The 72,089-nt window shown below is 34.1% G+C and overlaps 1 protein-coding gene and 2 pseudogenes across 1 annotated transcript; all 3 read right to left on the bottom strand.

The window, feature by feature from the left end:
- Positions 1-41,483: 41,483 nt before the first annotated feature.
- Positions 41,484-44,806, bottom strand: LOC120143920 (annotated as a pseudogene).
- Positions 44,807-46,831: 2,025 nt separating this feature from the next.
- On the bottom strand, positions 46,832-52,341 carry LOC120144013 (annotated as a pseudogene).
- Positions 52,342-55,247: 2,906 nt separating this feature from the next.
- Positions 55,248-59,191, bottom strand: LOC120143991 (polyadenylate-binding protein-interacting protein 9-like). The gene is made up of 9 exons (XM_039158172.1): positions 58,519-59,191; positions 57,882-57,992; positions 57,741-57,785; positions 57,355-57,427; positions 57,152-57,264; positions 56,931-56,990; positions 56,737-56,784; positions 56,556-56,624; positions 55,248-55,614 (listed from the first exon to the last, which is right to left on the bottom strand). Exons 1-9 carry the CDS (start codon positions 58,774-58,776, stop codon positions 55,501-55,503), a joined length of 891 nt encoding a protein of 296 aa, XP_039014103.1. The 5' UTR covers positions 58,777-59,191; the 3' UTR covers positions 55,248-55,500.
- Positions 59,192-72,089: the final 12,898 nt, after the last annotated feature.

Raw genomic sequence — 72,089 nt, 5'->3', positions numbered from 1 at the left:
GCATTTTTTTATATCAATCGTTTAAGTTTTAAGTAAGAAACCGTTTATATTATGCAAAAGTAAGACAAAACATGTTGCTCATGATAACGTACTAAGTAGCATTTTTTTAATGTCAACAGTTTAAATTAAAAGTATGAAATCATTTATATTATGCAAAAGTAAGACAAAACATGATGCTCATGATAATGTAATAGGTAGCGTCTTTTTTAATGTTAACCGTGTATGTTATAAATATGAAATTATTTATATTATGTAAAAGTAAGACAAAACAAGTTTTTTATGACAAGATAATAGGTAGCACATTTTTATGCAAAAGAATCGATCAACATAGAGTACGTATCGATATTTTATATTCCAAACTACTTTCCTAAATAATTTGTCTCGCGATTCAATCATAATAAATATCGATACTTCTCCATAAAAATCAATACTTTCGAATTAAAAAAATGAAAAATGAGAAGGCTGTAAAGTATCGAACTTTTTCATAAATACAAGAGAAAAAGTGTCAATATAAATAAAAAGTATCGAACATCATAACATATATATCGATATTTTAACTATCAATCATATTCATCAACTTGTTTAATTTCTAAAAGTATCGATCATCATTGCATAAGTATCGATATTTTAAATTTTGATCTTTTTATCAACTTTTTTAATTTTTAAAAGTATTTGTCATTATCTCATAAGTATTAATATTTAAATTTTTATTTTTTATATTTTTTTGGTGAACCATGACACTCTTGAGTGCAACCTATTTTAATAAATAAATATTAACATTATATTATAGGTCGCAACCTACTTTCTTAGTGAACCATAACGTTCTTGGAAGAAACCTATTTTATTAATAAAAATATTAACATTATAGATCAGAACTTATTTCTTAGTGAACCATGACATTATTGGATGCAAATGTATTTCTTATATATATTCATAACATTTTAAGCTTTTAACTTATTTTTATCGTGGGAAAATCCAAAGCTCTATTAGCTTAAACTTTTATAACATTTTAGACGCAACCCATTTTATTATTAAAAATATGAAGATTCTAGATTGCAACATGCTTTCTTGGTCAACCATGACATTCTTGTGCGCATCTCAGTTTATTAATAAAAATATTAATATTACAGATTGCAACAAATTTCTTAGTAAGCCATGACATTATTGGGCGTAACCGTATTTCTTATATATATTTATAATATTTTTCAACTTTTAACATATTTTTTATCGTGTGAAAATTCAATGCTCTACCAGCTTAAACTCTGATAGCATTTTAGGCGTAACATAAAATATTAATAGTATTCATAACATTTATCATTTATAACTAATTTTTTTTATCATGTATAACATTTTAGTACACCATGTTATGTTACATTGAGTGATAGCTTTTTCAATTGCAATTTATAACACTATAGATAGCGCTTTTAACCTATATCTTTTTTTATCAATCACATCGTTTATGAGTATTATTTTGGGTGCCTCTCCCCTAACTGAGGCTTAATTATTAAACACGGGATAATCATGGCAAAAGTGCCCATATAAGGCATGTGGGAATGTTTATTTCCCAAACTAATGCAGTCAGTGATTAATTCCCCAAATGGGGTGATTCTACAAGATTACATGCAGTGTTTGGGATCTTACGACGTTTTCAGGGTTGGATCAGATTTCTCAACGTCTTTAGGGTGAATTACATTGTTGAAATTCGGGCATCTTTAGCAAAAAAAAGAAGTTGGTATTTTTACACAAATATCACTTTAATAGAAATTAATTACTTGTTAGGCACTATTTAAGAATATTTTACAGATCTAGCACATTTTTAAATATTTTCTATAAAATTATTTCTGCATTAAATTACACAATACAATTATGTCTACCAATTACCACTTGACACTTTCTGATGCGTTTTTGACCCTTTCAAAATCCTATGCAATGCATGTGCTGCGCATTTCTGCAAAATTATTTTTCAAAATGATGACGATGATGATGATCCGTAATATTTTATAAAATTATTTATATTTTAATTTACTTACCCTCAAAGTTTTCTAGAATATACTATACATATAGCATTTTGAAAGGGTCAAAAACGCATCATAAAGTGTCAAGTGATAATTGATAGACATAATTGTATTGTGTAATTTAATGCATGAATAATTTTATAGAAAATATTTAAAAAGTTGCTAGATCCGTAAAATATTCTTAAACAATACCTAAAAAGTAATTAATTTCGGTTAAGGTGATATTTGTGTAAAAATGCCAACTTTTTTTCCTCCTAAAGACACCCGGATGAATTTACCCTAAAGATGTCGAGAAATCTGATCCAACCCTGAAAACATCGAAAGATCCCACACACTACATGTAATCCTGTAACAATCACCCCATTTGAAGAATTAATCGTCTGACTGCATTAGTTTGGGAAATAAACATTCTCACATGTCTTATATGGGCACTTTTGCCGGATAATGGATAATCATAGTAACACAAATGCTTCTTGAATTTTAGTAAATATTCTAATATGAAGTTTGAACTTTAAATAAATTAATTTTTTTATCATATTTATTTTTTAGCATGAATTATTTTTTAAAATGTAATTATATTTTATTACTATACTTTAAATACATCAATTTCGATACCTAAAATTTCATTTTGTTTAGTAATTTATATATATCGTTTTTATGTTTCCGTCGTCGTTTTATTGAGTTTATTATTTATTCTTGAACATGGTCATTTTATTTTAACTTAATATAAAAACAAGTGCTCGAATTATATTTAAAATTAAATTTTAATGCCTAAAGATTTTTTTTGTTAAAAACAAGTTGTCTAATATTTTTCTGTTACATTTTTATGTGTCAATCGTTTAAAAATTGTTAAGAAACACGTCTCACGTTTAAATTTTTTAAATATTTTTTAGAAAAATAAATAAATATGACACATGTCACTTAACGATTTTCGTTAGCAATTCGTGAAGAATTTTGCACTTTTGATCTTGGTCTGAGGTCCATGAGGATTACTTCATTTATGATGTAGTCACCATATTTTTACCCGATCTATTATTATTATTATTATTATTATTTTAAATAAATTGTTATTGTTATTAAACGGATTTATTTGTAGGTACAAAATCAAGCCCAAGTACAAAAATTAAAAAAACCAACACTCAAATCCCACAAGAGGAGGGCCACTTGGATTAGGGTTTTGTATTGTTCTCCTCAGCCGACAAAGATCACAGTCGTTAGATCCAAGTTCATCAAATGGTCTAGATCAGGGTTCATTAGGGTTCCTAATGTATTATTTCATTGGATCAGTAGTAGCTGCCACCAAGCTCGATTCCAGTCACCGTCGACCGAGTCTGTTACACATCTAGCTGCGCTGATCTTCGAAGCCACCATCAAGCCAAAACTACCAAAATGGATTTCATCAAATCCAAGGCATTTAATGCCTCGCTTACCAAGCAAGGGAGCCATGCTCTCCCTTTTTCGTTCGTACGAGCTTATCTACCATTATGCACATAGAAAAAAAAATTAGGCATTGTTTTCATGCTTTTGTAAGAAATCGAAAAATAGTTCTATAAAACCCTAAACCAGTTGGTCTAATGGGATGAGGCACTAGGTCCCTTAAGCAAGGCCAGGGGTTCGAATCCTGGCGTTTGAGAATGGAGCAAACTGGGTTGGAAGGGTCGCCCTCGCCTCTGCAGTACCCGATCTAGATTAGTCGGTCAATAGATCGGATACCAATGATTAATTCAATAAAGGAAAAAAAGAAAAATGGTTCTATAAAACCAAAAAGAATACATTTGTAAAGGAACACTTGACCCTTATTTTCGAGAAGAGTAGCAAAATCATTTTGAAGGTTTCTTTCTTTTCATTTTTTTATCCTTTTTCAATATATTTTTTTGTTATTTACTCTCAAAAAGAATAATAATGGAATGTGTGTGGTTTGCTTTACCGGCGATCTTCTTCATGCTTAGAGAGAGGCTCCACCGTCTAGAGTTGTAGCATCATTGGAGTGATAAGGCCGAAAGGTCCGAAAACTTTTGGGATCTTACATGCAGGTTTAATGGGCTCTATTAGGTTTCGGTTTGTGTCTAGGTGAGTAGATCGGAGCGTTTAGGATTAGTCGGGGTAATATTAGGAACTCTGGCCACTGTGAGTGGTGGTCGGAGTGGCGACCATCGTGGTGGTCTTGGGTTTGGATGAGGTTGCCGGCGAGAGGTAAGAAAGGAGTTGAGAGAAAAAGAAAAGATTTGTTTTGTATTTAGGTTGAAATATGAGTTTAAAAAAAGATAAGTAATATAGCATATTCTTTTGGGATAATCACCCATAAGTCACCATAGGCTTACCGCGTTTTTATAAAATGGTCACTAATCTCCGTGCTTTTCTTTCTTTTCTTTAAACTTTGAAGTATTAATCTTGCTATTTACCATTTTGTGCTTATTAGTTGGTTGTGTTTTATTTTATGGATTATCTATGTTCATGCCATCCATAGTTAGCCGTGTCTTTGTATTTAGTCATTGGTCTTCTCTAATTTCATGAATTGCTTTGAATGTGTGAGCACCATTTGTGTGATTTTCCTATTTTGTATTACCTTTTATAAAAAATAAATACTACCATTAGATCCTTCGAATTTAAGCATATTTTGTATTTAAGTCACCATTGCTTTTTTATCATTTCGAATTCCTACACTTATGTTTATTTTTATTTTATATTGGTCCGCCTATTGATTTACTTTAATTTAATTTTTATGCTTCCTTTTTATCTTATTCAATGTTAGCCGTTTATTACTCTAGTTTGTTTAAGTTTTGTTTTATTGAGTTTTAATTTTTCTTTTACTACCATTCTTAATTCCCGTAATTGGAATTTTTATTTCCCTGGACTTCATTTCTTTTTCCTTCTTAGTTTAGTTTACTTGTAGAATATGGTTAGTGTATGCTTTTGTCTTTACCTTATTTTGTCTTACCATACTTTTAGATTATAACTTTAATTTAGATTGATTTCACTTCCTTTCCATTATTAACTAACACACTAATTTTACTTCCTTACGTTCATATTAATTTGTTGGCCTTTTTTTTGTTATATTATTTATTTTGAGTTTTTGTTTCACACTATTTTTAAAGTTTGATACTTTTATTTATCTAGTTCTTTAAATCTTAATACCTAATTTCATAGGTTTCTTGGTTTCAGATTAGACCAATAGATTTATTTTCATGCATTTTTTTAAGTATTCTCATTAATTAGCTTTATTAGGTAACTATTTACTTTTAAATATAATCATATATGATATACGTCGTAACGGTTTTCTTTCAAAATGAAAATGATTTTTATTTTTAAAATGGGTAAAAATTCATATATTTTGAAAGTAGAATAAATTTTAAATCGGAGTCGTCATCGACCTTTGAGTAAGGTAGGTCGAGTACTTAAAACGTTTTAAAAAATAATTTAAATAAATATAAAATCATTTTTTAAAACAAACTGATCTACATTTATCATAAATTTATTTTTAGGGTTGAAAGTCGGTTACGCGTTGGGAAAGGTAAGTACCCCCAAAACACCTAAAATTAGTACCTAATCGCTTATATATCATCGTGATAACGTAATTAAAGAATGATAGAAATCAAGAGTCATCTAACATTTATTTTATTGCTCATTAATTAATTCATTTCGAACTATAAGAAATTTTCTCTATTTTGAGAAGAAATCACGAGATTTGCAAATCCTCCAACGGGAAGACTACTCCATCTATCTCTTCCTTATACAAGAATATACCTTCATTATTTATTTAGGATCTCACAATAACCATGGATAAAATAAAGCAACACATAAAAAATAAATAAATGCATGGTTATCATAAAATAAGATAATTATCATTTCACCAATATTTTATTTTATTTAAGGCATTCGGTTATTCCCAAGTTTGTTTTCATTCGAATGTCATCTTGGATTGTACTATCTTGCTATGTTGCACTTTCCACGCACACTCTACGAAATTTGTTCTTGAAAATAGGCATGAGTGCATGAAGTAATTAGTGACCATTTTTATTATTCTAAGAATATTTTACCATTTATGAAATATTTATAGCATATGGATCAACGTTAAGCTATAAAATTAAAACAAGTATAAATGTTAATGAAATGAAATTTATAGACTAGGTTAGAACTAAATTAGAACTATATGGACCTATCAACGAATAATTCAATTTTAATTTCATGTAACAATTAGGCTTGAACAATGACCAAAATGAACTTACAATAAACTATGGGGGTCTAAAGTGTAAGTATTACAATTTTTAATGCATAACCAGTTGAGGACTAAAATATAATGAATATAAAAGTTGAAGGATCACATCAAACATTCAACAAAGAACAAATTAAAGCATGGTTAGTGACTAAATTGTAAAGTAACAAAAATTAGCAGCTTAAATTCGAAATAAACCCAACTTCAATCAATGATTAAAATGTAACAATTACAAAGAATGAAGGGTTTCGAAAAATGATTAGCCCACTAGCCCAAAATATACGCATACCCTTTCCTAAACGACATCGTTTTGGGCACGTATATAAGCCCTAAAAATGGCCAAAAAAATTCATTTGTTTCATTTTTCAATTTTTGCCAAAGAGAGAAATAAAATTTTTCTCTAAATTTTCACCTCCTCGCGCCATCTCTTGACCGTGGAGATGTCATTGGTCACCACAGTCGGTCACCGTCGACGATGGCCGGAAAGACCTTTAACCTCCCAAAATACTCCTCTTTCTAGAAACCAAGAAAAAATCGACAATTCTTAACCCCAAACGAAACATAACCCTTCATAATCCCTTCAAGATCTCTCATTATTTCTAGATCTACCACATGCATGACATTACCTTTAACAAGGCATTGTCCCTGCTCCGACGAGGGTGGTCGAAAGCTTAGAATGGTGAGGATCTCTCATTTTCCTTCTTTTTATTTTCCTTCATTTTATTTTCCTTCATTTTATTTTCATTCATTCATTTCTCCTTTTTCTTTTGTGTGTTTGGTTTGCTCTTTATATCGACTGTTTTCCTTATTCTTTTTCGTATTTTAGGGTTGCATGTCATAGTGTTTTAAAAATTTAAGATAAATGAAAAATTATTATTTGTTTTCTCTTATTCATAAAGTTGTTGCAATACATTTCTTTTATAACACTCAAGTGCTGAATCTGTTGTTGAAACTGTTAGACCTAACAGCATAACTGCTGAGCTAACAACCTAACAACCCTAGGCTTAGCTCACCTACAACATAACAGACACTAGAGAACGTGAGCCTTAGCATACGCCATTCACGCCATGCACTTTATCTTCCAACATTCTCCTTGCTTCTTCTTCTTCTTCTCATTTCTTCAGCAAGAATACATTCACTCTCTCACGAAATGTTGTAAAAGCTTTTTTGGACAATGGTTTTGTTAGCCCATCTGCAAGTTGATGAGCAGAAGAGACATAGCTAACACATAACTGATTTCTAACAATTTTCTCCCTCATAAAATGAACATCTAATTCACATTCTTGGATTGAGCATGATAAACAGGAATTGCACTCAATGCAATTGAATTGGTATTGTCACACCAGATGACGGGCTTCTCATGTCAAATCACTCCAAGATTGGTCAGCACTATATCAACCTAAACAACTTCTGCAGCAGCATCAACTAAGCTACGAAATTCTGCTTTCATGGTGGACCTCGAAACAACCTTCTACTTCTTTGCATTCCACGACACCATATTATCACCAACTAGCACACAATAGACTGACATCAACCTTCGGTCATAAACACAGCCACCCCCACCACACGTAGTGTCGCCTTAGATGGTGAAAAAACAAATCAATACTCCACTGTTCCAGCTAGGTATCACAAGATACGTTTGGCAGCCAATAAGTGACACTCACGTGGCTCATGCATAAATTGAGCTACCTTGCTCACATTGTAGAAAATATCTGGTCTTGTGTGACAGACATACAACAACGCTCCAACCATGCTTCGAAAGTCACGAGCATTTTCTTGCAGTTTTCTGGCATCTCGACGGAGCTTGTTATTGAGAATCATAGGAGTGATAGTCGATGTAGCGTTTGATATGTCGATCTTCTCTAATAGCTCTATAATAAATTTCTTATGTGATAAGACCAAAGAATCATCACAATATTGAACCTCAATTCTTAAAAAATAGTGCAGATTATCGAGATCCTTCAATGAAAAATTATTACGAAGCAAACAAACCACTTGATCAATTTCAACAATCGACTGTCCTATAACAACAATGCCATCAATATAAATAAGAACATATGTACACTCCCCGTGAGCATGAGAAATAAAGAGTGATGCATCAGCATTTGATGCACGAAACTCCATTTGTATGAGGCTGTCATTCAGCTTGGTATGCCAATTCCTAGGCGTTTGATGAAGCTCATAAAGAGCTTTGTGAAGCTTATAGACGAGCTTAGTGCCATCCGTATCAAATTGTTCGAACCCAGGTGGTTGCTGCATGAAAACTTCCTCATTCAAATCACCATGTAGGAAGGTGTTGTTAACATCCACATGTCGCATAGACCATTTGTTTGTTACAGTAAGGGATAAAATAACATTCACGGTCGGAAACTTGACCACCGGGCTAAAAGTTTCTTTGAAATCTTGACCATGCACTTGCAAAAAACCCTTGGCAATAAGACATACTTTGTAACAATGAACCGTGCTATCGGGATTTTGTTTCATCTTGAATAGCCATTTACAACCAACTGCTGTTCGCCCAACTGGCAACTGTACCAATGACCATGTACCATTTCGTTCTAGAGTAGGTAATTCATCCTGAACAGAAGTTGCCCAATTACTAGACTACATAGCCTGATGAACATCAATAGGTATATTAGAGTATAACTCAGCAAGAAATATTCTGAGCTTGAAGATGCCATACTTACTTCTAGTAATCATGGGATGAGTACTAACAACATGTAAATTATTATTATCTCTAAATTCTTCAACAAGAGGTTGATCTACTTCATGACCATTAGTATCACTAGTGATTGGAGCAACACTTAAAGAGAGAACATAAGCTGACAGAGCAGGAAGACCAACTTCATTACTCAAACTAGAACCATGATCAACTTCACCCATGATAACAACTGCTTGTGATGGTTCACTAATAGAAGCCTACAACGGTACCACCACTTGAGGACACACCATGTGACTCTCAGCAATAACTTCAAGTTCTGCTGGCCGTGGAGAGAGCGAAGCCCGACGATCTACAACGTGTTTTTTCTCTGTAAAAGGAAATACAAGCTCATTAAAATTTGACATGCATGCTAATAAAGACACGACCATTTGAGTCAAGGCGCTGAAACCCTCGATAGTAAGAGTTATATCCCAAAAACGTGCAAACTTGAGACTGTGGCATCAACTTGTGAGGTTGAAAAGCTCTAAGGTGCGAGAAACACCTACAACCAAACAGCCGCTTAGCTTTGCAGTCTTGCTTCTTTAAAAACAATTTCTCAAAGGGAGAAATATTTCCTAACAGTTTGGTTGGCAGTCTATTCATGAGATGAGCAGTTATAGGGACTACATATGACCAAAACCTAATTGGGAGAGATGCATGTGCCAACAACACCAGTGCCAACTCAATCAAATGGAAATGCTTATGCTCAACAACTCTATTCTTCTCAAAAGTTTAAGGACAAGTATTCCTATGAAAAACACATGCATGAGCTAATTCATTCGACTAGTTTTTGTACTCCCCAACCCCAATCACTTTACACTACTTTAACTGTTAAGGAAAACTGAGTCTGAACTATACTTTGAAATAAAAAAAAAACTACAACTGCTTGTGACTTGTACTTCAACAAATATACCTATGTATGCCTCGTGCAAGCATCCACAAAGGAAATATAATATTGAAAACCAGCTGAAGGCTTAGGTGAAGGCCCCTAAAGATCAGTAGAAACAAGCTGGAAAGGTAAATCATAGACTGTAGTAGATTCAACAAAAGGTAACTTGTGACTTTTACCCAAACAACAAGCAACACATGTTTGATTCGCGTTATTTGGAATGGTAACATCAATAGACTTACAAACCAATTTCAAAGTAGAAAAAGTTGGGTGCCCTAATCTTCTATGCCGAAGTTCAAACGAATTACAAGAAACATCAACTGAAAAAACTTTTGCCTTATTACAAGTAGTCAATTTACTATCCAATGTAAATGTATAAAGACCCCATTGATGTTTCCCTCGAAGAAGAACTTTGCCCGTCACCTCATCACAATGCAACAACTATCAGCATAAAACTCGAAAAAGATGTGATTATCCCTAGTAAGCTTTGACATCGAGAGAAGATGTTTAGTGATTTAGACACATGTAACAAATTAGTAAGTAACAAAGCTTGCGATGATGAGCATAAGACAGATCGATCAACCATATTCACATTAAGTGAAACTCAATTCCCAACCAAGAGATTACCTGGACCATCAAGATCAGTCGAGTGAGCAATATTGGAAGCATCAGGAGTCACATGATGCGTAGCACCCGAGTCAACAACCCACTAAGCACGAGAGAATGAGACCATGGTAGCTTGAGGCCCACCACCAACTTGTGTCGACACAAAAACAAGACCATGCTTACTGGCACAACATGCACAACCAAGATTGTTAAGGCTAACATAGTTAGCACTACTTGACTCATCCTTGTATTGTGATCGAGTATTATTTGCAAGAACCCTTGAAAAATCATGATAAAATCAATACCATCATCTATCAATCAAGTTACCGATTTTCCACACAGCTGACATTGTAGTCGCGCTCAACCTCTGCCACCAGATCATCCACCACGCATTGAGGTTTGATGCTACTGTTTATGATCACGACTATTACCAGTCTGCATTTGTCCCTGAACAACATTTGTAACATCCTCAACACCGGGTTAGTGACTAAATTATAAAACTTCAGAATTTAGTGACTAAAGTAGATAAATTGAATATTTCAGGGACTTATATAGAAAATTTTATATAGGACTAAATAGCAAAGAAAGATGAATGGAATGTAAAGATGGTCATTTGATCAATAAATGAATTAAAAATATGAGATGGTAAGGATATATACACGTGGAGATATGTAAAAGGGAAAAAGGAAAGATTTTCCAAAATTATCTTCACTCTTCTTCCTCTTCATCCGTGAGCTACCATAAACAAATGTGAGTTTTATTGTTAGCTGATTTTGAATTAAATTTAAGTTTGGTTTATGTTCCTTAGATGATACTTAAGCTTAAGGAAAACTTAAGTTATCTTAAAAATTAAAAGATGAAAGAGTTAAGAAGGATTAAAGATTAGGGGTTTATAAGTGAAATCTTGGAAAGGAGTTGATAAGTAGAATTTGAAACTAAATTTGACTGGTCATCAGTTAAATTAAGAAGTATGAAGTGTTACAATTGAAATTAGAACATGTTGGAAAATTTGTAGGATTCTTGATTTTAAGACATATGATGAGATTTTGAAGATAATGATGATTTATATGGATATAAGTTGATTTGAGTAAGGGTAGTTGAGTCTAATGGCATGATAGGAGCTTAAAATGGAAGGTTTAGATTGGTAATGGTGAATTTTGGGTTTTAAAAGTGAATTATGGGCTATGAGTATCGGTACTGCTTCATCCAGTACCGATACTTCAAGGGTAAATGAATAAAATTTATAGTAGGGGTATCGATACTGGTTGAACAATATCGATACCATAAGCCCGAATTCAACAAGTTATTCATGAGGTATGGATACCTGAAGGGCAGTATCGATACCATAAGGTCAGTATCGATACCATTTTTGAAATAAGGATTATAGAATCGAAAATCGATATTGATACCTAGGCTTGGTATCGATACTACAGCTAGGGAAGTATCGGTACCATACCTTGGGTACCGATATTACTCCAAGTGGAAAATGGAATTAAGCATTTCTTTTAGCTTAAGATTATTAAGGATCGAATCATGATATGTAGAATACTGATATGTATATAAAATGTATGATTGTGTAGATATCGAGCATAAGCAAGTTCGGGAATGACTGTAGAATTAGGATCGATCCAGAGAGATAAAATTATAGAAGTGAATTTGGAATTAAATGAGGCTAAGGTGAGTGCATACTATAATATAGATGTAGTTTTATGGAAATAAGACTTGTGATAAGTCTATTTCCTATGTTTAACTTTTATGGTCTAATAGTTATGAACATGCATACGTATTATGATCATTATAAACACATACATAAATGTTATATGTTATATGTTATATGTTTTGATACATGCTATATGATCTATGTGAACATTATTAAATAACATATGCTATATGATATGAGATTGATGATTATATATACATGTGATATGTGGTATGAGATAAGACATATGTGATCATAAGAGAAATGATATGAGTACATGAATATATGATGAATTAGTGATCATATGGAATATATATAATTCTTCAAGCCCATGTTATGTGAAATGAGAGCTATATGTATAGTTGGCATGCAAAGAGTAGAGGGTTACATAGGTCATTCGAGACTTATACATAGGTCTTTCAGAACATACATGAGGTCCTTCAGGACAAATTTCACATGCCACTCAGTGGACCCTTATACGAGTTGTGGCGACAGCATATGTGCACAACCTCAAAGTACTCACATACCTTCAGTTCTCTATAATATAAATGGGCACATAAAATATATAAAAGAGTTTATTTTTTATAAGATATTATGTTATGATTTATTAAGGATAAATCATATGTGATACGATTAAATAGGGAATTGAGAATTGTGATGATACATGAAATGATTGAATTGCATGTTCATACATTAGGAAATGCATTATTGTATTTATGCCTTACTAAGTCTATAACTTAGCGTGTAAGTGTTTTACACGTAGGTACTGAGAAGCAAGAGGATCAGACTTAGGACCTGCAGAACATCATACCTCCACCGGAGATCAGATCAGAAGTAAATTACACAGTATGTATTTTGTTGTATCAAATGTGTTGGCATGTAGACAAATTGTGGTTTACATATGCTCTGATTGGTTTTTTTGTGATGTGTTGAATATACTTATGTAAATTATTAACTTTATTTTAATGAGAGTTTGAATTTTCATGATTTTTATAAGTTTTAAAAGTTTTAAACAGTCAATATGACACCTCGAATTCATATTCAGGTTGGGTATGAGTTGGGGGTGTTACAATATTAGCAATCATAGGAAAATTCTCAGCCTAAGAATTAAAACCGACCAACTGTGTCTCTGCATCAATTAACATGGAGTAAATCCGATCAAGAGGAAGTGTATCTAGATTAGAAGATATCATAACCATAAACGATTGATACTCTCTTGGAAAACCCTTCCAAATGCTAATAACGTGCTCCAACTGTGACACCAGGCTGCCACATGATGCAAGAGCATCGCAAAAATCTTTAATACGAGTGAGATACACACGTATCGAATCATCACCTTTCCTCAATGATAAGCTTGTAGTGCAGATTCATCACCATTGTCATGGATTTATTGGTAAAAAATTGAATAACGGTACTCCAAACAGCCGCAACAGACTCAACACCAACAAACTGAGGCAAAAGAGGAGCAGTAATTGTAGACAGAAGCCACAAGGCAAGAGAACTATCTTGTGCCGTGAAATCTTCAAACGCCTCATTAACAATGGACATAATATTGACATCAACAACTAATTTAGGTGGAACCGACATTGTGCCATTGAGAAACCGCTCTAGACTATGACTACGAACCGTGAGAAGGATCTGCTATTTCCAGAGAAGGAAGTTCATCTCTTCCAAGACAACGTTTAACTTTTTATTTGTAAACATGACGATTGGCGATGAGGAACTTCCAGCAATTGAAATAGCTACGAACCACTCAGGGAAAACGCAACAACGATGAAGAAAGAAACCCCAGGACCCTTAGTGAAAGATACAATATTAATAATTTAAGAAAAATGAAAAAATATTATTTGTTTTCTCTCATTCATAAAGATGTTGCAATACATATCTTTTATAGCACTCAAGTGTTGAATCTGTTGCTGAAACTATTAGATCTAACAACCTAATCGCTGAGCTAACAACCTAATAACCTAGGCTTAGCTCACTTACAACACAACGCACACCGGAGAACGTGAGCCTTAACACACACCATGCACGCCATGCACTTTATCTTCCAACATAGGGGAAATTATTTATAATTTTCTTTACTTTTTAACTTTTTCGACTCTATGGTTTATTCGAGGATGGGATAATATCGGGGTCAAAGAGACGATGACGTTATCGCAACGACGACTGTTCTCGGGAGTAGGGTAATCACGGGCGAGTATGGGAGATTGACGGTGCTTCTCAAGCGTAGGGGCCATGGGCGCGTGGGTGCGGCTATTGGAACAAAGGGTTAGGTCGAAACCCTAGTTTCCAACAAATATGTTGTAACACCCCAAACATCGGGTCAGTGACCAAAGTGTAAGGATTTAAAAGTTATCAGTAATTTTTTGAAAAACTGAAAAGTTCAAGTTTTAATTTTGGGAATTTTTGTTTAGGACTTATTATCAAAGATTGAAGGATTGAAGGGTAAAATGGTCTTTTAAAAATAAATGAATTAAAAATTCATTTTAAGGGTTATTTAACACGTGATCAAGGGAAAAAGAAAAAAAGGAAAACTCTGGAAGTTTGCTCATCTCTTCTCCTCTTCCCCGTGAACCTCCATGCTAAAGTAAGAGATTTCAAAGTTGATTATTTCTTTTATTTCTGATTTGGTTTTGGTTCTTTGGGTGATGTTGAAGCTTAATAAAGATTAAGGATGAATTGAAACTAAGAGATTAATGATTTAATAGTGAGTTAATAAAATGGGTTTTAAGAGAATTGATTTAAATTGATTGTTTTTGGATATTTAAAGATATATTTGACATGTCAAGGATTTAATTAAGGGGTTAGAAGTGTCGGAAAAGATTAAGAACAAGTTAGAAGAATTGATATGATTTTTAGTTTTAAGAGTTTTATGGAGAAATTGAGGTGTTAGAGGGGTTTTAATGGATATAAGTTAGTGATAATAAGTGTAAATAAGTTTAAAGGCATGAATGAAGTCTAAGTAGGAGATTTTAGTGAAGTTGGGTAAATATTCGAAGTGAAATAGATTAATTCTGGGTAAAGGTATCGATACTGGAAGAATAGTACCGATACTATAAGGTTAAATTGAAGGAAATAGTATGAACTGGATGAATAGTATCGATACGGGTTTAAGAAGTATCGATACTGATGTGAAGGTATCGATACCAAGGATAAGGTATCGATACTGTAAGTAAAGAAGAAATTCCAGAATGTCGAAATGATATCGATATTGAAGTAGGTATTGGTACCATATAAGAGAAGTATCGATACTACAGGAAGAGTACCGATACTATTTAGGCTGAAATGTTAAATTTGGTGTTTCATTTTGTTTAGGTAAAAGTTAATTGGTTCAAAGTAATTGAGTTTTGATATTCATGGGTCATATTAAATGTGTAGATTTGATTGAAAGCAAGTGATGAACGAAAGGATATGTAAAGTTAGTAAGCTACAGTGAAAGGATGTCTGCTTAGAACTTATGTGAGGCAAAGGTGAGTGCATTTTACTATTCTTTTAAATATAATAAGAGGAAGACTCGCGATGAGTCACCTCAAATGTTTTGAAAATAAATGTTTTAAATTTTACCACGAAACACTTTTATCATATTTTGATAAATAAATTATGAATAATTTGGTTTTTGAAGAGTCAAATCTTGAAAATTTGTTAATGTAAATGATTTGAAGTATGACATAATATTTTCTGGTATTTGATATATTTTGTTTATGAAATTTGACATGAAATGATATATGGATTTAAATATAATACTATGTGATATACTATGAAAGGTTTCTACGTGAAGATGATATGTGAAAATGTTTTATATGAAAATAATTTATGTGCTCAGTAAAGGTGATATACGTGAAAGTGAATCAATCATATGTGAATGTACTTTATGAGAATAAGATACACTTTAAATAATGAAATGAAAAATAATGGTAAAGCTAAATCCCAAGGTATATGTATGAGAATTAGATGTATAGTTGGCATGCCAAGAGTCGAAGGTTCTATGTGGTCCTTCGGGATAAAACTATATGGTCCTTCGGGATAAACCTATGTGGTCCTTCGGGACAAATATGTGGCACTTCAGTGCAAATTATGTGAGTTGTGGTGACAACATTAGTGCACAATCTCAATGTACTCAAATGCCTAGCATTCTCAGTAGTATGCGTTGGGCTATTAAAAATAAAGGGATATTAATTGAACAATTAATTAAAGTATACATTTTTGTTATGAAAAGTAACTTGAATTCTTTGAGAAATGTTTTATATGAAATGTGTAAATAAATGTTTTATGATTTTGTTATACTCATTATGCCTCACTAAGTCATAGACTTAGCGTGTGATTATTTTCACACGTAGGATCTGCGAGCTTCGAGGAGTAAGTTGAATAAGCAAGGGCAGGACAACATACTGGTGAGAATTATTAGATCAGAGAGAAATTTGAATTGTATAAGTTTTGATTTGAAAGGTTATTGGCATGTACTAATTATGATTTAAATTGTAGACGATCTGATATGTTTTGTAAACGTGTTTTCATTTTTCCAATAAAAGTAAAATTTTAGTCAAATTTTCAAAGAGTCAAAGAGTTAAAAAGTTAATGTGACACCTCATATTCGTATTCAGGTCAGGTACGGGTCGGGTGTGTTACATCTGTACCGTTGGATCAAATCTGATCTAACAGTGGGGATGAAGCGACGACATGTTTGCTGATAGTAACTAGGGTTTGTTGCCTAGTCAGGATTAATCTGGACTGTTATATCACTTTCTGATCTGATGGATGATAATGAGGCGGCGCTGGACCAAAGGGTGAAAACCCTAGTTCATCTCCATTTCAGTGTCGGCCCTATTGGGCTTTTGTTTGGGCTTGGGTAGTGTATTGGATTAAGGGATGTAAATGTTTTTATGGAATGTAATATTTGTTTAATAATAATAATAATTTTGGATAAATTACGATATAAAGAGTTTTTTTTATATGTATATAAAATTATTTACATATATATTTACTTCTTTTAATTGTAAATTCTCTTTATTATATATCCACATATTATTACTAGCTGCTTGTTATCGTATATTTATTTTAAATTCGTGTAAATTGCTTAAAATTATCTTTCCTTTTTTTATTGAATGTGACGGTTTCTCCAATTTGATTTTATTATATTAATTTAGTATTTTTTTCATTCTTTATGTGTGTGACTCATGCATTGATTTCTTCCCTCTTTTATTTCCTATATTTTCTAATAGTATTCTTTTTATTAATTAGTTTGTTATTATATCTTTACATTTATTGCCAATCTGTCCATTTTTTAGTTTTGTATGCTACCCTAAAAATTGCAATTGCTTATTTTATTATCATTTTACTATTCACTTATTTACTCGTCTATTTTATATTGGTGTTCAATTTCAAGAACGAATTTTATCGAATGGGTGTGGAAAGTGTGACCTATCAAGGTAGTAAGATTTAATACGATGTTCAAACGAGAATGAACTTGAAAATAATCGAGTACGTTTTAATAAAAATAAATGAATGACTATTTTAAATAATTATGGTCGTATGCATGTCTTTATCGTATGGTTGAATTTAATCTTTTATTCGTGCTTGATATGTGGCCCCAAATAATTAATAAAATGAATATTCTTGTATAGGGAAGAGATAGATGGGATAGACTTCCCATTAGAGGACGTGCAAATCTCGTGTTCTCTTCTCAAAATAGGAAATATTCTTTAAAGTTCGAAATAATTTAATTGATAGGTGATAAAATAAGTTATGAGATAATTTTCGATTTTAGCATTTTTATTTCCACTACAAAGATGAAGTATGAGAGATTAGGTACCTATTGAGTTAATCGATCGATGGAATTGGCCAAGAGGGGGTGAATTGGCAATAAAAATTTTGGTGGAAGCTTTTGCAGAAAATTGAAAATATTTGCACAACGATTTAGAGTGGTTCGACTTTCTCAACCAAAGTCTACGTCCACTACCTTAGCTATCCACACTAAGGATTTTCCAACAAATTCACTAATTTGTTCTTTCTTTTGAGGACAAAGTGTAACCTTACAACTCCCTCACGAATTATACCCCAAATTCTTGAGCACACTCTTTTTCAAAGAGAAATACACAAATTTGCAAACTTACAAGGAAAACCTCACAAGGTAGATTGTTTGCACAATTCTAGAACAAAGAAAGAACACTCAAGGATAAATACAATAGAGTACAAATGGTGTTCTTGAAAGCACAATGAATATTGAATGAAAAATAGACTTGAAGTGCTCAAACAATGAGTTTGATGCTTTCTCTTTGATTCTCTCTCAATTCCTGATAATTGTTGTTTCTTGTTGTTGATCAATGGCTTCTAAGCTTGTTTAGATACACCTTCAAATGATTCTGAACGTTGGGGATGATTAGTGGAGTCAATAGAGCCGTTTTAGTGTGAAATCAATTAATAAAACAACTTAGAGCGTGGGGGAATCGGTACACCCTCATGGGGAATCGGTTCCCTAAGTGTAAAATTCAAATATTTCGACCGTTAAACAGGGGGGAATCAGTTCCCTCCGAGAATTTTGTTTTTCTCGGAGCCAAACCATTCAGGGGGGGGAATCGATACCCCCTTGGGGGGAATCGATATCCCCTTGGGGGAATCGGTTCCCTCTGAGCAATCTGGAATTTTTGGCTTTGAAATGGTTCGAAATATTTTGTAAAATTGTTTTGAAATTATTTTAAGATTAAAACTTAATTTTACACTTGAGTAAGGATTAAAAATGACATTTGAACGATTTGGAGTAATATTTTGATATTCGAATAATTATATCGAATATACTTAGAAAATCGTTTTGGAAAATCTTAAAATTCATTTAACTTAATTTGTTATATCGAAATATCAAAATCTTTTCAACAATCTCCCCCTTTTTGATATAACAAAATATTTTAGTAATTTTAAGATTTTGAAATCAAGTTTGAAATTACTCCCCCTTACTCTAACACTTCTCCCCTTTAAAACACTTTAACATTTCTCCCACTTTTTGTTAAATCAAAAAGACCTTTAAAAGATTTTAAACAAGTTTTTGAAAAACATTTAGCCAATTGATTATAAATAAATATAGTGTAAGCTGCTAAGATCACAATCAAGAGAAACTTTAGCCATTAGTTCCATAATTCAATATTAATAAATAATGTGAAATGACAAAAAATGGTCATAATGCAACTAATATGAAAATGATGCAAAAATAAACATTAAGCTCAAAATGAAAGTTAAAACCAAACCAAATATATAAGCATGTAAGTTCAAATATCCAATTATCCAACAAATTCAAACATCCAAAATAAAACAATCCATGAACATCAAAATGTTTCACAATTCAAAGTTCTGAGTTCGGGATGATAAATCCATTGGTCTGTTTCCTTATCCTTTTTCCATCTTGCTTTCTTCAAGAAAGTAAGATTGATTTGGTTTTGAAGAGGGATAGGAATATCAGAAGAGACCCTAAGACCGAGTTTGATAAACAAATACTAAGGAGACAACCATAAACCAAGGTTTTTATATTCTTGGAAGGAATAGTGTTTATGGAAACTCACTAAAGATGATATGTGGCAGATTAATCTTCTTTTTATGTTGGATACAGTATATCCACCATATATATATGTTCCTAAGGGAAGAGTACCTACCTCCGGATGGTCTAAACCACCAAGAGATCATATAATGAAGGAATATATCACGATAAGTTCTTAGGGTATTATCACTATCCTTAGACTTATAGGGTGAATCCACAGTCTCTTTTTCATTAAACCTGAGTTATCTAGTCCAAAATGGGCAGTGATTGTGCCGGAGTCAATAAAAATGAATTGTCCTAAAAAATAGGATCGAATTCCTATAATTTCAGATCGGTGCTCGTTTTGGACACATACCACATTGGAATAGAAAAATGTGGACTAATTGATGATAAACCAAAGGTTTGGGTTTAAAGAGTTTATCAAACTTCTAGGATTTAAAAGTAGGAAGATATTGGAAGTCCATATCTTCTATAGCTTGGATCGAAGAGATACGTTCTTCCCAGATTTTGTATGACTCAAAACAAGTATGGTACCTATGATATAGATCTTATATACAACCAAGTATGTGAAACAAGAGTTCAGAATGGTCATATTTGGGTTATTTGGATTAGGTGGAGGAATTAGAGGTCGGTTTTGACTTGAGCGACTAGACAATGTCCTAGGTCGTTTAGGATTTGACATGGTTTAAGAATCGAAATAGAATATGTAACCTGCAAATTTAAACACATGTATGCAATATAATCAAACCCAAAACTCAAATGAGTCCTCAATATTTCAAGGTTCTCTAAACCGAATCCTAAAGGGCAATGTTTTGAAAAACTATTTGGAAAATAATGTTTGAAAATCATAATACGTATAGTTTTATGAAAACAACATAATTAAATCAAAATCATCAATTAAAACAATAATTCTCGATTTTTTTTATTTCAAAATTAAAAGATAATTTTGAAAATTTGAGTATTTTTGACGAAATTGGTTGTAAAATCATCATATAACCAATGTCCGATGTAATGTTCATCTTAGAACTAATCAAAACTAGTCCTAAGTTCAAAAATCAATGAAATAGAGGTTTTAGAAAAATACATTGAAGAATTTCGGATTTGAGTGAGATTAGATGAAGTTTGCACGTTTTTTATGATTCCAACAGGTTTAGGAGATGATATTTGAAGAGAATTCTGATTAAAAAAATGTTATTTTGATAAAGTGTGGAGATAGGGCGAGAGTAGAGAGGAAAAATGGCTAAGAGAGTATAAGAGAGGGTTTGAGAGTTTGGGGTGTTCTGCTCGTGTTAAAAACCAGAACCCCAGGGGGTATCGATTCTCATACAAGGGGAATCGATTCCCCTTCAAAGGGGGAATCAGTACCCCTTCAAGGGGGTATCGATTCCCTCTGCACTAAAACTGATAAAATCTAATTTTAAACACTCAAAATGCTAAATTAATTTTCTCTAGTGGTATTGGCAACTCATATATCAAAAAATAATTATGTTCAATCAATCAAATTAATCCTTAAACTACATTTGAACATAAAGTTAATTTTCATCAAGAATCATAAACTCCCCCTAACTAATAGCAATGAATGTAATTAGAAAATACTATTATAAGCATTTTTCATTTATTCTTTAAAGTGCTAAAATTATTTTAAACACTAAGTGAAGATAGGTTGGTCAAACCTAATTATCTCCTAAGTGTCCAAAATCTTTCCTTGTCTAAAGGCTTTGTAAAGATATCCGCTAATTGATGCAAAGTATCAAAAAATTCTAGAACTACATCTTCCTTAGTGACATGGTCTCGAATGAAGTGATGTCTTATTTCAATGTGCTTAGTTCTAGAGTGTTGGATGGGATTTTTAGTGAGACAAATAGCACTAGTATTGTCACACTTGATAGGACTAGTACCTACTTCAATTCCATAATCAAAAAGTTGTTGTTTCATCCATAAAACTTGTGCACAACAACTACCGGCTGAAATGTATTCCTCTTCAGTGGTAGATAATGCAACACAATTTTGTTTCTTTGAAAACCAAGAAATCAACATATTTCCAAGGAATTGGCAAGTACCGGAGGTGTTTTTCCTATCTAATTTGTATCCTCCATAATCTGCATCAGAAAAGGCATGCAAGCTAAAGCTAGAGTCTCTAGGATACCAAAGTCCTAAACTAGGAGTGTCCTTAAGGTATCTAAAGATTCTCTTAACAGCTAGTAAATGTGATTCCATAGGGCATGATTGAAATCTAGCACATAAGCAAACACTAAACATAATGTCCGGTATACTTGCAGTTAGATAAAGTAAAGAACCAATCATTGACCTATATAATTTAACATCCACACATTTACCTCCTTCATCCAAGTCAAGCTTTGTAGAAGAGCTCATCGGAGTGTCATGAGGTTTCCCATTTTCCAGTCCAAACTTTTTGAGCATATCTTTGACGTATTTAGCTTGATTGATGAAGATGCCATCTTTTCTTTGCTTGATTTGGAGTCCCAAGAAAAATGAGAGTTCCCCCATCATGCTCATCTCGAATTCGCTTTGCATTAGCTTAGAAAATTATTGGCAAAGAACATCATTAGTAGAACCAAATATTATATCATCAACATAAATTTGAACTACTAATAAATCTTTACCTTTATGCTTTAAAAACAATGTAGTGTCAACCTTCCTTTTTGAAAAACCTTTTTCAATTAAAAAGTTTGACAATCTTTCATACCAAGCTCTAGGAGCTTGTTTTAAACCATAAAGTGCTTTTGTCAATTTAAAAACATGATCTGGAAATTTTGAATCTTCAAAACCTGGAGGTTGTTCCACATGCACTTCTTATTTAATAAAACCATTTAAAAATGCACTTTTAACATCCATTTGATATAATTTAAATTCATGAAAACATGTAAATGCTAATAACATTCTAACTACTTCCATCCTAGCTACGGGAGCATATGTTTCATCTAGTCTATGCCATCTTCTTGAGTATACCCTTGAGCAACAAGTCTAGCCTTGTTTCTCACTATATTACCACTCTCATCAAGCTTATTCCTAAATACCCATCTAGTACCTACAGTAGATTTATTACTATGCCTTTCAACTAATGTCCATACTTTACTTCTCTCAAATTGATTTAACTCTTCTTGCATAGCCATAATCCAATGTTCATCATTTAATGCTTCTTTAATATTCTTATACTCTATGCATGAGATAAATGCAACATAATTACAAATATTTCTAAGAGAATATCGAGTTGTTACCCCTTTGGATGGATCACATATGATTTCACCATCATTGACATAGTTGTACTCTCTTGGGTAAAATACTTCCCTTTCTTCAATGGTTGGATTCTCGAGAGGATCATGAGTTTCCTCATCTTTCGTTTATTCCTTTGATGATGGTTCTCCAACGTCATGTCTAACATCATTTGTATTTATAATACCTACATCATCATTCAAGCAAGAATCATTCCTCGGAAGGAGATTATCATCAAAAACAACATGTATAGACTCTTCTACAACTAAAGTTCTTTTATTAAATACTTGATAAGCTTTAGAACTTAAGGAATAACCCAACAAAATTCCTTCATCACTTTTAGCATCAAATTTTCCAAGATTGTCTTTACCGTTGTTTAAAACAAAACATTTACATCCAAAAGGATGAAAGTAGCTGATGTTAGACTTTTTATTTTTAAAAAGTTCATATGGAGTTTTCTTCAAAATAGGCCTAATCATTACTCGATTAATAACATAACAAGCAGTATTTGTGGCTTCCGCCCAAAAATATTTTGGCAAATTATTTTCACAAAGCATGGTTCTAGCCATTTCTTCTAAAGTTCGATTTTTCCTTTCAACAACTCCATTTTGTTGAGGGGTTCTAGGTGCTGAAAAATTATGACTAATACCATTAGAATTACAAAATTCAGTAAATTCAAGATTTTCAAATTCAGTTCCGTGATCACTCCTAACACTAGTTATAGAGTAACCTTTTTCGTTTTGGATTACTTTTGAAAACGTGATGAATTTTTCTAATGCTTCATCTTTAGTACTTAAGAATATAACCCAAGTATATATAGAATAGTCATCTACCAAGACAAATGCATATTGTTTTCCACCCAATCTAGTAGTTCTAGATGGCCCAAAAAGATCTAAATGGATAAATTGTAATACTCTACTAATTGATACACCATTAATGGATTTAAAAGAAACTCGCTTTTGTTTTCCTTTAGCACAAGCATCACAGATTTTATCATTATCAAATTTTAGTTTAGGCAGCCCTCGAACCAATTCTCCTTGAACTAACCGTTGCAAAACACTCATACTAGCATGTCCTAGTCTCCTATGCCATAACCAACTATCATGCTCATCCTTAGCAACTAGGCATAAATTAGTCATATCAATAGAGTCTAAATGCATCATATAAATGTTTCCTATTCTATGACCAACAAGCATAATCAAAGTAGATTCAATGTCAATCAATTTTGCAAACACTTAATTAAAAAATAAGACATTGTATCTTTCGTCAAATTCACCTATTCGGATTATGCTTTAATCCATTCACATACAAAACATTATGCAATGTTGATTATTGAGATTAAGAGCACATGCATAAAGTTTTTGAAAATGTTATGCATTAAAACTTTATAATATTTAAACAAATATCTATGCATAAACATTAAGAAAAATTTAAGGTCAAAATTTTGCAAAACCAAAGTTCTTGAAAAATCGATATCAATTGTTAAAGAGATATCAATTATATTTTAAAAACAATTTTGACCAAAAATTAATATGATGAATTAGAGTTTATAAAACATTGCCAAAATTACTATGTTCATCGTACAATATTTTTCAACATACATGAGATAAAACATAATCATTTAGAATTATTCAATATTTAAAGCCTCATGCATGCATAAACTAAATGAGCAACCAAATAAACTAAAAACATTAAGTTTAGAGGTTACCCATTCCTTTTTCATGTGTGGCTAGAGCATCTTGAATATCATCATCTTCATCACTATTGCTCCCACACACCTACATGAGACATTTAAGTAGATTTTGGTATCCAAATTGCTTTGGATCCTTGAACATTAGTATCAATGCCTCTTGTTCCTTTTGGAACCCATACTTGTCTAATTTTAAATCATTTTCCTTTCTTTAAAGGACAAGTATGTTCCTTATGACCATGATAATGACAATGTGAACATATTGTCATTATTGAACTAGATGAATTATTTACAATGATATCTTTTTCTTTTGTTAAACATTCAAGCTTAACTTTCAAATCGAAATTTTCTTTTTCAATACTTTCAAATTTCATTTTTGAAAGCTATAAATCCTTCTTCAAGATTTCATTTTGATTTTCAAAATCCATTTTCGTTTCTAGAAGAAGTTTGTTTAATTTGAAAATGTCTTTTTCAAAGTTTTCAGATTTTATTTTTGAAAGCTCTAACTCCTTTCTCAACATTTCATTTTGATTTTCCAAGTCTATTTTAGCTTTCAAAAGAAGATCATTTTTAGCAATAAATTTAGAAATAAGATTTTTATATTTGGAGTTCATGGTCTCAAACTCTGGAAATAATTCATCATAAGCATCTTGTAACTCATTAAAAGATTTTGAATTTAATCTATTTGAGTTAGAAGATACCTTTGGCTCTGTGAGAGCTAATAGAGACATCATCTTTATTGGTTCTTCTTCTTCCTTGTCTCTATAGATCTCCTAAAGCTTATCCCATATCTCCTTGGCATTTGAACAAGAAGAAACTCCTTTATATACATTAGGATCAATTGCACAACACAACATGTGCATAGCCTTTGTGTTTTGTTGAGTTTTCTTCCGTTCTTGATTACTCCACTTCTTTGCCTTCTTTGTAGGAGAAGAATATCCTTTCTCGATCATCATCCAAGCTTCCATATCAAATGCTTGGATAAATATCATCATAATCTTCTTCCAACGACGATAATTTGTTCCACTTAAGTGTGCAGGCACGTCAATTGGTCTGGATTCTTCCATGGAGAATGAACCGGAAGTGGACGCAATCTTTATCGATTTAACTCTTCCCGGATCTACTCAAGAGGTGGTTAAACCTTCAAATGAGTCAAGCTCTGATGCCAATTGTTGAGTTAATCGATCGATGGAATTGGCCAAGAGGGGGGGTGAATTGGCAATAAAAATTTTGGTGGAAGCTTTTGCAGAAAATTGAAAATATTTGCACAACGATTTAGAGTGGTACAACTTTCTCAACCAAAGTCTACGTCCACTACCTTAGCTATCCACACTAAGGATTTTCCAACAAATTCACTAATTTGTTCTTTCTTTTGAGGACAAAGAGTAACCTTACAACTCCCTCAAGAATTATACCTCAAATTCTTGAGCACACTCTTTTTCAAAGAGAAATACACAAATTTGCAAACTTACAAGGAAAACCTCACAAGGTAGATTGTTTGCACAATTCTAGAACAAAGAAAGAACACTCAAGGATAAATACAATAGAGTGCAAATGGTATTCTTGAAAGCACAATGAATATTGAATGAAAAATAGACTTGAAGTGCTCAAACAATGAGTTTGATGCTTTCTCTTTGATTCTCTCTCAATTCTTGATAATTGTTGTTTCTTGTTGTTGATCAATGGCTTATAAGCTTGTTTAAATACACCTTCAAATAATTCTGAACGTTGTGGATGATTAGTGGAGTCAATAGAGCCGTTTTAGTGTGAAATCAATTAATAAAACAACTTGGAGCGTAGGGGGAATCGGTACCCCCTCATGGGGAATCGGTTCCCTAAGTGTAAAATTCAAATATTTCGACCGTTAAACATGGGGGAATTGGTACCCCTTTGGGGGGGAATCGGTTCCCTCCGAGCATTCTGTTTTTCTTGGAGCCAAACCATTCAAGGGGGAATCGGTTCCCTCTGAGAAATCTGGAATTTTTGGCTTTGAAATGGTTCGAAATATTTTGTAAAATTCTTTTGAAATTATTTTAAGATTAAAACTTAATTTTACACTTGAGTAAGGATTAAAAATGACATTTGAAAGATTTGGAGTAATATTTTGATATTTAAATAATTATATCGAATATACTTAGAAAATCTTTTTGGAAAATCTTCAAATTCATTTAACTTAATTTGTTATATCGAAATATCAAAATGTTTTTAACAGTACCAAATTTGGGCGCTGTGGGGGTGCTTACCCTTTCTCACGCTTAACCGACTTTCGATCTCTAAAAAATGAATTTTTGGTAAACCTAGACCAAGTCACTTTTATAAAAAAAAATTCTATATAAATTATTTTTAGGACGTTTTAAGTTTTAAGGTACTCGACCTACCTAACCCAAAAATTGATAGTGACTCCAAATCTTTTTCGAATTCAACTAATTTAAAATTTATTCGATTTCATACAATCTAAAATAAAATTCGTTGTTCTGAAAAAATACGTTACGACGTATGAAAATCGACAACGTGAACTGTGTTGTTGTTGATGATATTGCAATGGAGCAGTACAGCTAATGAAAATATTTTAAAAGCATAATGAACACATTTCAAATACTATTATGAAACCAAAAAAACATTGGAAGTAAGACTAAAAAATTCAATTAAATGTACTCTTAAAAAATAAAATTTTTGGATCACCAATACAAACTATTACACAACCTATTGGGACATATACAAAGAACTATGATATTAGAGTACCAATACCGTTCGTTTTTACCTTAAAACCAATACATATTGATATACGGTACTGACTACACTAGATATACGTCCACTAAAGTATTTTAGAGCTAAGCTAGTAAGTCCCTGTACATCGGATAAGCCCTTAGCCTTTTAACTTACATTCAACTAAGCCCTGACTAAGAAGATTTAATTTATACCTAAATAAATCCTTTCACGTTTATCAACCTTCCATGAGGACTTACCAAGTACACGTCAAAGAATTAGAGATTATTAAAGTGTTAAAAAAAGTATAGGGGCTTATATAAATAAAGAAATAAAATTCAGGGACTCTTAATACTTTAACCATTTTCTATTGAGAAAATAACCTCAGTGACCAAAAATCTCATATAATATACGATTTTAACCAACTTTTTCCGGATTTGCCAAAATGACCAACAAAATCGCAATGCGATCGCTAATTCGCAACGCGATCTCCATTATCGCAAATTCGCCTTGCATTTCGCGTTGCGATAGTTGGAAATCGCGTTGCGATGGTATACAATGTCGTTGCGATTTTCCCAATTCGCAATGCGAATAAGTAAATCGCAACGCGAATTGAGAAAATCGCAATGCGATACTGACTATCGCAATGCGATACTTACTATCGCAATGCGATAATACAAAATCGCAACGAGATACTGACTTTCGCAACGCGATTCTGACTTTCGCAACGCGATTTACATAGCGCCATTCGTATTAACGCGTATTTTTTTTTCAAATTCCAAACACGAATTTTTTCTTAATAAATCGGAAACTGAACCGTCCACAGTAATCGCAACTCATAACCTCAAACCCAAAAACACAACACTCAGTCCCATCTCCATCTCTCACTCTCTACGGCGAAATCCGTCCCCATCTCCGAAGATTTCCGTCCCCATCGCCGGCGAAATCCCTCACAACCATTCACAGTCAAAAATCCCTCACAATCATTCAGAAATGGAAAATCAACCTCCGAGGGTTAGTTTTTTTTATTTTTATTTTGAAATTTTTGCATTATTTTAGGTTTTTCATATTGAGATTGATGATAAGTTTACTGGTAATTTCAATAATAGATTAACCATTTCACTTAGATTTCTTATTAAATTCATTCGATTGCTGCCAATACTGCTAAACTGTTTAGCCTGTGACGTTAGTATTTGTCTTTGCTTAGTCTTTTGGTTGAAGTAATGCAGAAGAAGAATATTTTCGAGAATGAAAATCGCAACGCGGAAATAACTATCGCAACGAGATAATCGCAACGCGAAATAAAAATCGCAACGCGAAACCAAAATCGCATTGCGATTTTCATTTCGCGTTGCGATTTTCATTTCGCGTTGCGATTTTCATTTCGCGTTGCGATTGTCTGGTCGCGATAGTCATTTCGCGTTGCGATTCTCTCGTTGCGATAGTCATTTCCGCGTTGCGATTCTCATTATCTCGTTGCGATTTTCATTTCAACCAAAAGACAAAAACAGTGTTGCAAATTTTAGTTTCAAGAATAAACTACTATTTATGTTTATTGTTTTGTTTTTGGTATATCTTGACAGTGTAATTTTTGGTATATCTAACTTGGTATGTTTATTGTTTTTTTGTAGAAATGTTTTTCGGCTTCATTGACATTAAGGAATAAAGTTAGCCTAGCCACTACAATTGCTTCGAAGCTTTCACCTGCACAAAGAAAATTGTTTGAAGAAACCTGCTTCGGGCCATGGCTGAGAGTACAACATCCGGGTGGAGATGCTAGTTTACCCATTTGTGGCTTCAGACCATGACTAGCGATCTACCCGACAGTATACAACGTGGTGAGGAAGAGATATGGTTTCATTTTCCACCGGCGTATACTTGTTTTGGTCGGAAGGAGTTCTGCTTAATCACTGGTCTACGATTCGGACACGATGATGTAGGCCGGTACACTCGTCATATCACCCGCCCATCATGGTTATCCAGGGTTTTTCCTGATGAGTCAATAGAGAAGTCGAACTTACACGTCGACGACATGAAGAAATTGTTTAATAAGAAAGATGGTTTTACTCGGATGAATGACGTCGATGTTGTCCGAGTATGCCTTCTACTACTTTTGTATGCCGGCTTTTTAGGCAGAGAGGCCAGACAACCTATTTCTCAGGAGCTAATATTATTGGTAGATGACCTAAATGCATGGAATCTGTTTCCGTGGGGTTTGTATATATGGAAAGCTACCTGGACTAAGTTGTCGTCTGCCTTTGATGACAGCAAAAGTTTGCGGGGCGATGGGTCGAAATACACTTTGTCAGGCTTTGTTTGGGCCTTTAAGGTAAGAATTTCTATATAATGTTTTCAAAATTATAATTAATTATTTAACAATTACTAATGTTTGTTATTATATTGTTTGTAGATTTGGATATTCGAGGCTTTCCCCAGCATGCGGACATATGCATTAAAATCCTCAGATGATATTCCTAGGGCTATTTCCTAGATGAGGAAACGTATGTTGGATTGGGAAGACTTAATACCATATGCGACAATAAATAATGTAAGTTAACACAAATACTATCATATATAAACAAGTTATTAATAGTAGACGTTTAACTTTGTTTTAGTTTTTATATTTTTAGGAGGCCAATACTCCATTAATGAGACTGACACCCACGGAGGCTGAGCTTGCCACTGATTGGTGGCAAGCTAGTCAGCGTTTTTTTGATGGCACGAATGATGAGCAGCCTCCACTTCCTCCACTTCGAGAGCCATCACCTCACCCAGAGCCATCACCTGATCGACCCGACTATACACCTCTACAACGAGAGCCATCACCTATCCCGTCACATCATCGAGTCTCTTCTCCACCATCACCTCATGATAGGCGACCGACAAAGATGCCACGACTTCTATCTCCCTGTTCTCCACCTCCACGGGATGATTCAAGGGAGTTACGTGATGAGGTCAATGCCTTGCGTGAGGAGATCGGTACTCTACGCGATAACGATGGTGCATGGCGTGTTGAGGTGTCTACTTTACGTGGTGAGGTTGCCGCTCTACGTGAGATGGTAGTATCGTTGCAGAATGAGGTTCATACTCTACGCAACGAGGTAAGTTTAAGATTTTCCATATTTAACTTGATGATAAATTTACTCGTAATTTCACTTAAATTAACCATTTCACTTAGATTTCTTAGTAAATTTATTCGGTTGCTGCCAAAACTGCTAAACTTTTTACTTTAACACTGTGAAGTTAGTATTTGTCTTTGTTTTGTCTTTTGGTTGAAAGTTTGAAATATATTTATCTTTGTTTTCACTGTTTAAATATCATGTCTGTTTATTTACTGATATTTGTATTTTTATTTAGCGGACCGATAAGGTGGATGCTTTATGTCGGGTTTTTCTTGCACGACAGAGTTCACGCATCAGACGGCGTGCACGTGCTATTAAGTCTCCGTATACCCCAATAGTGCGAAGACACCGCAAGAAGGAGCCCGACTCGCCTATCATCCCTCAAGAGTCCACTCCTATCGTTGAAGAGGCCCCTATCATTCCTCGAGAGTCCCCTCCCACCATTCAAGAGGCCACTGTCATCGTTGAAGAGGTCCCTCCCACCATTCAAGAGCCCGATTCACATGGCGTCATATGTAGGATTCTTGAGAAACCCTCTGACGTGCCGAACATGATGGATTCAAGTTGGCTCTCGTATGAGTTACCGGCCAGTACCATACCGGTATCTGAAGAGGAGAGGAAACAACTACCGGACACAATTCTGGATAACACCCTTTGGGCTAAGACCGCAGTTGATTTTTATCTACATGAGCGAAGCCAGGGGTGTTTCACTGACATATGCAAGCTCAATGATGATATCTATTTGTTGCTTGATCGGTCTTGGTGGGGTGTATTATTAGGGGTCGAAGACAATGGCTATTTCGATGGAGGGGTAAGTCTTATATTTTTCTTATATTTTCATTTGATTATTTTTTTTGTAAATTTATGTAAGTTACTAATATATGTATTTTTTTGTAAAACAGCATATCGATGCGTGGGTGTCACGTCTTCTAATAATTAGGAAACTTAAGGAAAATAAAAGAAATACATGGTATACAATTATGCCGACGTCTTTTAACGCCGTTCACTTGAAGAATCAACGAGATGAATCATTTGCGTTGGGCAATGGACAAGCTAAACTTTATCCTGCATGGTGGGAGGTCGATAAGGTTAGTGTTTATTTTAGATTGAGTTTAAAGGTATTCATAAATAAGTGCGCAAATGAATGAATTATTACTTATGATTGCAGGTGTTTATCCCTGTTTTGGAACGTAACCATTGGCTTCTCGTCGAGCTTCAGATCCCATCCCTTAAGGCAATAGTATATGACAGCATGATAAATTACATATCATTGGCTGATTTAAGAGATATTATTAAGGGATGGAGCTCTTATTTAGATAAATACTTGGATGCGATAAATTATTGGACTCGTTCTGGAAACAAGAAGCCAAAGAAGCTCAATATTACAGTTAGCAGAGACGAGACCGCACCACAACAAACGAAAGGACCCAGAGGGGATTGTGGTCCTCTCGTATGCTTGGCGTTGGACCGTTTGATCACAGGAAGTATAAAGTATCTACCTCCCACCGATATAGATAGAGCTGCAGTAGGCTTGTGGTTTCGACATTATATGGCTAGATCGATATATACGAGACGCTGCCTACCTGCATCCGCGTTATAAAAATGTCCATAAACAATTGGTATGTTTATAGGCTTGTGGTTTGAAAATGTTTGGTTAAGTACCTAGAATTCAATAATTTGCTGTTTGTAGGTTTTAGATGTGTAGAAAGTGTTGTTTGAGCAAATGTTTGGTTTATACAGGTTAATCTCAGAAGTGAGCTGCGTGAAAATGATGTATGGCTGCAAAAGTTGATTCAATAGTAGAAGTGTTATTTTCTCTAATAATTATTGCTTATTTTTTGATTGTTTAATTGATTTGTAAAAGGTAATTTGTAAAAGTTGATTTGTTTAATTGATGTTAACATAATTCTTATTTGTGCTTGTTTAATTGATTGAAATGTAATGGTTGATTTTGTTGATTTCAATCTGCATTATGTTGAAGGCAAAAAGTACTATCGCAATGCAAAATGAAAATCGCAACGAGAGAATCGCAACGCAAAAAATGAAAATCGCAACGCGAAATTAAATTCGCGTTGCGATTTTCATTTCGCATTGCGATTCCCTCGTTGCGATTTTCATTTCGCATTGCGAAATTAGCGTTGCGATTTTCATTTCGCATTGCGATTCTCTCGTTGCGATTTTCATTTCGCATTGCGATAGTAATTTCCGCGTTGCGATGGACATTAAGATGATTGCCTATTAAGTGATAACAACTGGAACAGATCATAGCAATTTTCAAACTCAAGTTACTAATACATGCCTAATTGAAAATGTTAAAAGTTCACACATAAAATCTATATAATACAACGTTTGCATTTAAAAATCACCTAAGTTAACAGTCCCAAAAGGTGAAGCCAGTTGTGATTGGGATTTTAAAGATGATTGCGATTTTGATTGCCTTTTTCTTGACACCATATGAGCTTTGGATTTTGATGATGATCCATATTTTGGTAGAGGAAAAGATGATTGTGATGGCACTGGTGATCCACATGTCAACCTTATATGACCACTTTCCTTGCACCGACTACATGTCGATCTCTTCTTCTCTTCACCCTTAGACGGTATACGATCGTGACTTTTTGGTCGGCCAGGTAGCCTTCTGTCCATGGCTGGTGGCAAAACTGTTTGTAAGTCATCTGGTATGTCCCACTCAGAAGGATGTGAAATAGGGTAGACAATCCCGGCATAAGTCTGTCGATATACTTCTGTAGTGTAGCAATCCATAGCGTATGTGCTTGAATCATCTTGGTTTAGATGAAGAGCAACTTTTATAACATGGCCACATGGATAACCAGATGTTTGCCATTTCATACAACTACACGTCCTTGCATTTAGATCGACAAGCCCATTTAAGTTATTATCCAGTACTTCAAACAAAGTGTTTGAACATGGTTCAACTCTCCAAGACGTTGACTTCACAACACGTTTCGTTATCTTTTTTTCAGTCCATGGTGTAACACGATGTTCCAATGTTCCTGTAAATTTAAATAAATAATACTTAGTAAAATATATGATAAGTTACGAATTCAAAGAAATAATACCTGTATGGTTTCTTTTCTTGTAGTACCACTGTTGAATAGAGGCTCGAAAAAACTCCATTAACATAGTAATGGGTAATTTTCGGGAATGACGACTTAGAGCGTTAATTGATTCTGCACTATTAGACGTCATGAAACCATATTTTGCTCCAAGTTGATGTACTCTTGACCATCTTTCAAACCCGACATCTTCTAGTGTTTGAGCACACTGAGGCAAAACACGTCTTAAACATTTTATATGCTTATTGAAATCCACTTCCCGATAAGCCTTTACAGCCTTCCAGTATGTCCATTTGTGCTTTTTTATACCAGCAGACCTTGATTTTAGATTTCTATACAAATGAACACCACAAAGTCCATGAAAAGCATCTGGGAAACACCTTCTAACAGCGTTGTCAATTGAGTTTGCCCTATCGGATATGATTGTCAGATTGCTAATAGGACCTATGCAATCCCTAAGATGCCCCATAAACCATGTCCATGAATCAGAGGTTTCAGATTTGCCAACCCCGTAAGCTATTGGCAATATCCCATTGTTAGCATCCATGGCTACTGCTAATAAGTTTACTCCAAGGTATCGACCTTTCAAATGTGCTCCGTTAACTATAATAACTGGGCGCATGCAAGTAATAAACGAACGAATCTACAAAATAATATACACAAGAAATATAATCATTTAAATGTGAAATGCATGTAACTAACATAAATGAGTCAACAGAATTATATTGATTTACTAACCGCAGCACCAATGGCGATAAACAGCAACTCAAAGCGTCCATCTCTATCTGTTTTGATATGAGTTACCGACCCAGGATTTTTCAGCTTTAAATTTTGACAATAAGCCGGCAGTTGGGCAAACGATGCTTCTGGCGACCCCCTCAACAATTCCAAGGCATAACATTTGGCTCTCCAAGCTTGAGAATATGATATACTAATCTTGAACCGAGCATTCATGTCAGTCATAATTTCATGTCCCCGATATACCCTGCCATTCAAAAACATTAACTCAGCCAGAAAACCACCCAACACCTTTTTGTTTGCCTGTCTATGGTGAGGAAAAACTTGGGTTCTTGAACATGTATGTTTATCAATAAAAGTCCTAACTTGAAACATTGCGCAATCTTTTATCCTCTTTGCAATCATACGCCACGTACAGTTTTTGTCAATCGTACACCTTGTTTCGAAACGATCTTTGCTTGATTTGTTAACTTTTGGTTGATAGCCATCTTCCACACATTTCGTATACAAAGCTATCTTCAAGTCTTCCTTTATATCAAAACAATCATCTTTCTTGATACGAATAACTTTTGTGTAACAATCAACTGCTTTCTTTGCCAACTCTTCTTCTGGTAACTGAAGTAATTCTGGCATATTCCAGTTATACTCCCGTGGCATTTTCTTTTCTTCAGGGACTTTTTCTTCTTCTTTTTCTTCTTCAGGATTATATGAATTACAGAATGGATGTTCAACATGTTCATTCACAGTCGTAACTTCCTCCTCATTATCATCAACAACATCTTCCTCGGCAACGGGTGTTTCATCATCAAAATTCGGGTATTGACCAATATCAAAATCATTACACACAGGGTCTGTTTCTTCTTCTGAAACATCATCAAAATCCGTGTATTGACCAATATCAAAGTCCGGGTATTGACCAAGATCAAATTTCGAATACTAACTAGTACTCACAATTTTTTCTCTTGGCTCATCATCGTCTAATTGGTCAATACGAAAACCGGAATTTGGTGTTGAAAGTTGATTTGGATTTGGATTAGAGAAAGGCTGTGGGTTTTGAGACCCACTTAGTTGATTACTACCCGCTACTGACCCAACAATACTACTTCTAGGTTCAACAACATACAATGTAACATCATCACTTGAAACATTAATGTAAGCAATGAATCGTTCAACATCTTCATTGTCGGTTAACAAATAAACTTTACCATTTCTCTGATAAGATAGCCTAAATCCACTTAGGGGCTCTAAATTCAATTTCTTTGAAACACGTAACATTAGGGTTTCATAAGTTAACTTCTTTAATGACAGTTTTAGTTGAAGATTCATGGGTAAAGGCATATATTGTAAAACACCATGAACATTCTCCCATGACCCTCCAAAACACAAATCTATCCAAACATGATCAACATTAGATGATTTCATGGTTGTAACTAAACAAACGAGATGCGAAACTAAGACCTGTTGCCGGATGGGGAAGGATGTCGTTGGATATTGGAACGGATGTCGCCGGAGAGAGTGATAGATGGAGATGGAATGAGTTGCGATTTAGGGATTTAGGTTATGAGTTGTTGCTGCTGCGTATATATACATACACAAAAAATTTGGCTTGCGAAACTAAAACCTGTTGCGAACTTTGAAACTCGCATTGCGATTCTGTATTATCTCGTTGCGAAAGTCAGAATCGCGTTGCGAAAGGCAATCATTTGACCATCGCAATGCGAAAGGCAATCATTTGACCATCGCAATGCGAAATGCAAATCGCAACGATAGAATCGCAATGCGAAATGAAAAAGGCAACGAGGATTAACATGCATAAACTTTTAACAATTATTATTGAATTCTAGGTACTTAACCAAACATTTTCAAACCAAAAGGAGTATATATGTTAACAAAACTTGCATTATGTGTATTTTATGTGTGCACTTTTAACATTTTCAGTTAGGCATGTATTAGTAACTTGAGTTTGAACATTGCTATGATCTGTTCAGTTGTCATCACTTATTAGACATTCATTTGACTATCGCAACGCGAAAATGGCTATCGCAACGCGAAAATGGTTATCGCAACGAGAAAATCGCAATGCGAAATGAAAATCGCATTGCGATTTTCTCGTTGCGATTTTCATTTCGCATTGCGATTTTCTCGTTGCGATAACCATTTCGCGTTGCGATAGCCTGTTTTGCCTTCAACATAAAGCAGATTGAAAATCAACAAATCAACTATTACATTTCAACACAAATGATGTACACATCAATTAAACAAATCAACATTTACAAATCATCTTTTACAAATCAATTAAACAATCAAAAAATAATAATAATTCTTATTTCTTCATCAATTATTGAATCAATGAATCAACAACTTTGTGACCCCGTACATCCATTTCACGCAGCTCACTTAAGGATTAACCTGCAGAAACCAAACATTTGCTCAAACAAGACTTCCTACACATCTAAAACCTACAAACAGCAAATTATTATTGAATTCTAGGTACTTAACCAAACATTTTCAAACCAAAAGGAGTATATATGTAAACAAAACTTGCATTTGACTTACCAATTAACAATGGACACTTTCATAACGCGGATGCAGGTAGGCAGCGTCTCGAATATATTGCTCTAGCCATATAATGCCGAAACCACAAGCCTACTGCAGCTCTATCTCTATCGGTGGGAGGTAAAAACTCTGTGCTTCCCGTCGTCAAACGCGCCAAGCAAAGGCATACGAGAGGACCACAATCCCCTCTGGCTCCCGGCGATTGCTGTGGCGCGGTCTCGTCTCTGACAACTGTGACATTGAACTTCTTTGGCTTCTTGTGTCCAGAATGACTCCAATACTTAATCCCATCCAAGAATTTAGCCAAATGAGAGCTCCATCCCTTGAAAATATCTCTCAAATCAGACAGTGATATGTAATTGATCATGCTGTCATACACTATTATCTTCAGGGATGGGAGCTAAAGTTGGACGAGAAGCCAGTGACGACGTTCCAAAACAGGGATAAACACCTGCGATCATAAGTAATAATTCATTTATTTGCGCACTTATTTATGAACACCTTTAAAAAATTTAAAAAATAAACACTAACCTTATCGACCTCCCACCATGCAGGATAAAGTTTAGCTTGTCCATTGCCCAACAAAAATGATTCATCTCGTTGATTCTTCAAGTGAACTGCGTGAAAAGCCGTCGGCATTATTGTATATAGCGAATTTTTTTTATTTTTCCTAAGCTTCCTTATTATTAGTAGACGTGACACCCACGCATCGATATGCTGTTTTACAAAAAAATACATATATTAGTGAATTACATTAATTTTTAAACAAATTAATCAAAATCATATATAAGACAAATATAAGACTTACCTCCCCATCCAAATAGCCACTGTCTTCAACCCCTAATAGCACACCCCACCAAGACTGATCAAGCAACAACAACATTTCATCGTTGAGTTTGCTGATGTCAGTGTAACACCCTTGGCTCTGCTCATGTAGATAAAAATCAACTGCGGTCTTAGACCAAAGGGTATTATCCACAATTGTTTCCGGTAGTTGTCTCCTCTCCACTTCAGATACCGGAAGGGTACTAGCCGGTAACTCATACGAGAGCCAACTCTCATCCATCATGTCCGGAACCGGTGGGGGTTTCTCAATACTTCGATATATTACCCTATGTGAATCGGGCTCTGGAATGGTGGGAGGGACCTCTTCAACGATGACAGTGGCCTCTTGAACGGTGGGGGGGATCTTGAGGGAGAATAGGGGCCTCTTGAACGATTGGAGGGGACTCTTGAGGGATGACCGGTGAGTCGGGCTTCTTCTTGCGGAGTCTTCGCACCATTGGGGTGAACGGAGACGTAATAGCACGTCCACGCCGTCTGATGCGTGAACTTCGTCGTGTAAGGAAAACCCGACGTAAAGCATCCACCTTATCGGGCCGCTAAAAAAAATTAATACATAAATCAGTAAATAAACAGACATGATATTAAACAAAGACAAATATGTTTCAAACTAGCATTGTATTCACCCAAATCATTATTCTATCATAGTTCACAAAATGCTCAGATAACATTCCAGAAGTAAGCACTTATATAAACATTTAAAAGGACAACATATATAAACATTCCAGAAGAAGAATAGTTTACTTTCGCAACACGAAACTTAAAATCGCAACGCGAAATGACTATCGCAATGCGGAAATGGCTATCGCAATGCGAAATGAAAATCGCAACGACAAAATCGCAACGCGAAATGAAATCGCAACGACAAAATCGCAACGCGAAACACAAATCGCATTGCGATTTTCATTTCGCGTTGCGATTTTGTCGTTGCGATTTCATTTCGCATTGCGATTTTGTCGTTGCGATTTTCGTTTCGCATTGCGATAGCCATTTCCGCGTTGCGATAGTCATTTTCGTGTTGCGAAAGTAAACTATTCTTCTTCTGCAAATTGAAACTTGAATGGATTGCATTACTTCAACCAAAAGACAAAAACAAAACCAAAAACAAATACTAACAAAAACAGTTTAGCAGTATTGGCAGCAACCGAATGAATTACGAGTATGAAAAATCTTAAACTTACCTCGTTGCGTAGAGTATGAACCTCATTCTGCAACGATGCTACCATCTCACGTAGAGCGGCTACCTTACCGCGTAATGTAGACACCTCAACACGCCATGCACCATCATCTTTGCGTAAAGTACCGACCTCCTCAAGCAAGGCATTGACCTCATCACGTAACTCCCCTAACTCATCCCGTTGAGGTGGAGGTGGAGAACAGGGAGATAAACGTCGTGGCATCTTTGCCGGTCGCCTATCTTGCGGTGATGGTAGAGAAGAGGCTCGATGATGTGACAGAATAGGTGATGGCTGTCGTTGTGGAGGTGTATAGCCGGGTCGATCAGATGATGGCTCTGGGTGAGGTGATAGCTCTGGGCGAGGAGATGGCTCCCGAAGTGGAGGCTGCTCATCAACCGTTCCATGAAAAAAACGCTTACTAGCTTACCACCAATCAGTGGCAAGCTCAGCTTCCATGGGTGTCAGCCTCTGTAGAGGAGTGTTGGCCTCCTAACAATATAAAAGCTCAAACAAAGTTAAACGTGTACTAGTAATAACTTGTTTATAAACATATGGTAGTATTTATGTTAACTTACATTATTTATTGTCGTATACCGTAGTAAATCTTCCCATTGCAAGGTCCGTTTCCTCTTCCAGGAAATAGCCCTGGGAATATCATTTGAAGTTTTTATTGCATATGTCTTCATGGCGGGAAAGGCCTCAAATATCCAAATCTACAAACAATATAATAACAAACATTAGTAATTGTTAAATAATTACTTATAATTTTGGAAACATCATATAAAAATTCTTACCTTAAAGGCCCAAATAAAGCCTGTCAAAGTGTATTTGGAACCATCGCCATGCAAACTTTTTCGATCATTCAAGGCAGACGATAACTTATTCCATGTAGCTTTCCATAAATACGAGCTCCACGGAAACAGGTTCCACGCATTTAGGTCTTCTACCAATTTGATTAGATCATTTGGAATAGGTTGTCTGGCCTCTCTGCCTAAAAAGCCGGCATGCAAAAGAATTAGAAGGCATACTCGGACAACGTCGACGTCATCCATCCGAGTAAAACCATCTTTATTATTCAAAATCTTGTCAGGTCTTCTACGTGTAGACTCGGCCTCTCCAGCTCAGGAAAAACCCGGGATAGCCATGATGGGCGGGTAATGTGTCTAGTGTACCGACCTACATCATCGTGTCCGAAGCGTAGACCGGTGATTAAGCAAAACTCCTCCCGCCCAAAACACGTATACGCCGGTGGAAAATCAAACCATATCTCTTCATCACGACGTTGTATAGTCTCTGGTAGATCGCTAGTCATGGTTTGAAGAAACAGGTGTGTCAACATCGCATCTCCACCGGGATGTTGTACTTTCAGCCATGGCCCGAAGCATGTATCCTCAAACATTTTTCTTTGTGCAGGTGAAAGCTTCGACGCAATTGTTTTGGCCAGGCTGACTTTATTTCTCAAGGTCAATTGAGCCGAATAAAAGTTCTACAAAAACAATAAACATACTAAATTAGATATACCAAAAACTACACTGTGAAGATATACCAAAAACAATAATAAACATAAATAGTAGTAGTTTATTCTTCAAACTTAAATATGCAACACTGTGAATTTCGTATTTGTCTTTGTTTTTTGGTTGAAGTAATGCAATTCATTCAAGTTTCAATTTGCAGAAGAAGAATAGTTTCTGAAAATGAAAATCGTAACACGAAAATGACTATCGCAACGAGAGAATCGCAACGCGAAACTAAAATCGCGTTGCGATTTGCATTTCGCGTTGCGATTCTTGGTTGATTTAATAAGTAATCTAAGTGAAATGGTTAATCTATTATTGAAATTACCAGTAAACTTATCATCAATTTCAATATGAAAAACCTAATAATAATGCAAAAATTTCAAAAAGAAAATAATTAAAAAAACTAACCCTCGTTGGTTGATTTGGTTGATTTTCCATTTCTGATTGTGAGGGTGGCTCTGAGAGATGGAGATAGACGGATTTCGCCGGAGATGGGGACGGATTTCGTCGGAGATGGGTGAGAGAGTGAGAGATGGAGATGGGACTGAGTTGTGATTTTAGGTTTTAGGTTATGAGTTGCGATTACGGGATATACTGTGGACAGTTCAGTGTTCCAATATATTAATATTCATGTTTGGAATTTAAAAATAAAATACTTGGCCAGGATACTAATGGCGCTTTGAAAATCGCATTGCGATTATGTATTATCGCGTTGCGAAAGTCAGTATCGCGTTGCGAAAGTAAGTATCTCGTTGCGATTTTTTATTATCGCATTGCGATAGTCAGTATCGCATTGCGATTTTCCCAATTCGCGTTGCGATTTACTTATTCGCATTGCGAATTGGAAAAATCGCAACGATACTGTATACCATCGCAACGCGATTTCCAACTATCGCAACGTGAAATGCAACGCGAATTTGCGATAATGGAGATCGCGTTGCGAATTAGCGATCGCATTGCGATTTTGTTGGTCATTTTGGCAAATCCGGAAAAAGTTGGTTAAAATCGTATATTATATGAGATTTTTGGTCACTGAGGTTATTTTCTCTTTTCTATTTATCCCCAATAGAGTCTCTTCTAAACCTCTTTCTTGCGCTCCAAGTAAGCTTTAGGAAATTTTGTTTTAGGGGATTAGGTCACTGTATTTCTTAGCTTCATGCAACAGCTCACCTCATTATCTTCTTGTTTTTGTACCTACAGTGATTGCTGGATCAATTTGGTTGCTTGGAACCGGCACAACGGCAATCTCCTGAGTATCGGCATTTCCACCGGAAGTGGGAACTATATCGGAGATTTTTGGTCACCCCTTGACCCGAGGGATGACTCGTATTCATCAGCGGAGGATTCGGGTATTATCGCAAAGTCTTTGTTGGCCATAGATGATTCACGAGATTTTCTTCCTTTAATGGAAAAAGCACATTTGATTCGACGAACAGATTTCTCAGGACGTTTTAGAAAACCTGTCATATATCTGATTTTGCTAGGGCTTTTGGAGCCGCTTTCCGCAGTACTCAAGTTTCCTTCATTCAAGACCTTATCGGTTGAATGCCCCGGAAGATGGTCATCCGGGAATATCTTCTCAAGAACTTCCTTGTCACCAACAACTCTGAGGTTTACATCATGAGATTGAAACACCTCTTCAAGGCTGCCTAACCGACGGTCGCTTTTGCTCCTCCTATTAAACACCACTCTTTTCTTCCGAAGACCATGCTTAACTCGGGTTTTTTTCGCATCAGGGGAACTGCTTTGGTCACTTTTAGGGGATACAGATCCTGCTGAAAGGTTGATGCCCAAAGAATCATTAGACACTCCATGAATCTATGTCTCAATACTCCTAGCCTTCCCTTTTCTTGGTTCCCAAGTCTGCAACACTTCATTTCCGGGACGATGAACCCATATCCCGGTTTCTTGTTGTCCTTAGATGTTTATAGGCTCAAAATGGTCCGGCCGGTTCACAGATTCATTTGAAGATATAGGTGAGCATGAACCTTTATCAGAAGCTTTAGCCGGTAAGGACTTTAATGTATCTTCCTTGCTTAATGCTTTAGAATCAACTGCACCATTACTTCCCTTAGTATTAAAGCGCTGTTATAGCGATGTGCACTCTTCCCATTTTAGTATTTTGAAGAGGTAACCATATTTCATGTCTCTGGCCACCCCGATAATCGCCGATATTCACCGTGCATTTACTGTAAATCGTAACAAACTAAATCAGTCCATCCGATAAGATCCGAAAACATAACAAATCCAGAAAACAGGTTATGGTCCGGAGACAAACCTAAGGAAATCATCAACAAAATGGTCTTTGTCGAGAACTTCGAGTGTTAGTACATTAGCTGTGTCTCAAGAGAAGATGGGGATCATGAATTCCTCACGCCATTTCGGAGACAAAGTTTTCTTATGAGTCTTCGTCTTGAACCGATACGAGCCAACTTGCCCCTTCACATATGGATCAGCCAATCCTGAAAATTTTCATCTGATTCCATTCATCAACCATCGAATCAGGTACTACAAAAGGGAAAGTTTAGAAACCAGATTTACTGCTAACCATTCAAGTCCGAAGGTTTCATATCCGCTGCTTCGATAACTTCAACCTTGACCTGAGCTGGAGGTTGCTTCTCATGCACGGAAAACCATTTTCCTGGAGTACATAAACAGTAACACGTATTTGGCTCGGCTGAAGCAAACTTCTTAAACCGGTTGTGACCTCGGAAACGGAGTATACTAAAAAACCAAAGTGCAATGCAAAAAGGGTAAAAGTACTTGTGCAAATACCTGGCTGGGATGTGGAAAACTTCTCAAAGTCAACAACCAACATATTTGGCTGCAAAACAAACGAACATTTCAAGCTAACTGCATTTGAAAATGCAATTTGTTTGCACAAGAGAACAACGGAAAACACGATCGGTGCACGAAGTTGAAGAACTGACCTCAACAAGTGTCTCCTCAAATGCAAGTGAGAGAAGCTTATCCTACACAAGTAAAAGGGGGATTACACAAGCAGATTGGGAGAAAAGAAGAGATTATAACAATAAAGATAAAGATTTATCAGAAAGAAAATGATTATTACAAGCCATTTGTCAATCCCCGGAACTTCTGTAACATCGAGTCCATGTGTAAAGATAGGTTTCACAGTCATCTGGAAATATGGAGGCTCAACAAAGCATAATCGCAAATGGCCGAGGAAGGCCATTGCCGAACAAACTTCAAACCAAATAAAACCTGCAAGACCAAAAAACATGGCAAGGAACGGAGAAATAGACACGAAGTACACATTTGCAAAAATTGTACAACAACTAAATAATGCCATGTCTTGAATATTAAGGCAGTGCAAGTGCAACACTTACGTGCAGATCCGAAAAAAGTCCTACATTCCTTAAACCATGTTAGTTTATGTTCCTTTTTGTGCATCACATTCCCATATTTTATCAGTACCTTTGCTTTAACATGCATGCGTATAATATTCAACTTTGCCCCCATCTCGAATCCCAATCTTTTCCTCAGTTTCACAGCAAGAACTGCACTCATGTCTTCTGCTGTGAGGAAATTCAATCCCAATTCCAGTACCCGCATGCTTTTACAGTGTAATTTCCACCACCGTAAAAATTCGAAAACCAGAAATCATAGAACGTACCACGTCGTCGTCATCCGACCATTGATGAAGAACCCTAATCTCTGTAATCAAAGGTGCATTTCTTCCTAAATATAAGTGCTGAACAACAACTTTCTTCTGCAAGCACAACAGTTATTATCATAAAAAACTCATAAATTCGATTGGAAAACGATTGTCCATCAGTCATTGCGAGTATCATTCACGAGCAATACATGCAAATGATTGAGACTGTTAATTACTAAGAAAGAAAAATTCATACAGCAGTCCATGGTTTGTACTTTTCCAAGAACCAGGGTATGATCGGAAGCAGAATCTTTTGCGATGCAATCTGTTCCATACAAATCGGCCATATCTTTTCGGAAGCATGGTTTAACCAATGAATCGACTCCGATTCCGAGAGCACCTTAACTCAAAGATAAGACCAACAAAGCATTAAAGGGACAGACATTACAATATCAAAATCCAAAAGACAATAAATTAAGCATTTGAGCCAATAAAAAGAAAACAAAATCCCCATCAAAATATAGAAAATTAAAAGGAAAAAAAAAGGAAGAGAAATTGAGAATTACTCTTCTCCTACAGGAATGCTTTCTTTCATCATGCTCCAATCTCTTCCTCAATCTAATTACATACCTTTCATGAACCTTTAATCAACAAAGAAATGAACTCTTCAATGAATAAATAAACAATAAAAATCAAAATAGATTTGTGAAAAGCACAGAAGGATGTTGTTTCTTCTTCTTCAAAGAATTAGATGATTAAATTACCGATTATATATAAAAGAGAGACGCAAAATAAGCAGCGGCATTGCAAAGATTGAAGCAAGAGAGCAGCCAAAGCACCATAAAAACCAATCCAATATGATGCATTATTGAAATCTCCATGAAATTGAATTCTGAAAACATCTTAAGGTATAAGATCCTTGCTTTTCACTCACTTTCAATAACCCAAATAAAAAACAGAACTTTCATGGGAAAGAAAAGAAACAACTAAGAAGGAATGTGAATGAAACGAGTTGGATTCAAGGGTTGTGTTTGAATTTAAGGAATCATATGAAGCAGTTATTAAAGTAGCTGTTTTCCATTTTATGCTACAAGAAACATGGGACCGGTAAATATTTTGCCTCAATAACACTACTATTGTCATTTAGAATAAGTTCTTGGCTCCGCTTAACTGTCTCTCTTATTTACAAAATACATATATGATATATTTATAATATTTTGATTTTTTTTAAAAAGAAGTATTACAAATCTCCTCTTAAAAAGGTTATGCAAATACTACTGTTTTTTTTACATGGGGCTTGGAAAAAGAGATAGGAAGGAAGATGGAAGATGGAAGATGGGTGATGATATTCAATGTTTATACAAATTTAGATTTAAAAACATAATATTTAATAAAATAAGAGCATTTATGTCTCTTTGATTGAATTAGTAATAATTGATAATATAAAATTTATTACACTTTCAACAATAAAACGTGATAATATAATATAAAACTTTATTTTTTTTATAAATTCAATTAGTATGAAAAAATATGCAAAAATAGGAAAGAAATGGAAACATAACTATAACAAACTATATAGAATATAATACAAATTTGAAAATAACTGACACCAATTACGAACACAACATGAATATATGATAGAAAAATAAAATCAAAATTAGATTTGAAGTTCCATCCATTAAAACCTTGAAGTGGCAAATTCCACCTCAGAATCACGTTTGTCATGTCATGTTGTTAAATATTATATTCAACGTTACCTTACCAGTGATGACAATAAATAACGCAACGGAGATCGGTCCTGTTGGATTCATGAACATCTCTATGGAGAAGACACAGTGAACGAAGAACAATGAAAGCAAGAAAACTTGGTAGACGTAGGAATGTTGCATCTTTTATATGAAAAATGATAACTACATAGGAATATTATCAGTTTTGAAGAGTATACATTGCGTTTTGATTTCAACAATATTGGATTTATTTTTCTGTTTGTTGATTTCTGGTCATCTTGTTTAGATGCCGAAATATGATGAATGTTGTTCAAATATGTTGAAACTTGTTTCGATCATCATTGTTTTCGTTGTTTGATGTTTGCTGCTTTTCTGGGCCGCAAGGTGACTTTCTACTTGGTTGAGCAAATAAGGAAAAAGAAGAGAGTTTTCTTTTCAAATCCAACTGTGGTATCTAGTGTATGAATTAACTTGTGTAATATAAAATTGGATAGACTATGTATTTAGTCACCCAACTATCACTTTGATTTCATTTTGCTCATTTAATTATCATTATTTTTTCAAAATCATGCCTAAAGTTATATTTTAATTCTCTTTTGATCACCCGTAGTTAAAAAAATTAACCATAATACTAACAACTAGTAAACAGAAATTGTAGGCTCATACCCAAAGAGCTTAGTTGCTAGCCAAATAATTATATACCATGTATTTCTCCTCCCTCGATAGAGAAGGTTCTATTCATTCCATAAATACGCAATCATAATTCTCAAGTATGGCCTCTCATCTACGTAGTTCACCATCTCTTTACACCTTTAATTACCAAGACTCTATCTAAACATCAAGTTTATTTTTGTCTTGCAAACTTCCAACCACATTCCTTCCCAATTACCTACTTCGCTCGCCACAAGCAGGTGTAAACAATATTTTTACTTGGCTCATTTTCCTTTGTGATGTGCAAACTAAATAATGCTACTAAAGAAAAATGTTGTCATCCAAAGTTGGACCGAATGGAGACTACATAAAAGATAATACTTGGAAACCAATTTTTTCCTTTTTTGTGTGTACAAAAGATGTAATATGAAAATAGAAGGGCTACAAAATACTAGAATTCGAATCCCAGACTTGCTGAATACCACATCTTAAGAATGGGTGCCTAAGCCAACTAGACAAAACCCGAGGTTCAAGTAACCAAATGAACAAGCCAAAAGACGCTTGTTTTCATTTGGGACATGCAGTGGAAGGTAAATGATGCTACACAAAGAAACATGACATGGTTTTGTTTTGGGGGTATGAACAAGCCAACAAATGAAACTCGATCTAGCAAAGGCAAGCAACTTAAGATTTGGTAGAAAAACATCCTTACCTTTTCAAATATCTATATATGGAATTGTAGTAGTGTGAGGAAGCGAAAGGGATTGTTACTACTAGTTGCATTGGAACTACTAGTGGACTCTGTCACAGCTCCAAACTCGGCTCATAAAAGCCACCGCCAGCATCATCTGTTTGAGAAAGATGACCACTGATAGCTTGGCCATAAAACTATTGCCATGGAAAACCTGAGCCACTTGTCATGGCTTTATCTTCCGACAGAGATACAGACATAGCCAGCATCATCTGCTCCTCATAACTTTCAGGAACAATGTGTCCTAAAACATTAGGAAAGCTACCCCTTATTCCATCTTGTTGTGATATTGTAGAAATATCACCAACATCATCTGTAACATCAGAGCTTGCATAGCTAGTCCCTGCTTCAGCCACCTCCAATCCATGATCAACTTTCCATTCCCCTTCATCTCTTGTACGTGTTATCTGATTATCAGCTGGCATCTCACACGGACTCTATGGACTGTTCTCGGCAACTTGGTCCAACCTATTATAATACCTGCTGCTTCCGTGAATCGTGTTAAATGCTGGCACAATTCCTTTCTGGTCGAGAGAAAATGCCCCGCTCATCCGCTGATGCTCACCAAGGGCAGCTATTGCACACGCAAAACCACCAGAAGGAGATGATGGTGATGATGAACTGGCCACTGTGTTCATGGTTGGTGGAATATAGTGATCTCTGGAAACATATTGTACTGAAGCAGCAGCAGCAGCAGCAGCAACATCTCCATTGTTAGAATTTCTCTGCCTGCTGTTATCCTATATCAATCAAGAAATCGACAGTCAAATGGACCAAATTTAAGAAAATAAAATCAATTAAAGTTTATATGAAATATATTAGGTAAGGTAGACTGCATACACAACAAGATGAAAATATAGAAAAGCCTCTTAAATCTTTAACATGTCGCTCAGACTCTTCATTTTTATTGAAGTATTCGCATACGACACTAGTGTCAAATGGATAGATATGTGGATATGACATCAGGGTCCTCCAAATACATGGAAAAAGTTAGAAAACCTTGCCATACTCGTGTCCAGCACATACTCATATCAGAGACACACTCAACGAAAAAGAATACCAACATTGACCACACCTCGGTATAATTGACAGTAAGAGTTTTCTTACAGATGCAAAATTCTCAAATTCTACAATCAGTTTCATACCTGAATTGACTGCCAAATTGCTTCCATGACCATTACTTCCTCAAGATCTATGTCAAACTCATCATCCCTGCAATTTAAGCATTTGATACAAGATTGTGAAGCATAATCAATCTCATCATTTCTGAACATAAGATCAACACTGTACAACCTCAAGTATTTGTGTAGTGGAAAAGAAAATATCTGTCTTAACCTTTTTATTCAAAAACATATAAAATAGAAAGTTCACCACAATGAAATTATATCCTCTCTTTGGCATAACTCTTCCACAGAAAACAGGATTGTAATAAACAAACTACAAATGGTTGGCATCATTTTCCTTCACTGATGGAAGTTTTTCATGCATCTGCAGACCAGGCCCCATTCGTTCTCATCCAAAACGAAAAGAAATTGAGGTCCACGGCTTTGTACTATAGTTATTTTGATAGATAACAGAAATTTTTGTAACCAACCAAGGACTACATCATACACTGCACCAAGTTCGGCACCTTGGCTGAACTCTTTGTGCCAGTCATCTAAGATTGATAAGCAGTTTTTCCCCCAGAAGGAAAAGGCACAACAACAGAATTTTTTTTTGATAAAAGAAAGGCCTCATTAAAGACCCCCTTCATGTCCTACATGTTATATAAGTAACATGAAGGACATAGGAAGGAGGACTAGAGTATCTCTGAAATTTATTACTCTGAATCATAACGTACAACCAATTCCTAGTTTTAGACTGCTTGACATAAGATTTAAAAACAAATAACATACTGCAGCCATAAAACCAGAACATAAAAAACTGACTCAGCACTCTGACTTAAGAACCTCTACATAATACCACTCAATTAACCGATACCAGCCTTTGCTAGCTCATCCGCTTCCCAATTGGCAGCTCTCATAATATGTCTTGAAATGATTCCCTGTCCTTGTACAAAATTAGCTACGCCAATAACCAACGTCTGAAATAGAGGGGTACATAACATGGTTTTTAATCCACTTCAGAGCTGTTGTTGAATCCGTTTCCAAGATAATCCTGTGATGTGGAAGATAACCTGCTTCTTCGATGAGAGTCAGACCTCTTTTGATCGCCATTAACTCCGCAAGAATAGGAGGACCACCTCCAATTTTTTCAGAGAATGAACCAAGAACCGAACCCCTGTCATTCCTAATCAAACCTCCTATACCACCTTTGTCCCATCCCTTAGCCATAGCCCCATCAACATTGAGTTTGAGGAAGCCTTCTGGAGGAGGAACCCACCTTGAAAGAGGAGAACACCCTTTTTTCTTACTGCCATACGAATCTGCCAATTTTAGCTCCCCCACTAGGGAATCAAAAGGAACTAACACATCCTTAAATTTCACCCCAAACCAAGTAGCAGTTCTATACTTAGCAAGAAAAAACAGCATAGCAGAATCTACCTTCTTTTTCTAGAAAATAATCTCGTTTCTACACTTCCAAACCGACCACAACACCGCCCTTGGGATGAATTTCCAAATATTTGATCTCGGAACTAAATCATCCCACGAGATTAAGAAATCCATCATCTTCATAGGAACCACATAAGAAACGTTCCAATCCCTAAAAAATCTAGACCACAATAACCAAACCACATCACAATGCAAAAACAAATGTGAAATTGACTCCTCACACTTCCCACACATCGAACATAAAGGATTCTTTCATATATATGACATAAATATATATGCATGTAATTATGATAGACCCTCAGTAACCTTAGTAAATTTAAGGCTTCTTTCTAGTTTTCATCCATATCTTCTTTGAACTTCCGATGACAACATATCTTCCATTAACTCAATCTCTCATTAAAGAAGTTGAAGGTCTACCCCTACATGTTTTGTCTGTTCCACTCATTCTGTCCCTATTGACTGAGTGTAACCCTCAACCCTTTACGTTTTCATAAAATATCTCAATCTCTCCTTGTGTGCCACACATCTAATGAAATAATTTGATCTCGAAAACACGTGGGAATGGTGAAACATTTGTCATCAGACATTTATCCTCAACCCTGAGCTAAACAATAACTAACTTTGATGCTGAACTAGCAGCTACCAACAGTCATTACTACACAACTTCCAACAAAAAATTGTCTTCAAATCCACTTTCACATTAAACCCATCAGTCCCTTTACCATCCATCTTGAACTCAAGAACAAATATCAGTCACCACTGTGGATGAAGGACCACCAGTGCAAAACTCTTCCGAACAAATCTATCATAAACATACTTATTATCCTCAGCACACCAACTTGAAATCCAAAATACTAAGACCAATATTATGACATGAGTCCCAAGATTTGAATAGAAAATTAATACCGACATGAACTAGCAACCAAAGTGTATGCACTAATTATTCTTATAACATTTGAATATGGACAGTATATAACATGGAGGATTAAAAGATACATAAGCACTGCCTACCTGTTTGTCCTAGTATGAGACGGTTGTTGAATCATTGAGGCAACCTGCAATTCTTGAGAAGAAACTATTTCCTCCGCAACAGAGGATCGAGCTGCAAATAACAAAGGAAATGTATGGGATACATTTGAAGATCGAACAATGTCAAAGGAAATGAATAGTCAATATGTAAGATAAGATATCATAATAGATTGATACCTTCAACTGAATTGTATTGAACTTCCCCCAGCGCAACAGCGATGCTTGAAGAACTCAATTCTTGTCTTTTCTGCATTCTCTCTTCTTCATCCTGAAGTTCCTGCTGCCTCATTCTAATTTTTGCTTCTATAACAAGTTACTCTTCCTGCAAATTTTAAATAGCAGAAAAGGATATATAATTCATTTTTTATCTAGTGAAAATCATAGGATTTAAAACCTCCACTGCTTTTGGAAAGAGAGTGTGAACTAACAATTTGCTCGATCCCTTTTTCCTCCTTTGTTTTCACACCTCGATACTCCACAGCATAGTTTGAGATTTTGCAGAAGGGACACCTCAAAATGTCAAGGAATGCAAACATTGGAATACAATTACATAGAAACAAATCAAATGAAATCTCTACAGGCAATTTCATTAATGGGAAGGATACTGGGTAGGATGGGTTGAATTTGGATTCTTCATTTGTAGAAAACACTCTGGCGCAAATAAAATCCGTCAAAATTTCATGCAACTAGCAATATCAATAAGTATTAGTTGGAAAATTCAGATAGTTTACCTGTGCATATACTTTTCATGCAACATCTCGATCTGTTGAGACTCGGGTAATACTAAAATAAAATGGGGGAAAATCATATTGAGGTAATCAAAAGGTATTACATTCAACCACAGCTAAATTTAAAAGATGACTACACATGAAAAATATTTAACAAAGAATTGGTAAACAAGTAGAGAGGGCATGATTCCAAATATGCAATGATCGATAAAATGGAAGGATGAAAGAGTATGAAATTACAGCTGGAGAGTTTTAACATAAGAGTAAACAAAACAAAATAAATACAAACCAAAAAGCAAATTGGGCATTCTTCGAGATCATAACAACACTCTTCATTGCCAGGATAACATGGAGCGAGCTTTGATTCAAGTATCAGCTTTCTCAGCTTCTTAGCATCCACATCTTTATGAACATAGAACCCTTGGGGGCGTGTATACCTCTCATCCACCACTTGTTTTCTCCTTCCCAACTTATTACCCATAAAAATTATCTCAAATATATGTTCCAAAAAATAATTTATTTCCCTCTTTTTCTCCTTCTACTTACAATTTGCTTGTTATTCTAATTCTACAAAATCGAAACCAACCAAAACAGCTAGGTATTTGGTTTTGATTGTTTGGATTACACAAAATAACAAACACATCTGAAACTAACGTACCATCTAAAACCCTAATTCAAAGTTTTACAACACAAAAGTCAATTGCACACGGGAAAATTGAATTATAATCGAAATAGAAAAGAGTTCAGTTCATGAAATCATGCCCCAATGCATCCTGCAAATGCAACAAATAAAAAGAGCTCAAATTTGAACGTAGATATCGAATTAATAGTTAAAACATGCTTCCGATTGCAAAATGTGAACTTACTAACCAAATATTCATATAAAAACCCTAAGTTTTGGATTATTATGAGAAATGAAGTTACCAAGTCCGATTTTTCACAATGCATTCAGTTCAGAAACATTTCGATGCCTATAATTCAAGTATTCAACCCAAAAAACATTTAACACTAAAACTGAGAAGGCAAGGTAAAATCATTTTCGAAAAAAATAGATAATTTAAATTCTGAAAGAAAAAACACGAAGTTAATCCCAGAAAAAGAAAAGATCGAACGAAAGAAAAGAAAACTTCAGTGAATAAAAAGTAATTTGAGAGGTTAAAAGAAAATTACTTTGAAATTTAATATCTTAGAAAAGCAAATTCAATTTATTTATATCATCATTTTCTTTCTTTATACATTTATACACGTCTTTTTTTTCATTTTTTAATATTTGAATATTTTAAATATTAAATTTAATATTCTTATTTTTGAGGGAACATATGATTAGTCTAGTGATAATTTTATTACTTTTAATAGTCAATGGATCCAACAAAACAATGTCTTATAGTTGAGGGACTATTTGTTTACTTTATTTTAAATTTAAAATATTTTTTATTTTTTAAAAAGTTAGATAAATCCTTAAATTTAAAAAAACTGATTTGATCATTGAATTCGACCGAAAAAAATAATTTAGTTCATCTATCACATCATCAATTATCATAGATCGTCATGTTAATATTGACACCATAAATTATCATATTAACATGGTAAATAATCACCTTAATAAAATATAATAATCATCTATAGAAAATATAGTAATTAAAAAGCATATTATTATTTTTAAATTGGAGGGTACATCGTTTAAAGAGGGAAATTAACAATATGGTAACCTTAATATATAAGAAATTGATGTGTTCAAAATTGTAAACTATATTAGATATCATCATATAAGTATTATATTATTTGTATTACTGAACTTTTAATTTTATTAATTATAATATTAAATTTTAATTTTCGTTTCAATTATACCATTAAATTATTAAATCGTTAGCGACATAATGATGTAATTATCGAATACCAATGTAAATACCTCACCAAAATGACATCGGTTTGATATGGTTGTTAATGATTTAACAACTCAATGATATAATTAAAACGAAAATAAAAAATTAATTTTATAATTAATAAAACTAAAAATTAAGTAATATAAACTATACAACACCTAAAACTCAATGTTACTCGATGTAGTTTACCCTAATAAAATTGTTTAAACAGATTGTTAGCAAATGCGAGATAGAGAGTCAAAGTCAGACCCACATGCGTGGCTCAACGAGGACTTCTAACATTTGGAGTAACGTGGCTATTTTTATCGCGACATGTAAACTATAAGTAAATAAATAATTCATGAATGATAGGTCAACACCTAATTGGATTTTTATTTAGTTGAAATAGAAATTATTAAATTATTAAATCTGGAGAAGGAAGATTATATGGACGTCTGTTTTTTTTAAACATTTCTTTGATATACATATATATATATATATATATATTAAAAAATTATTGAAAGTTTTAATAATAATTAATAAATTTTTATAGACGTGTATAAAATCTTTATATCAATAAATTTAAAAGATCATAATTATATACTAAGGTTCCGTTTGGCGTGATTTTCAAATCACTTTTAGCTGAAAAATCCGTTTTATCATAAAATCAATATCAAACAGGTAAAAAATAAAAAAATTTAAGATAAAAATAGTGGTTTTAAATAAATAAAAAAACTAGGATTTGTAGTTTTTTCATTTTCAACTTTGTATTTAGAGCAAATTATAATTTTACTCTTATTAATGTATAAGTTCAACTCAATTATGTAGTTACATTTTATTTTAATAATTTAATATTAACATTCTTAAAAAATAATTTATTACTTAATAATTTATTTTAATTATTTAAAAATAAATATAATTTAAATTCTATATTTAATATAATATAAATTCTATATTTAATATAATTTTTATGCAGAGATTTATTTGCAGGATTACTTCCCATTACAGACACGCATATGAAGACTGCATAAGAAGACTGTTCAACTATGTATTTATATATTTATTTATACATGCATTGTATTGTATCATTATTTTAAATTTTCTGACTGCCGGAAGTCTTCCACGGAAGCTGCTCTTAACCTGGCGTTGGGGGCAGCCTACTATACTACCTCCCCTTACCCCATCGCATATGAGAATAGGGTTTTGTTGTTATTGTTGTTGTTGTAACATCATTAAAAATAATTTATCATTTAATAATTTATTTTATATTTTTTTATTACAAAGTAGTATTTGTTCTAAATACTTTCAACCATTTGACATTGACCGCTCAATCACCCTACTGCAGTCACTGATGCTCGAACATATGAGTTCTAGGAACAACAACGATTTCTTTAACCATTGAGGTAAGTTTATTTGTGCTAATTTATTTTATATTTTTATTATAATTTAAGTGATATATTTTATATATTATGATATTAATAAGTGTAAATATAATTTAAATTTTATATATTTTTAATTTACAAAATAATGCTTATAATGAACATTTTATATTTTCAAACTCATGTTTTTAACAATAATCCCAAAAAATTAAATTTTAAACTGCACTTCTAAACAACACTTTTAGAAATCACTTTTTAAGTCGTTCTAAACCGGCCCTAAATAGATTAAGATTAGAGTTGTAAATAACATCTATTAATTTACATTTTCAATCAAATAATATCAAAAGAAAACTATTGAAGAAAAAGATTGTTAATATGAGTATTGATAAAGTTTAAGCGAAAGCAATTCCAGATGCGTTTTTGTATTGCTATGACTATTAATAGAGTTGAAGAGCAAACAATGCCAATAGTAGGAGTGTTTGATCAATGAGAGAATCAATGTTTTGGTCAAAGTGTTGAATTTGGATTATCAACTAAATAGTAAAAAAAAAAATAAAGGAAAAAAAAAGAAAAGAAAAAAGAAACCACAGGAAAAAGGAAACTTGGATTCTAAGAAACACTTAAAATCCAACTTTGACTAGGATTTGGAAAATGCAGAATATGTAATTTTAATGAGCTAAGCAGTTCAATGATAACTAATAGCTGATTTGTAAACGATAACTTGCCCGACCATCGCTACTAAGCATGATCGAAATCTTTTGATTGAAAACGAAATTAAATACTACGACAGAGAAAAATAATTTAAAGGAGAGTTTCCCCATCCTTCCACACAGCAAAGTTTCTCATCATTTGGAAGTCACCCAATTTCATACATGGCTCTTAAAATGCTCAGTTGATCAGTCAAGACGAGTAACTCGGGGCCTCACCGGTGTCTTCGAAGGACTCACCCTGATAGGCTGAGTTCCTAGCACCATGCCACTGCAATTCAGTGCAATTATGGCACTTTCCGCCTGTCCATGTAGGGGAAGAAAATTATCGGTCCAATTCAAGGCACAAAACATCATGCAGGATGAGTTATTAACTTGGGAACCAGTATTTTATCAACTGTCCCTATTATATATGTAAAAATCCATGCACAACTGCGTCGTGCTTTCTGCGGGCGATGATTCAAGCATGTACAACAGATTTAATGCAATAGTAGATGGATAATAACCTATCCTAGTTAAAAACAGGCTGTAATATGGGGAAAATAAGGTTCGGTGGCAAACAAACAATCAAACGAATAGACATCTATGGAAACGATATGCAATATTAACATTAATTATGGAAGAATCAATTGACTCACATAAGTCCTTTGTAAGCAAAAAGAACGAGAATACTTCTTGGAAATATCATCGACAACGGCATAAAATCAGTAAAAAAGATCAAAGAACAAAATCCCTTTCCTCAATTAGCTGATCTGGGGAAAAGTCAAAAGTGATTCATGAAAAAGCAAAACATAAATCGAACATACAATCAATCGTATCGCAATTACAGAGTTAAAATGTGTGATCAATAACTAAAGATTGTGGACTTAGTCGTACGATTGGGACAAGCCGTCAATACCAAATATAAAGAAAAATAAAGGTTACTCGAGAAAATTAAAATAAAATAAGGTCCCTTGAAAGACCAGGTAAGCTCTTTGGGTCAAGACGAGCACCATAATGTTGTATGGATAAATCAATACATAGAAAACTTGTTCCAAGAAGAGCTTGTGTTTTGATATAGACTTCATCATTTGCACAAACGGCTTGCAAAGAGACACCCATGACACATTATGAACAACATTACCAACATGAAAATATACCAAATCAAAGTCAGAAACATAGTTTTTAAATCACCATAAATATAATCTCAAAGGAGTTTCGAACCCAAATCTATTTCGAGATGAATCCTATAAACATGAACTCACCATAGCAAATTCAACAAAAGCAATACGAGTTGAATGGACTTGATCCCCTAAAAGCCTCAAGCGAGTGACCTGAGAATTAAATAGAATGCTGTCAGAATTCACCATAATCCCCTCTACCTTTGATCTTCTTTCTGAAAACAGTTTTCAGACAAGGAGTGCAAAGTTTTGATAGCGTACGGACCTGACCACAGGTTGATTCGAAGAAATTCTTCACTTCAGCTTGGGAAACCTTCAGCCAAAGTGGAAATGTTAATCGGATTAGATCAACAAAGTTACATTTATAATATACATGCTAGAGGAAGAGACAAGAACCGGTTACTTCAGTGACAAATGTCCGGAACTCAAGCATTCATGTAAGTAAACATGGAGGATTACCTTCTTGGCAATATTTGTACAATAGACCGTCCTGGTACACATTTCCCTTTCATCTTCCGACTGCCATCGTAGTAATTATACATATCAAAATAAGGCTCCAAACAAAACTATGGAGAGAGAAAACATCAAAAGCTATTTAATAACAATGAAACAGAATTGGATAAAGTGAAGCCTCATGCAAAACCGAGACAGCTAAGAGCCAGAACATTATTCATTCATACCCTAGGGAGAAATGTTGGGTTCACAGGAAGGATGGCAGTTTTTGATGGCAAGACCCTAACGGGATAAAACCCGAGCATGGTCCCATCAATGTTCAAAGCAGCTCCTGCACCTTCTGTGGAAACAGAGTTCATACAAAATGTGAAAAAATGTACATCGATTTTATAAAGAAAAGTTTTAAGTTCAGTCCATAGAAGCTGCTTGCCTTCATCTGCAAATTCCACAAATGCAAAGCGAAGAGCCGAATGTGGATTGCCACAAACTCGACAATCAACAACCTTCAATATTAAATTCCCAAACCACTTGAGAAATCTCATATATACAGTAATCTGTCACATAAGCTATCATATATACAATAACATCCTTTTTTTGAACTCAAGCAAAGTGGAGATACAGAGCAAAATATGAAGGGAAAATGATTTAAAAAGATTAAAAAAAATGGAAAACTCTAGTCTGTTGCGAGTACCACAGAAAGAGAAAGACAGAGACAGAGCTCTATAGACAGAAAATATGAAGTTTCACGACAATGCACCATTATCCAATAGTGAGTGAAATTACAAGAAAAGCTTTAAAGCCGTCATTATAACTTACTTGTCCACAATTACTAAATAAGCCGGCAAGTTGTTCTTCGGTAATCTAATACAAAGAAGGAAATGAATTTCACAAGGGAGTAATCCAAATCAGAATGAAACAACAAAGTGAGAATCACTAGGCAGTGTCATTTAAACTTACAGTCTGATCAATATCGGAAACATAAACTGTTCGCTTGATGCTATCATCTCTTTGAACTCGAAAAGCTCTACCATTAAGCCTTCTTCTACCCTGGTTGAGGTTATTTTTACTCTGGAAAACACAGCTATAATCATTTACCAAATATAACCGATGTAGAACTATAAACAAATCTAAGACGGTCATGCGTCGATAACTTGATATTAAGAATAATACCACATACGATGATGAGTGGAAGGAGCAAAGCCAACTCCAAATGCATCCAAGTTCCAACAAGTCAATCAAATTAATGATTAGATCATAATTAGGCTTATTAAAACCATCACAATCATAAATTCCAGCAAAATATAACAGTTTATCGATCAGAAGGGAGGAAAATCAGAAACCAATTCAAAATGCAGAGTTGAATAAGCACATAAACAGGAATCAAAAGGCCAATTTAACCTTTAGAACTACAAACCAAAGCAAACACTAAACCCTCAATTCGGCGATATAATCAAAATCATAACCCTCAAATAAAAACCAGTTTCCCACAAGAAGAAAAAAACACAAAAAATAGCAAACACCCATCATTCAAAAAAAAAAAAAAGTAAGCAAAAATGCAATTAGAAAATGTTGGTATTCAGTTGAAAGAAAATACCCTTTTGTTGGAGAAATTCTCATTCCCAGCTGATTGCTTTTTTACAGGAGTCGGATCAAAATTATCTGTTTTTTGGGTCTGATCATGATGATAAGATGATGGGAAAAATTCTTTGGCCAAAGGATTCAACTTGGTGAACATATCAACCAGCTTTTGCACATTGAATTCCTTTGATTCTAAGTTGGTTGTTTCCACTACCAAATCGTTGTTTTTAACAGCTTCCACAGCTTCACCTGAATTGTCAACAACTGCAGCCATTGAAAAAAAGGAAGAAGCCAAAACCCACCACGAAATTCTCTTTCTTTTAAAAAAGAAGAATGTCAATAATCACAAGAAATGGGAATTTTGCTTTTGGGAAATTATTCTATTCATTTCATCTTTCTTACTAGAGAGGAAGAAAGTTGAGAACTTCACATAGAAAATTTAAAATAAAAAACTTTTTTTTTATGATTATTGATGCCTAATAATAGACATCCTATTTGGAACAAAACAAATTTCTAGAAATGGAAATAAAATTGAAATGCAGACTGGGTTTCCTTTTTTGCTCCTTTCTGGATGTGTTTGAATCAAATGGTTAAATATCTCAAATTAAATAAAGAAAAAGAAAAGGAATTCAGGGTTTTGAAGGAACTGAAATGAGGATAAAAAAGAACAAAATAATAGGGAGGAGTAACAGTCTTTTTTGGGGGTTTTTTCACTTTTAATCATATCTTTGTTTATTGGATATTCTTAAATCAATAAATTAATTAATAATACTAATCTAAATATTAAAGTATAATCCAAAGATATATAATTTTGAACATTTTTGTCATTTTCTGTTCTAAACTTTTAATAATTAATTTTTCTAACTACTATTTTATATTTTTAAGATGAAAGTATTTGATATGTCATCATCAGAAAACTGCTATTTTTTGGATTTGTTGGGATTCGAAATCTTCAATATTTTCTCATTTTCGTTTTTTAGAATTAATTAGTTGACATAAAATCCGTCTACTGAATCTTAAAATCTACTAATAAATTATGTTTTATATAATTGTTAAAAAATCTTAACCGTTTTTTCTTAAAAATCATTTATCTTTTATTTCATTCATGTTGATAGATGATAATATTAATTTTTGTGTTTATCGTCGTTCTCGATATATATAAGTTTCCTTTTAATTTTTATATTACATCATTATTTATCTTTTGCTTTTTATTTTTAATGATTATGTTTTTATGTAACGTTTTCGATCGTTAGTTTATCTTTTTTTTCTCATAGTTGGATTTAAGATTTCCATAATTAATTAATAATCGAGATGACATGTTGATCATTTCTGGTTTGGATGCTGAGATTGGATTTGGATACACGTTTGTGTTAGTGAATAGTTTTTTTCACTTTTCTCTATTCATATTTGTGGTTTGTTAACGGTATTTCAAAAACTTTATTTTATTTTGTGGTTCATTTGTCGAGGTCGTCAGATTTGTTCATATGTTCTTTTGTTCGAGCTTTTTATTAGGTTTTAACTTTTTCCTTGTATAATAATTGTATAATATTATGTGACTAATTTTTGTGTTAATGATTTGGGAAAACGTCCTAATTATATGGTTATTTTATGTTTATGATCGTAAACATTTATTATAATTTTAGATATTTCATCTTTCTAATAAAATTATCTTCTTAATTTAAAATCTAAAAAAATAACTATTATACCTAAATTTTATATTCTAAATTTTAAAATTAAATCCTAAATTCAAAAGCTTTAAAATATAAATACGTCTGGCATTAATAAAAAAATTCAAGTAGAACACATGGTACCAAAATAAACAAATTTGTATAAACTATATTTTATATAATTTGTGTATTAGATAATTTTATTTATTTAATATATAGAATAAAAAATTATAAAATATTCTCAATTATTATTTATTGTTTGATTGTATTTTAGTGTTGGGTGTTATGTAATGAGAAAGTTTTGGTTTGTTTTACTATTTGGTTAATTTTTTTTAATTTTGTGTTATGTTAGCTTTAGAAAGGGGTAAAAGAATTTCAATGTTCCACCAACCTAATTTGTCTGCCTATCTCATAAAAAAAATTGAGGGGTTGTTTTTTTTGCCTCTTAATGGAATCATTTAGCGTTGAATGTTGAACCGTTCAGCGTTCAGAGCGTTTGTTTCGCACATCTGAATAATTCAATGCTGGCTGATTCAACTAAACAGTGTTAAATGATTCAACACAGAAGTACATTCTGAATGATTCAGAGCTATTATCAAACAAAATGTCACATTAAGAGCTAATTCATACATAGCATCTGAATTATTCAATATTTGAATCATTCAGCGCTTAATCATTCTGAAGTAAACAAACAACCCCTGACATAATAATTCGATTAAAAAACATAATGGAAATTTTTATTCCGTCTTTGATTCTTTAAATAATAAAGTGCATTAAAGAAGAATAATTAAATTATTTTAAAATATCCCAAAAGTTTATACATTTATTTTATTGGAATATCAGATAAATAGATATAATAATGATAAGATTTCTATTTTCATAATATTATTAATTATTTTAATTATATAAATTAATATTATTATATAATTAATGAAAACCATCTTTAATTTTTTTAATAATATTAACATGATATTTATTTGTGTGATGTAGTATTGTATAATTATTATTATTAGGCTTAAGAGTAACACTAATTGAGTATTAGGCCCCGTTGGATAATGATGTGCAAAAAGTTATAATTTCTAGTTTTTTCATTCTAACTTTACGTTTAAAAATAAATTTATATTTCTACCCATACTAATGCAAGAGTTTTACTCAATTACGTGTTTACATTTTATTTTAATAATTTAATACTAACATTCTTAAAAAATAACTTATTACTTTTAATAATTTAGTTTAGTTATTTAAAAAGTAAATAAAATACATGATTATTACTTCCAAATCGAGTTGAGTCGGTCGGACGGAGGCGCATGCTTGTGAAAGAGTTGTTTTACCACATTCACTAAGGGAGGGAAAGAGTTCCCTTTTAAATATCTTTCCAAAGGTATTTTTCTTCCGAATGTAGGATAAGTGCCCTTAACCCTTTAAGCACAACCAACATTCTCCCACAAAATACGAAAGAATTCTTTTGAAAAGAGAAAAGTTTCAAAAATTTAAAAAACGAGAGAAGAGCAATTGCGAGATGAGCTCATTAAGCACTAGTAAACATATTTGAAACTAGTATATAGTGATAATGAGAAATTCTTATCTTAGATAAATGAACAAATCTTGAACTTTATAAGATTAAGGTTGACTCAAAACACACAACTAATCTCCCCATCCATCAAAATTAGCCATCTTTCCTCGAGAGTATAGTAAGTGTATTATAAAAATGACCCAACGTTTTTCATAGAAGGTGGCTAATTATTCTCACTTACGTAGGTTATTTCATCAAGTTTATCTCAACACAAACCATCCAAATATAGGCTATAAAATAATTAAGAACCTTTTACAACATCTTAACCTCATAATAGGTAAGGTGAATTTCTTCAAGTTCATATTAAATGAATCACCCAAACTCTGGGATAAGAAATCATTAAGAATAAATATTCACAAATCAGTGAATTCAATATGTCCTTCTCACTAGGAACACCCAAACTCTTGGGTTTGAATTCATTAAGAGTTTTTAAGAAAAATCATTCTCTCTAGCAGTAAGTTCGCTTAGTCCTTCGTGATTAGGACTATCCCCTCAACACTAGATTGTGAACTTATTAAGAATAGATATTCAACCAAAAATCGATAAATTCATCAAGTCTTTCTCAATAAGACCACCCAATGCCCGGGTTATGAATTTATTATGAACAATTATGCTCATCATGTGTATGCGCATTGTTTATAATAGGGATAGGTAGGTAAATATACACTATGAGTCTTTCCATGGTTTCCTTTGATTTCATTGAACTTAGATAACTAAGTTCAATGAAATCCAACATAAATTCCTTAACTAATGGGCTTTAGACTAACCCCCTTGACGAATCCATAACCGACTCTCGACTTAACCCTTTGGTAAGCAGATCAACAAGGTTCTTCTCCGACTTCACATATTCTAAAGAGAGTACCATGTTCCTTACTAAATGTGTCACAGGTTCATGTCTAATGCGAATATGTTTCTTCTTACCATTATAAGCTTGGTTTTGCGCCACATATATTGCAACTTGTAACACCCTAATCTGATCCAAATCGAAGATCAAAGGACTAAGGCATTACATGGGAACACATAAGTGGCTGACCTAAAAATTTCTTCAAAACAATGGCAAATATCACATGAAAATTTATTTGGAATAGTTTTTAAAATAAAACATATCATTTAAGTTTACAAAATATGGGGAGCTCCCAAAGGTAAGTCTCCAAAATACATAAAAACTGAATAGAGTTATGACTCGAAATAATAAAAAGGGTCTATGACAATATATGCCCTCTAAAAAGACTCAAGACGTACTCTGAACTATATCTGATATAGAATGTGATTGCATAATAAGCTCCTCGTCGATCCTCCTACTAACATGTGCACGAAAACAAATTCCAACACTGAGCTCACATGTTTAGTGCCACACTAGTAACTATTTTATACTACATGCATTCATTACATAAATATGCTGAAAAGTAAGGACATATCATTACAGAAGTATTGAGAAACATGATGAGGTAGGTCTGGTGCGGTCGAAGGAATTTTCTGCATCTCATGACAACACCCTAACTACCAAGGATACCCTCGAGTATTGGATTGAGATCCGTAATTTTCTACATTGGTAACATACACCTAGGGAACTTACTCCGTCATGTCTTAGGGCATCTACACCTAGTCGGCATCTAAAGTGTCTTAGCTCTAGCTGAGATATATCCAAATATTTTTAACGAACAACGATGATCAATTTCTAAAGTATCTTAGGAGTCCTGGTTGTTTCCCGAACGTCATACAAAGACTAGTTTTATGTCATCCTAATGTACTCCATATCTAGATGTGTTTGTATTTATTATTGTTGTTCTTACTAGTAGTCTTATTTATAAAGTTTTGGTGACCCTTAATATCTCTACCCAAACGTCTGAATTTGAAATGGGTTTTTTGCCTAAGTCATGACGAGGGTGTCGGTACTCTAAACTAGAGTATCAATATTTTCACACTGGGGTATTGTAACCCCCTAGATCTGACCTATGCGTTACAACCAGATCTAGTGGATTGCGATAACATTTTCCAAAACATTTTTCAATAATGTAAAACCATATTACGAATAAATATCTTTAAAAATATAATTGATAACATTAAAATTCAATTCCAAATAATTAAAGTCATAAAATTGAATAAAATAAAATATTTCAATATTTTCAAAATATAGGCACACGTCACCTAAATAAAGGCAAATCGGAAGATAAAAACATACAACAAAAGGTACAGTATGAATGTGTCGATCCTCCAAGTTCTAGATATGGGTCGCCTATAAAATAGTATCTGAAAGAGAGAAATTTGGGGGAGTGGCCTAGGGAGCTCAGTGTTTTCCAACAGTGCAGAAATAAAACATACAATTTAGATTTTAAAACCAGTTCATCAATAAAGTCATCAAACATTGGTAAATTTTCCAAAATCAGTTCTCTTCCAACTTGTGAAAACTTCAGTAGTGTTTTTAGCTTAAAAAATACAGAATCACCCTTCAACCGAACACTATATGCAGTTCCCCAGAATTGTATCCATAAGGACATAGCAAAGGAGCCATCCTAAGGAAGTACCTTAGGGTCCACAAGGTCTTACCACTAGGCCTATTGGGCCCAGAAGCTAACCAAGGGTCGCCTTAGGTCCATAAGGAATAAACAGTTTGATCGGTCTGAACCTATATAAGGAATTACTAGTTTGACCGAGCTGAACATGCAGAGACTTAATACTAAATCCCAGAGTACCTCGGAGAAAAAAATATTTTTCAGAAAGTAACCAGTGGTAGCAGGAAAACATAGTTCAAACATATTTATTTATCAGTAAAAACAGTAACCATAAAACAAGAATCAAACAATCAAGCTTACTTTAGTAAATCAGAATCAAACTTTAAATCAGATAAATCATATGGAAACATATAGTCACATTGCAAATCAGATAAAATAGTCATGTTCACATGGTATTTTAAATATATATTTAAAAGATGTATACGACACACAAGGAATACACCTCGCAAAAAGCATCAGTCCTGAAGATCTACCGAGCACCGGCTTCGCCACGTTCTTTGACTGAATACGAACTTAGGTTATATCGGAATAGGGTTATAATCAGAGTAATATTCTTAACAAATTATTCATAAAGGTTATGGAACTATACGACTAATCACGACTTACGCATACAGATGGATCAGGAGGTACAGTGTCGAGCTTCCAATTTTTCTCTCATAAACTCGGACCATCAAATATACGAACTTAAATCCAAGCTAATTCCCCTCGTGATAAAAATGATTATTAGAAACTAATTTAATAGTTTGAGAACCCAAATGATAAAACTAAAAACTTCTAGATTTATTAAAATATTTAATTACAAAAATTAGGTACTAAATCAAATTAATTTAAACTATCATAGCTTGGTTGAAATTTTATTAAAACAACCATACCCTAGGTCCCTGAACTTCCTAGATTTTTTTGAAACTAGCCCAAAAAGTTCCAGAATCTTTCACTTTAGTCCTTAAAATTAGATAATTTATTTAATAAACTTTTAAAACTAAACTGAGGTGTGACAGTTCTCCTCCCCTTAAAAGAATTTCATCCTCGAAATTCACTAAAGTCACATAAATGCAGAAGTGAAGCTTTCAACAATTCTTCAATATCTTCAGGGAGATTTTACAGAAGTACGAGTTATCCACAATCCTTAACCAGCTGAATATACATCCTTGTCAAAACTCTCCCTCATCTTAATAAAATAATCTGAACAAAATTATCATTGTGGAATCAATTCGACCTTGGCTACGAGGTTAGGTTCATAGAGCGATAATATATCCCAATTTTATTTTTAAAGTCGAGTCAGAATTTTTCAGATAAGTATCTCATACATTACTCGTGAGACACTTTACATAATTTGGACAAATATTATTGGTATTCTTTTTATGCATAAGTCGAGCCCTAAAAAATAGAAAACTTAGGTTAACTTATTACAGAGAGGAACTCGACCTTGGAGTTCTGGCTTAGAGAAGTACGATTATAGTCTAGGGGCATGTACTGACCTGACATCCTATGACAGTTGACCGACCGGTTTACCCAGAAAACTCAACTCAACCTAAGCTCTGATACCATTAAATTGTAACCCCTAGACCCAACCTATGCGTTATGACCAGATCTAGCGAATTACGATAATATTTTCTTAAACATTTTTCAATAATGTAAAACCATGTTACGAATAAATATCTTTAAAAATATAGTTGATAATAATAAAATTCAATTTCAGATAATTAAAGTCATAAAACTTAATAAAATAAAATATTCCAACATTTTCAAAATATAGGCACAAGTCACCCAAATAAAGGCAAATCGGAAGATAAAAACATTACAACAAAAGATACAGTACGAATGTGTTGATCCTCCAAGTGCCAGGTACGTGTCGCCTATCAAAAAGTATCTGAAAGAGAGAAATTTGGGGGAGTGAGCTAGGGAGCTCAGTGTGTTCCAATAGTGCAGAAGTAAAACATACAATTTAGATTTTAAAACCACTACATTAATAAAGTCATGAAACATCGGTAAAGTTTCCAAAATCAATTAAGTTCCAACTTGTGATAACGTTAGTAGCATTTTTTGCTTAAAAAAATACATAATAGCCCTCAAATCGAACACCATATACAGTTCTCTAGAAATGAATCCATAAGAACTTATCCTAGGCCCAAAGGGCGTAGGTGCCAACCTAAGGGAGAACCTTGGGTCCATTAGGTCTTACCCTAGCCGAAGCGTAGGTGCCCATATGAGGGGAGTGCCCTCAGGCCCATAAGGACTTACCCAATGCACATAGCAAAGGAGCCACCCTAGGAGAGTACCTTAGGGTCCATAAGGTCTTACCAATATGCCCATTGGGCCCAGGAGCCCACCCAATGATCGCCTTAGATCCATAAGGAATTACCAGTTCTATTGGTCTGAACCTATATAAGGAATTACCAGTTTGAGCCAGCTGAACCAACAGAGACTTTATACTAAATCCCAGAGTACCCTAGAGAAAAAATATTTTTAAGACAGTAACCAGTGGTAGCAGGAAATCAGAATTCAGACATATTTATTTATCAGTAAAAATAATAACTAGAGAATATGAATTAGACAATTAGGCTTACTTTAGTAAATCATAAATTAGACTTTAAATCAGATAAATCATATGAACACAAGTCAAATAGATAGTAACATTGCAAATCAGATAAAATAGTCATGTGCACATGGTATTTCAAACATATATTTAAAACATGTATATGGCACACAAGGAACACACCTCATAAAAAAGCATCAGTCTCTGAGATCTACTGAGCACCGACTTCTCTACACTATTTAACTGAATGTAAACCTAGATTTTATAATAATAGAGTTATAATTAGAGCAATATTCTAAACAAATTATTCATAAAGATTACGGAACCATACTACTATTCACGGCTTACACATAAGGATGGATCAAGAGGTACTCGGTCGAGCTTTCAATTTTTCTCTCATAAACCCAAACAATCAAATATACGAACTTGAATCAAATCTAATCCCCTCGTGATAAAAATGATTACTAGAAACTAATTTAATAGTTGTAAACCCAAATGATAAAACTAAAAACTTCTAGAATCATTAAAATATTTTATTACTAAAATCATGTACTAAGTAGAATTAATTTAAACTATCATAACTTGGTTGAAATTTTCTTAAAACTGAAAGACAAGTCAGAAACTTTCCAAACATAGAGGACTGAAACTATGATTTGCCCATCTTATTTTCCCAATACCCCAAAACATTTGATTTTCAAAAGCAATTATGAAACCATTTCTTCATTTCATGAAGCCTTCCAAATTTAGTCGAAATGATCAGATCCCAATAATGCTATACTTATCAATTTTGCAGGTAAAGTAGTCTCATGGATATTCACTTCTTAGTACTAATTGCACTATAGAGTTGAGTTGAACTGAGCTGATCACTTTCAGAATTATCATCGAATGAACCTCGAGGTGACGAATAGGTATCCAGTCATTCCATGATTTAGAGGTATCTTAGGTCATTTACCCTCTAGGGCATTTTGGTCATTTTATATTTCAAGGGTATTCCAATCCTTTTCTTCCGTCCATTCTTTCTATTTAATTCAATTTTTTCAAATAATTCAAACATGAATAATACTTTCGATGTTTTAGTCTTTAGGTGCTCACTGATAAATCAATAATTATAGGTCTTGTACCTTGTCTAATATTTGGATCCGATTATCAGTGACTATCCGAGCATATCAGGAATTTAACAGATGCAATAGTAGTTTATCGAGTTAAATACAAATTCTCAAGGTACTTTCATTGTCAAGGTTAGTCCAGGCCATTTTTACTTTATAGGGGCAATTTTGTAATTTCATAACCAGATAATTCCGGTATTAAAGTTTTTTAACAAGGAAAAATAGAATTTAGAGATCCTAAGGTTGTTTCTTTTTCCGGGTAATCACCAAAATTGAAATTATTTCTTATAAGTCTTCTTATGTGTATGCATGTAGTCTGAGCCTTATTCAGTTTAATTTACTTTATTTCACATTTGGATCAAGTTTAGAAATTTTAAATACACACAAGTAACTATATATATTCAACCATACATTTACCAATACCAACATGTTCCATTAAGCATGCATAAGGTAGTAATGTATTACCTCGATTTTTTTACTCCACCGATCGAACATTTAAACTCCATTAAATCCCTCTCGATCTTGAATCCAGCATCCAATAATATATCAGATACATACAAATAGAAATTACATCAGAAACGAGGCCTAATTACTGAAAATGGATCAGATTGAAAGGTAAAATGCTGAAAAATAGCTTATCGGGTTGGAATTTGGCAAAACGGACTTCAGATTCGGAGTCAGGACTTCAAAAACATTAAATAATGACTTTTCGGAAAAATTAACTTTTTTGGTCAAAGTCAACAGTCAACGATCAGACAGGTTTGGGTCAAACAGATCCGATTCAGATCGGGTCAGGCTGGTTTGATCAATTCGAACCGATTCCAGAAGGTTTCCTTGGCTAGGGAAGAGCCTCACGCGCATTGTCGGCGTGTGGCGACGTGTGCAGTGGTGACGGAGGTCGGAGTGATCGATCGATTCTTCCGAGAGAATCTACACACCAACCATAACTTAAAACAACCTATTTTCAAGCCAAAACACTGGGAAAATAATTGAATCAAATAATCAATATCTTTTCCATGGAGGACGACGTGAACGATGAACCCAGTCGAGTTTTGATCGGAATCACCTAGGGAATACAGTTCTGGAGGCGGTGAGGTAACCCGGCGTCAGGTTTAACCGAAAAAAGGAAAGTACGATTAACAATGGGGGTTGTGATGATGCTATACCGACTTAAATAACGACGATCGAAGATCGATCTAGTTGAGGAATATGAGGGGTTTTGGCCGTAGGAGGACACCGATCACCATGGTAGGGTTGGGCACGACAAAAATGGTCGGAGCAGCGTGAATCACGGGGAGAAACGACGACTTTAAGGATTTTGAGGGTAAAATGTGGGGATTTTCATGAAAACGAGGGGAAAATGGTTTGGTTTTGGGTAACTAACCCGAGTCAAAATTATAATTAAATCTATATTTTTTATTTTAGTCACAAATAATGACCTAGGCCGTTGGTAAAGGGATGGTTGGCCATACCTTGGGTCCTGGGTTTAAACCTACCAAACCCTATATTTTAATTTTTTTTATTCTCAACAGATGTTGCATTTTGTGAGTACTATAAATTATACGCAAATAATGTGCAAGTATACACAATTGCTCAAGTTATACAGTGATGAGATCGTCTCCATAGGGATTGGGTGAAATTACAAAAGTCTAACCAAAGCAAAACTCTATCTATGTATAGTTTGTCTTGATATATACAAATGTCACGGCAAATGAAAAGTGTATGAAGGTGGATGTAGATGAGTGGTCTGATAGTGTAGCAAATGGAAATGCAGTGGTAAGAAAAGATGTTTAGTGTTGAAAATGGTGTAATGTCGAGGCAATGCAAAATGGTAAAAACAGTAAATAAACATCAAATAAAAGATGAGTTGATAATCCTCACATGATAAGCTTCCAGTGGAATGAATGGTAGGGATTGATTTAAGGATGCAAAACTTATCTCTCAGGCAGATCTAAGCTATCTAATCTTGTCTTGTGTTTCTCTCGAATACTACAAGTATTTTTAGCTTAGGTTTCTCTCGAACACCTAACATTCTTCTAAGAAATGGACACCCTCATGCCTCTTACAAGATTAGATGGTGAAGCATTCATAAGCAAAGCAAGCAAATAACCAAGATAAACATAAATATACCATTAAAATAAATTTTAAACAATCCATTAAACCAACCACCAACAAATAAGTTAGTTCATGGTGGGGTTCAAAATATCCATAGAACAAGCCATAAAATATTCATTTTAACAACCCAAAAATAATATGAAAAATAACAGCAAAAGGGAAGTGAGAAGAAGCCTTCGACGCGCGCCACCAGAGGTCTCTTCGACCACCACGAACCACCTTAGCTCGCTAGCTCCTCTCGAATGCCTAGCTCGCCACTCCTTGCAGCTTTATCAATGGAGGAAACCCAAAAAAGAAGAAGGGAAAAGGAAAATAAAAATATGATTTTTCTGCTCTATGCGTGTGCGTCTCCCCCTCCTCTCTCCCATGAGGTGTTATATATAATAAAAATATATAGGGGTAATGATGAGGTTGTTGGGTGATGTTGGGTGCAAAATACCCCTCATACCCCTAGAATCACACCATATGTGTGAACCTTATCCTCCAGGTGGCAGTGGTCCTTTGGCAGGTGGTTATAACAATCATTTCATGTGCAGAGCCAGCTGTCCTCGTACAACACTATCTTTTTGTCGTTTTCTACACTAGAAATGCCAAGGTATTTCAATCTGCTTCAGCAACGTGTGAAATCGAGACATTACTTCCCAAAGAATCCTTTTGTCTACTATTCCCTGCACACCATAAACAACTGCACCTTTATCTTATACAACACCATTAAGAGAAAAAATAACACTACCACCACAAATGCAACTATATGCAACTACATGATCCTAAAATGACTAAAATGGGCTTTTAAACATACAATAACTTAAATGAAAAAGGCCTTAAAAGTAGCCTTTTTAGGAAGTTAACACACCCCCAAACTTAAAGCTATTACTTGTCCTCAAGCAATGGATAGCAGTTACATAAGCAGAATGTCATAGCAACTTTCAACAGTAGAACAGTAGGACAAAATTGAATTTCAACCCTCATGACAATAAGATTCATCATGCTAGACATATCAAGAATTCAAATACTTTTCCCTAGGTCAAAATCCTTTGTGGTATTGTGTGTGCGTGATTGTATCCAATCTATAATTAGTAAATTTAGACAATTTCTAATCAAGTCCCCTAGTTTTTGTCAAGGCATTTACTTATTCATTAAGCACATTTTTACTCCCTTTTTTTAGTGCTGTTACGAAGGGAGTCAGCTCATCACACATACTCTCCCACACTCTAGGTGAAAGGTAGCATACCTTCCACCCCTGAGCTAGTTAAGTAGAGTCATCCGGTGACTACTTTCATTCACTCATATGCGTGAGGCTGCCATTTATTAAAGAGAGTTCCAAGAAATGCCACGGCATAGAGGAGTGTCCCTCCACAGCCATGTCTAAATATTTATTCACAATTTCATATATAAGGGAGTTGTTTTTTATTTTTCTTTTAAGCACAATACTAAATTTCAATGCCAAAACTAACTAGAGTTCTTTCATAAAAATTTTCTAAATTTTCTAATTATAGAGAACATACAAATCGTGGAAAATTTTTTCACAAAGCATCAAGCTCTAGAGTGAGTTCTATCATTCTCAACAGTCATTTACATTCAAATTCTAGCCTAACAAATTCATCATCATCGGGTATCCTCAAAACATTCTATCTAACTATCCTACTATTTACTGATGCCATGGCATAATACTATGCTAATGCTATCATGCATATGCTCTACCAAGAACACTAACTCCCCCAAACTTAAGGGAAGCATTGTCCTCAATGCTTAAAGAGAACTAATCTAAATAAAAACTATATGGCATGCAATGAAATGAAAATTAAATGAAAATGAATGCAAGTGAGGTACCTTATGATTTGCGTGGTGGTGTTGTCTTGGAGCTGCTGGTATCTTCTCGTCTGGTGCGCTTACGTAGTGGTGCTGGGCTGGACTCTGAAGAACTAGAGTAATAACGCGCAATATTCCTGCGTCCAACCGTGGTTTTTGTGCGTCGGCCACTACATTGTGTAGGAGAAGGATCAGGTGCATGAACGAGACTGGATGTTTCTTCAACAGGGATAGTAGTTGGATATTCAGGGGTCTTGAAACGGTGCGG

Source organism: Hibiscus syriacus, unplaced genomic scaffold, assembly GCF_006381635.1.
Source record: "Hibiscus syriacus cultivar Baekdansim isolate YM2019G1 unplaced genomic scaffold, ASM638163v2 tig00110865_pilon, whole genome shotgun sequence".
NCBI classification, from domain to species: Eukaryota; Viridiplantae; Streptophyta; class Magnoliopsida; order Malvales; family Malvaceae; genus Hibiscus; species Hibiscus syriacus.
This window is presented reverse-complemented; position numbering and strand designations above follow the sequence as displayed.

Excerpts from the sequence above, each read along its gene's own strand:
- LOC120143991 (XM_039158172.1), bottom strand. The coding sequence starts at position 58,776 with ATGGCTGCAGTTGTTGACAATTCAGGTGAAGCTGTGGAAGCTGTTAAA. Across the intron at positions 57,428-57,740 it reads TATTTAGTAATTGTGGACAA|GTTGTTGATTGTCGAGTTTG; the intron begins GTAAGTTATAAT and ends TTAATATTGAAG. Across the intron at positions 56,991-57,151 it reads ACCCAACATTTCTCCCTAGG|TCGGAAGATGAAAGGGAAAT; the intron begins GTATGAATGAAT and ends CTACGATGGCAG.